The 63,863-nt window shown below is 31.8% G+C and overlaps 1 protein-coding gene across 1 annotated transcript; it reads left to right on the top strand.

Annotated features, from left to right (window-relative positions):
- The first annotated feature begins 31,212 nt into the window (after positions 1 to 31,212).
- On the top strand, positions 31,213 to 51,593 carry LOC118200334 (uncharacterized). The gene is made up of 3 exons (XM_035372288.2): positions 31,213 to 31,358; positions 45,534 to 46,091; positions 48,894 to 51,593. Exons 2-3 carry the CDS (start codon positions 45,547 to 45,549, stop codon positions 50,677 to 50,679), a joined length of 2,331 nt encoding a protein of 776 aa, XP_035228179.1. The 5' UTR covers positions 31,213 to 31,358; positions 45,534 to 45,546; the 3' UTR covers positions 50,680 to 51,593.
- Positions 51,594 to 63,863: the final 12,270 nt, after the last annotated feature.

Here is a 63,863-nt window from a genome sequence, read left to right as displayed (position 1 = left end):
AGCAGCCCAGACGGGAAAGTGATTGGTGACTCAGACTGCGATACCGAAGTGTCCGGGTTCGTAAATTTTCTGTCCTTTCATGGGAAACAACGGTAGCTCACATCTAAGGCGCCTCCATAATAAAGTGACCACACCTTCCGGCCTTAAGTAGTGGCCAACGTTTATAATGGCTAGTTCTCGCCATTACGGGGGAGGGAGGACTGTTATTGTAAATGGCCGGCGGAAAATTATTTCAAATATTTTCCTCAGAAACCTGTTCGAAATTTAACACTGGAAAATAAAAATCTAAATATTTCACTTCTAATTTTGAAGTTGAGAAATTATGGTTTCTTAATTTTTTTTTAATAAATAGTGTTTCTGGATTTATTTGATACTAGCAGGCAAACCCGACAGATGATTGATACTAGCAGATTATTTGCTAATAATATTTTAAGATGTTGCAAAAGATTATTTCGTCATTTGCCTAGATGGCTTGCCCGCCAGACGAGCGAGCTGTGGCCAAAGCAAAATTTATAAGTTTTATGTGCACTTGAAAAGAAAATGTAATGATGTAAAATTATACCATAACAACCGAAATTTTTAAGTTACGATTGTGTGTATTTATTTTCACATTTCTACTATCTGAAAGTGTTTTGGGTAAGGCTTTAAAACGAAATCTGTGAAGTTTGTTGAGCTATTTCATATTTTAACAAAAAACTGAACATTTTAAAAATCCACTATTTTTATGGAAACTTTATAAAAACTTTATTGTCAAAAAACACAAAAAAATGTGACGGAGGAATAAACGGGCCGCATAATTCTTCAAAACATTTTACTCTACCTCTGTTTAGAGAAGGCGGATGGCAATTTAAATTTCCATCTGGTAAGCGCTTCGACGCAGCAAACCAAACAGCAATGAAGTTCAGCAAAAGACCTACGGGGTGCGAAAACCAGTGTTTTCAGAGTTTTTAATTAATATCTCAGCTGACTAAAGTCGTACAAAGATGAGAATGGTCGAAATAGCTTCCTACGAATTTTTGGAAATTGGAGGTACATCTCTCGAAACTCAACTCCCCGCCGTTCCGTAGGAGATGATAGAACAAACAGACAGACGAGCAGAGGTTTTTAATAGTATATAATAGATAAACTTTTGATTTCTTCATCTAACTGAAACTTGTACATTTAGGTCCAAACACCAAAAACAAAATAAATACACACAATCGTAACTTAAAAATTTCGGTTGTTATGGTGTAATTTTACAACATTACATTTTCTTTTTAAGTGCACATAAAACTTATAAATTTTGCTTTGGCCACAGCTCGCTCGTCTGGCGGGCAAGCCATCTAGGCAAATGACGAAATAATCTTTTGCAACATCTTAAAATATTATTAGCAAATAATCTGCTGGTATCAATCATCTGTCGGGTTTGCCTGCTAGTATCAAATAAATCCAGAAACACTATTTATTAAAAAAATTAAGAAACAATAATTTCTCAACTTCAAAATTAGAAGTGAAATATTTAGATTTTTATTTTCCAGTGTTAAATTTCGAACAGGTTTCTGAGGAAAATATTTGAAATAATTTTCTGCTGGCCATTTATAATAACAGTTCTCTCCCCCCCCCCCGTAATGGCGAGAACTAGCCATTATAAACGTTGGCCACTACTTAAGGCCGGAAGGTGTGGTCACTTTATTATGGAGGCGCCTTAGATGTGAGCTACCGTTGTTTCCCATGAAAGGACAGAAAATTTACGAACCCGGACACTTCGGTATCGCAGTCAGAGTCACCAATCACTTTCCCGTCTGGGCTGCTTTACATTAAAAGTTATATTTTCTACATTTTTTGACTTGTCATTAAGTCTCTCAATACGAAATAATTATACAATGAGAATTAAAGTAAGAGTAATGATGTAGCATTCGATCTATGGCTTTTAATTACTAGATAGTTATTTTTTAGTTGGTGGACAAAACCAGTTATTATTTTATGCCTTTGTTCCTCTCCATTTTATTGCTCGTTCGAATTTATAAATAGCATTTTAAGTCTTGACGCATCATGAAAACCAAATGAAAGACGGTGGTTTTTGGAGAATTATACCTCCATATATCTCAAACATAAATAAATACATCTCTGTTTTATGTTATCTTAAAAAAGGAAGTTAAATTATCGCTATGATGCACTCAGTGCCTTTTGCATTGTGACAATTTCTAAATTCCAACGGTTCATGGATTGTTAATTAATTGGTAACAGAGAAACGCATGAGGGTTATCTTCCTCAGAAGGTACACCTTTATGAAGGGTTATCCAACGTAAGCTGGCTCGTATTCATTTTACATATGGAGCAAGAGCGCGATTTAATAAACTAGATGAACACTGCCAGTTTTTACCTGGGTTAAAATTCCAGTTAAAGGACTGGCTAAATGAACGTTACTCATATGTAACTTGAATACGAGCTACTTACATATGTAACTAAATACGAACTACTAGGAAGACAACCGTAGTGTTCTTTGCTAAAATAATAAATCTAAATTCATGGAGAAAGCCACAAAAATTCTATGGAGGCTGTTCGTCTGGCAGACGAATCTTAAAATTTATTCAAATGTTATTTTAAATAAAAAATTCAAATAGTGAAAAATTATGTAAAATATTTTTTCGTTATCTAAAAGAAAAAGGGGATAACAAATATTTTAATTAAGCAGGTGTTACATAATTTCAGTGGAACATTTGAAATTATCTAAATTACTTCTATTATAAATTTTATTTAATTTATAATAGAAGAAAGTTAATAATTATTTTAATTATAATAATTATTAAATTAAAATAACTATTTTAATTTTAAAAAGGTTTTCCTGTAATTAAAAATTACTTAAACTAAATAAGTAATATGGAATTGTATTTGCTTTTTTATAAATAATAAAACAATTAAAAATTTATCCATCATTTAACAAGGAACTCAACTGTAGCCACTTTACTTCCTTATCGAATAGTTATTAAAATGAAGCATAAGCTCAAAGGACTGTCCGGATGCATGTCTAATAATTCCTCCATTGGACTAATGATATAATCAAGGGAGAAGTGAAACCCCCCAAATTAAAACATAAAATTAGACAAAGCGGTAACCTCGTGTTTGACTAAAATCTACGCTAAACACAACCATATTGTTTGCCTAATTTTACAAGGATATTGTTTGCCTAATTTTAGGTAATAGAATAATACCCCTGTTTATCGTATAATGTTTTCTTTCATTAAACGTATCACATCATGAAGGCTAAGAATTCAAATTCTCTCGAAAACATTGCTGAATATTTATTTTATTCGTGTTAATGCTTTCTGTCTATCCTTTTACGGAGCGTTTGCAAATTATAGATTCTCCCTTACCTCTTTTTCAATGTCAAAGCATACTTATCCCAGATTCTTCTCCAGGCGACAGGTAGCAACTATTTAGATACATGTGAGTAATATATAAAGAGACAGAGATAAAAGGTTTTGAAGTGGGTAATAACTAATAAATAGCAACTTTTCAATCTATTTCTCTGCTACTGCTTTTCATTATTCAAATACAGATTGACAGTTCAAATAAATCACTCAAAACCAGGAATCTGCCATTTTCTTCATCATTCAGATTGAGAAAATAGATTCACTCAAATAATTTTATTCTTTCATAAAGCATTTCTTTCTCGTAAGAACTAAGTTCTTACTTGTAATTACAGCCATTTCGTATAATTCTTAATGCTTGTAAGCAGGTTTTCAAATTTTTGGAGTATTTTTATCACTTTATTTAGCTGACAGTTTGGCAACGTCCTTTGTCTTTTAAGAAATCAATGACAAATGCTGTAGAAATTGTACAAGAAAACAAAATATTTAAGTAATTACATTAAAGAACAAAATTTACATACTTTTTAACCCACACTTCAAACATTGAACGTCATGATTTCCGTTGCATTACCTTGAAGACCAGTACTACTTTTCTAAAGCGGTACTATTTTACATTGTATTACTTTTCATTTAAAATTTGTTCAGTCGCATGACCTTTAATGATAAATTCCTTTGAATGTAATTCTATTTGATTTTTAATGTGTTGAAGATGATATGTCCCTTCACTAACTCCAGTAGCTAATACTTTAGCAATTCATTATACTTTCAAATGCATTTTCATTCCACATATATATCCTGATGGAAGCATTCTTTAAGTTAATAAATTACGATTCCTAAGTTCTTTGCAGGATGGGGAACAGAAAATTAATCTTGAGAGACCTGTATACCTTAACCATCGGTATTTTATTTCAGAAGATCACCAATTAGTTCTCATTAGTTTATTGTTTTTAGGTGTATAAAAAACTCGCTACCGTACTTTTAAAGGACTTATGGGTTAAGTCCTTTAAACATATGCTAATTCATTTATTGATTAACTGAGCTAAGATTCCAAAATTATCTAGGATCAAGGATATTATCTAGGCCCTAGAAAGGGTATCTAGGGTCCAAAATTATCTAGTGTCTTAGGAAGAGGCGCACTTACCTCTGATAAAGTAATTTTTTAAAACACATTTAAGTGATAATAAATTTAATCATCTTAAATTACTACATTTTATTCATTAATTTGGGTAAATTTTATTTCTGTCTTTTTCTGTCCGTTGCCTTCATATGTTTTTCATTAAGCTTAATTTCATATAAACAGGCGGAAATTACATTCTTTGTTAAATTATTCAAGTTTCACTAAATTACATCTTTAATTCTGTAATTAAGATTCCCTTTCAGCATTAAAACTTTTAATACATTACAATTAAAATGAATTTTAAGTTACTGTTATACGTCAGTGCTTTATTTCCAGAAGCTCCCCAATTCGTTCTTAGTTTATTGCTCGGATTACAGAAAAAGTTCGCCACCATACTTTTCAAAGACTTAATTAGAGGTTAAGTCCTTTAAATGTAGGTACCCAACAGCTGCCGAGTGGTAAAGACGATGAACATTGGTAGTTAGGTTCGAATCCCGCGAACGGACTGGCTGCATGGGCGTTTTCGTGGTTTTCCTCATGTGTAACGTGTATACGAGCCAGTTTCCCTTAGAAAGTTCTCCACGAAGGCATCCCTCCCTTTAGGCAGATAGCCCTCGTGTGCTTTGCCATAACTGAATAATCCAGTCCTTTAAATATATCCTTAAAATATAATATAATTCATATATCCATTAACTGAGCTAAGATTTCAAACATTATCTGGAATCAACGATGGTTTACTTGGGAAACAACTCTAAGGAAGTAATTTTTTGAAACACATTTAGGTAATAATCAATTTAATCATCTTAAATTACTGCATTTCATTCATCAATTTTGGTAAATTTTATTTCTGTCTTTTTCTATAAATTGTTATCACATATTTTTCATTAAGCCTAATTTGATGTAAATAGGTAGAAATTATCTTCTCTGTGAAATTATTGAAATTTCATAAAACTGCAATTTCAACTTTTGACGTTAATATTCTCTACCCACATTACAGTTTTTAATATGTTTGTTTTTATTTCTAGCATTTAGGTTTCCTAATCAGCAGTGCTCGTCCAGGGATTAGAGCTATTACTTTTGCATTCTCAGAGGTATGCTACTGAGTAAAATTAGAAGAAATAGTCTTATAATTACTGAGAAACTTACATGCTTTTATATTATATTTTCATATATGTAACATTAAGCAAATATAACAAACAGATATTTATTTCCGTTATGCAGTGAAACGTTTCCAAGCTAGTTTTCGAAAAGTAAATGACAGCAATCTTTTTTAGAGCTGCGTAGATGTACCAGAAATCAAGTAATGAGTCTTCATCATTGCTATGTACAAGCAAGGCTTCATTCTCTGTAAAATCAATTTTTAAAAGTTTTTGCTGCTTTTTGTGAATATAGTAGATGTCCTAATATCCTAATTTGTAATGAATTTCGTCCTCGTAAACTTGATGTCCTTACCCAAGCCTAACATTTCGATAAACTGAAGTCACGGATAAGAATACTTCTTTCTTGCTGACTTACAAAGTCCGATTTATAAAAGTCTTCTACAAATCTGATTTCAGACATTGAAAAGGACAGCCAAGAGTGACCTCTGACATCTAACATTAACATAGGAAGAAATTTCTGTAATAAATCTGTGGAGCATAGAAAATTTGATTTCATAATCGAAATGAGCAAGACAAATACTTTGTAATCAGTAATATTTCTTCTGTAAGACGTTATTGTTCATCAGTACTGTTTTATTAATGACTGAACAAAACAGTAAACCAATGAACAGTGCTTATTTCCCTTTTTTGTGTTTTCACCTGGCATATATGAAAGGGGCTTTGTTTTATTTTCATTGACAGTTAATATTTTAATAACACTTTCATATCAGGTTCCCAAAAAGCCCAAGCTACTTTTGAAAAAGAAATTACCACGGTGATAGAAACATTTTTTTTATTAATTACCCTAATACTTAAAATGCTCTTTAGTACCGATGTGCTCTCATTATAAGCTATTTCAATTAAAGTAATATTAAAAATAAGGCAATGATTAAATTAATAAAAATCATTTATTCTTTCGAAATCATTCATTTTTTAAGCAGTTATAATTGGAAAGATTAATTAAAGATCTTATGACATATCGAATAGCAAATATTTGTAAACCGAATATTGTTATTTGCTACGCCAGGCAGAAGATAATTAAAGATAATACGTTCCGTGCAAAGGTAGCGTAACGTAGCGTAACATAATGCTCCAACACTTTTGGGTACTCCACTAAAGTGTTTTCTAACATCAAACGCAGAGTACGGTTCTTTAATTGATAAATTGTCAGTATTTACAGCTTGATCGACTCTAATGAACCATTTTCAATTCAAAATATTCTCTTGAGAAATCACGCTTCATAATTTGTGATTTGTATTGGAAATAAGCTGAGTTATTGCAAATACAAATCATAAATTATATAGTTTTGCTTTTAATCGTCTGTAAGAATTTGCCTTTGTTAAACACTAAAACAGAATTTCCTTTAAGTGAAAAAAATACATGTTAAATACTTCTGATTGGCTCACCAACTGCCGAGCGGTAAAAGCCTCTGAACGGTGGTAGTTCGGTCCGGGTTCGAGTGCTGGAAAACGGGCTGGCTGCATGGGCGTTTTCGTGGTTTTCCTCATGTATAACGTGGATACGAGCCAGTTTCCATTAAAAAGACCTCCACGGGCATCCCTCCCTTTCCGTGCAGTGCCTAAGGGCGGAGCACGTAATAAGAAAAAAAAAATGCTTCTGATTTGACATAAAAAAGATGACTTAAGATTTATATGTATTCCACTTTTACTAGCTACTATTAAGCAGAAACTATTCAAGCAAGATATTCTGCTCAAACACCGACAGCTATGCACTCATTCACAAAGTCAAATAATTGAGTATTATTTAATATTTTAACAGTTCACTTTAATAACAAACGCAATTTATTAACAACAAAACCATACAGACGCAATCAATGACTGGAGTAAAAAGCATTAATCAAATTACATTCTTAATAATAAATTGGATTTATGAAATACATACTCGTAGAGATCGTTTGCGTGCTTTTGTTGAGGCAGAAGAATCTATTGCATTTTTCCAGTCCATTTTTATGCCTCTTCATCCTCGATGACAAGAAGCGAAAGATATTTTAATCGTGTTTGTCCAGTCGCATTTCATCTGTAATTTTTGATGAATGAACTCTGAAAACGATCTTTGTAATGTAACAACAGTTACAGGAATCGTTAAAAAAAAAGGAGAGCTATTCAAAGTTCATTATTAATCGCGGGTTAAAAAAAAACACTAAGTGAAAACAACAATGCGCTTCCCAGGCAGTATCATTCTCAAGGTCACTGAACGTCATATTTATAAAGTGACCATCTACTCAGGAAGACGAAAAATGCCTGGAATCGAGGATGACTATGTTGAGGAGGATAAACTTAAATCTAAGAAAATAATTTTTATGGAAGTATTTATGAGTATTTAAAGGATCCTGAAAATTTTAGCCACCAAGATATTGTGGCGATAAGAAATAGGGCGGCCCATTACGAACTAATAGATGGTCTATTATTCTATACAAAAACTACGAATTCCAACAACGAATTTCGACCTGTTATCCCAGCTAGTCTTAGATTAAATATCCTGCAGGAGCTCCATGACAGCCCTTTAGCTTCTCATGCTGGTATTCGAAAAACTATCCAACGCGTACGCGAGGCAGTCTACTTTCCTGAACTGCAAAAGTTAACAAGGGCGTATGTCCAGTCCTGCCCAACATGTCAAGCCGTTAATTATATTAATTTCCGCCCGGCCGGGTTTCTAAATAGTATTAAATCCGAATTTCCAAATGAAATAATTGGCATCGATTTATTGGGCCCTTTCCCAAAAAGTCAGTTAAATAAAAGTCGCTATCTCCTTGTTATGGTTGATCATTTTAGTAAATGGACCGAAATTGTTCCCTTAAAACGAGCCTCCGCGAAATTGGTTACCGATTCTATTTTAAATAAATATATTTTAAAATACGGGGCGCCCCTAAAAGTTATATCGGATAATGGTCCTCAATTTGTAAGTAATATATTTGAAGACATGTGCCAAAAACTGGGCATACGTCATTTAAAAATGGTCCCGTATCGGCCGCAATCAAATATAGCGGAACGGGTCAACAGAAATATAGTGAAAATTATCCGTAGTTATGTTAAAAATTTTCATAAAAGCTGGGATAACTATGTCAATGAATTTGCTTTCGCCCTTAGGACCGCAAGAGCCCACCAGCGGCCGAGCGGTAAAGAGGCTGAACACTGGTAGTTCGGTCTGAGGTTCGAATCCCGCGAACGGGCTGGCTGCATGGGCGTTTTCGTGGTTTTCCCCATGTGTAACGTGTATACGAGCCAGTTTCCCTTAGAAAGTCCTCCACGAAAGGCATCCCTCCCTTTAGGCAGATAGCCCTTGTGTGCTTTGCCATAATTAAATACACCACCACACCTTAGGACCGCAAAACATGATACAACGGGCAAAACTCCTGCTGAGTTATTTCTAGGCAGAAAGATTATAACACCGTTAGATAAACTATTTTATGTGCAACAAAGAGCCCCAGAATTTAAAATGGGTGATATAGAAAAACTAATAAAAGAAGCAAAAAAGAATACGGAAGTAGCACAAAGAAAACAGAAATTATATTATGATTTGAAACGACGGGGAGTAACTTATAAAGTAGGGGATGAAGTTTTAAAAATTAAGCATTCACTTTCTTCAGACCAGAAGATAAAACTGCCAAATTTTTTCCACGATTTGAAGGACCATATGTTATAGAAAAAATAACTCACGCTGTTGTAGTGTTAAAAGCCAGAAATGGTGAAACCTGTTCTGCAAACATTGATCAAATCAAGCCCTACTTCGATCGTAATAAAATGCAAATCTTTTCAGATCTTTTGCAGGATCCGGCACGGCAGACACCGCAGGTACAAGTTCCAGAGGTGAAAAAACGACAAGTACAAGGGCAAGCCAATGAGAGACAGAGGCAAGTGAAAAGAAAATTGCCCCGCGGAAAAATGGAAGGTAACAAGAAAAAGAAGCCGTTCCACCGTCCAGAAAACAGAGTTCACGAACACCCCCAGAATGAAGAAGGGAGAAGGACGACGTATGTGAAGAGGACCAGGAGAAATGACGGCAACTATAACCCGGCTTTAAAACGGAAGATCTACTCATCCGACAGAACTCTCCGCAGCAAAAGTCGCCGAACTGCGGAAGGGCCATCAGCGGCGGAGGAAAAAGTACAAGAAAAATTTGAACGGCCAACAACGAGGTCCAAGCAGGATCACGACAGAAGTTTCCCGGTTCCGCCAAGACCAGCTGCCATCAAACGGCAAAGACCACAAGCAGAGGAGAAAAGGAAAGTATTCAAGGGTGGCCGTACTGGTAAAAAAAGGAAGCTTCCAGAGGAAAGCACTGAAGGGCGAGCCCGTAGAAGAAGGAGGATAAACCAAGCTACTGTCTGCAGTACCTTTAAAGACTGGGCCCAGAAAAGGATGTCCGAATATTACAAAGATAAGTAAAATTTTATGTTACTTTACAAACTTAAGTTAATCTTTCATTCTTACTGCAAGTGGCAGATTTCAAGAAGTTTTACCTCATGCGAGGTCTACCTTTATCGCCAAAAGGGCAAGAAATGAGTTGTGACCGATTTTCGTATTATGTTTTTAAATTACTCGTGCGTAAAACTAAAGTTGATGTAGAATAGCGTTGTGTAAAGACTTAAATATTGTAAAAAGTTATTGTATAAATTTTATTTAAAACATTCTAGCAAGAAAGAAGTTTTAGTCTGAAAGACTTTTTGAAATGTAGTATTATTTCAATGTAGAAAGAATTGGCACTTGCTTTGAAAAGAATAGAAGTTAACAATGTACTACTAATGTATGTTTTCAAATGTGTAAAATTAACGGCATGTTGATATGTTCTTAGATACATGTGAACTGTTATTTTAAATGTTAAGAAATACCGTGATATGGTAAAAGTGAAAGTAATGTTAAAAATTTGTTATTCGTGTGACTGTAAAGATTAAATCATGGCGAATATGTGGTAAAGGTTGAATGATGTAGTTAGGTTCTCTGACGCTACACTTTAGAGTTAGCCACTTTTAGAATAGTACCTCAGGGTTTAGAGTTGAAAGTAGGGTGTGTTAAGAGGTCTCGTTATGTTGAATTTTAACACGTTAGTGTTTTGATTGTAGGAGGAAGTGTGGCACACGTAGACAGAAACACATTCGAGTTTGGTGTTTTTTTACAACACATGTCAGAGAGCACGGGGAGAGATAATTAAAATAGTCATGAATGAAATAAGAAAGTTAAGAGCAGTATAATTCTATATGTTACTTGCCATGTCATTGTGTAACATTTCATTAAACTAGTTTTCCTTCCAGAGGAACCAGAATTGAATAAAAGCTCCTGGTTAGATGCAGTACAGATGAAAAAAAGATTGTTGTATATCCTGGGAGCTGCTATTGTAACAAATTTCTTTCTTTTAAATTTTCTAGTTTCTAGAGAAGTTATGTTGTAAAAAATTGGCCTCGCGTTAGATTCTAGAGCTAAAAGTTTTCAACAAGGTCGTTTTAGACCTCAGTTTCAAACTAATTAACTCTGGCGGGAAGTATGTAAGGATCTTAAGTTTTACTAACGTTTATTTTATTTTAAATCTTTACTATCAATACTTATTTTCTACTTCCGGCCAGAATTATAAGCGTGAAGGATTTTATGCAAAGTTTGTCTGGCGAACGCCGAGTACTTAAGTTGTGGCTTTTTGCCAAGCGAAAGAGAGGAAGCAGTAAGTCAACGCAGGCCGCTTACCTTAGAAGTTACGCAGTTGCTGTTCGCCTTCCAGGCCAGAGGTTTTAATCCTCTTGATAAATTAAACGTATTGTAGTGTTCACAATCTCTGTGCTACATACGCTTCCTGTTATTATAAGGCCAATCTTCCACGTGTATTATTCTAAAGTTAAATTAGAATTTAGTTTTATTTTTATACTTTTTTACGTTAGTCCCCGAGTGGAGGGTCAGTGTATTCCGAAGTACGGAAGTTATTGTATATAGAGAAAAATAAAGGGTTTTGTATACCCTTCGTCTGTATCCTGTCTACTTACCACAATTAGTGAACATAGCTTTAGTAAGCTCTCTGTTCCGAGTCAGGTCCTTGTATGTTTCCGAAGAAGGTTAGAAGGAACATTGAACCTGATAATGTAACAACAGTTACAGGAATCGTTAAAAAAAAGGAGAGCTATTCAAAGTTCATTATTAATCGCGGGTTAAAAAAAACACTAAGTGAAAACAACAATGCGCTTCCCAGGCAGTATCATTCTCACTGAACGTCATATTTATAAAGTGACCATCTACTCAGGAAGACGAAAAATGTCTGGAATCGAGGATGACTATGTTGAGGAGGATAAACTTAAATCTAAGAAAATAATTTTTAAGAGACATTTATGATAATAAATTTATGAAATAAATGTACTCATCTTAAAATAGATTGATTTAACTGATTACGAAATCTGTGAACCAGCTTGTGATGTGTATACGTTGAAAGTGTTATTCTAGTTCCCAGCTAAACGATTTTTTAAGATAGCGGAGCTATAATTCTGGGTGGAAAGAAGTGTTTTATAAAAGTGCTTCTTCCATTCTTATTTAAAAAAAAAAAAAAAAAAAAAAAAAAAAGCTGTATTATCATTGAAATAATATTATTAACATTGAATAAGTGAATATAATAAATACTTTATAATCACGAATTCTGAAGCTGGGTATAATTTTTATTTCAAAAATTTTAGTAAAAAATTTCAAAAACCTTCTAATAGCATATTATGCTTTTAATTGAAAATCAGTGTATTTGAATGAATTAATCTCGAACTTATGTGTACTTTAATCATTTAATCAAGTGACTCTAATGCTAGAACGTTAATAAGCATAAGAAATTAGGTTAAAAGTTCTTCAGATGAAAAAAATTATGTTTACTTAATTCAATAAATTACTTAAAAACGATCAGAAGGAATCTCAACTCAATTCTAAGTTACCTTGAAAATTTTTGCATTGTTTTCCAGAATGATTTAGGCACTGAGGATTTTTTTAATGCATCTTCACTCTGGTTCGTTAGTTTTTAACCGAAACATGGGTTGAAAAATATATTTGAAATGTGACAAAGACCTCTGATTCACAGCTGACAAAATATATAAAGTATATTTCTTATGTAATAAAAGAAAGTGTGGGTAGTAAAGATATTGTAGCATGCAGTAGACCTTACTAAAATTGTCCGCGGTATACTTATTTTCAGAGTAAAAAAACATGGAACATTGTCTCGAAAATCACAAGAATAATGAACTCTATAAACTCTATTCAGATCAAGAAATTGTAAACAAAGTGATTTGGATACAGTAAACGATGATGAAGAAGAAAGTGAAGTTTAGAAAAAACGTGGGTGAGCAACAATAAAGCGTTGGCATGTGTAGAGAAAATGTAAGATAATGTAGGTCAGCAAACTGAATTTGAATTTAATAACATTATACCTTCACGTGCCATTCGCGTAATATGTCGTTGACTTTCAATAGAACTCAAAAATAAAAATATATATATATATAACACACTTTTTCTGAAAGGAAACCTGAAAAATTATATTCATGATTTTAATCTAATTCTTTAGCTTTTTTATATATGTTTTAATGAAATGATTTAAAACATTTGAATAGTTTTATAGTATTTATAGCTATTTTTAGTTATGTACTTTTCGCTATTTTCTAATTGGAAACTAAGTGCATAAGGATTTGGAATACGAGAAGTTATTCATTTATTTTCTTTTAATAAATATATTCGACGATGTTTATACATTTTGCTGTTATTGTAAATATATTGAAAAACATTTGAAGTTTGAAACTGTTAGCATACAAGTAGACAAAAAAAAAAAAAAAAAAAAAAAAAAAAAAACTTTCTTATCATGATTACAAAAAACTTTAAAATTTAGATATATCATCGCATGTATAAAGTATATGCAAATATGCATATTAATTATGTAATTATCTGTTTAATGCTTACTTTCATAAAATAAATTCAACTAGAGTGAAAAATTAGAATTTGCTACGATAATAACACGCAGACTTCGTTCTGGAGAAATGTAATAACATAAAGCTAAATCATTTTTCGAGCTAACACTACCATGTTTCAAGCGTTGAATCTGCTTAAAATGCCCTTGCAAATAAAGGCAAAATAAGTAATAATCTGAACAAATTAACTTTGGGATCTATGGTACTGTCATATTCTCTTGCAATATCGTCATTGTAGTAAATTTAGCACTGTAATTAACGCATATCTCTTTCAATTCTCAATTATTTTTCATTGTAGCTGCAAATCTCAAACTGCTCATACCTACAAATTTTAAGAGAAAATCTATGCTGAAACTATAGAAGCAAAAGCGACAGTTGTTTAATATTTACTGCTTTACGTTTTGTATAAAAACAATGTATCTATTTCTATGAATGTGAATATAATATTATATTTCATAAACATTTTATGATGATTTCTTCCTGTAAAGATTCCACTATCCTTAATTCATGATATATCTGTTTAAAAGCATTAAATATTTTTATAGAATTGGATTACATACTTTTTCGTTTTTAAACTACACAGAAGATATGTAACGTTCCTATGTTGATTTAAATTTATGTTCATCTAGTATCCTATGGAATGTTTCACTACTCCACTTGGGCCATATTTGTTGATAATCTTTATTGATAAACCATATTAAACTTGATGAAAAAGCTATTTTTAGGGACAATTAAAAGTTTGAACCCCTTTCAGAAATGTTCGTTTTTCCCTTTATTTATTTTTATTGTATTTTAAAATATAACAACTTGAACAGTACATACCAATCTACTATTCATGTTTTTGGTAATACGTCTAGTCAATAGTAAGCTACTATTAGTTAAGATTTGGAGCAGGTAAATTTTACGCAAACTTGAAACTAAGCGAAAAATGTTGGTATCATTAGCTCCTGTATAATTCCCAGGTCAATTGTACCCAGTTTTTTTTATTTTAAAAACGGTTCTGGTGCTTCTGGTGTCTTTTAGACGGCAATGACTTCTTTTTCATTTTTATTCCGCAATATTACCGTTAAATAAATTTTAGTGTTTTATTGTGAAAAATCCGAGTAATTTTTTTATTATTATTACAGCCCGCCTTAAGTTTGTTACATTAATTGCAATTAAAGTCGTATTGAATTAAAATTTTTGTAAGAATTTACAATTCCAGTAAAAGTTAGAATCAGGTTTATGATATGTCTTTGATAATGCTGAGAAAACTGAATTTTTTTTAATATGCTGATAAAATATTTTACAACGCATCGGAAAGGATATTTTAACTCATTTCGGACATCGAATAATTTCGGACAAAGACTAACATAGGAGATTTTGACTAATCGAAAAATATGGTAAGAACATTAATAGCAATGCTGAAATTTAATAACAAAAATAAAGCATTTACTAGTGCTGTGATTTTAAATAAAAAAAAATAAATAAAAAAATAAAAACTCGTCTATAGAAGAATCTGCATTAAATCATTTTAAGGATATTAAATAAAATGAATTGAATGCATCACTTGCAGATGAATGTGGATACAAGAACTGAACTTATGGAAAAACATGTAGAATTAATTTAAATTGATTGATAACTTTTAGAAAATATAACCCATACCTATTCATCGCGCACTAAGCTTGTTTTCATAAGAATACATATTTCATTATGTTTGATGAAACATATTTCATCAAACATAATGAAACATCATATAACACCATAAACACCATATAACATCATATATTATGATGAAACATATTTCAGTCAAACATATTTCATCATATATAACCATTGTTCTATTTAATATTTATGTGCATTCTGTGTTAAAGCTGCTGCCATGCGAAATTTTTCTTATGCATGACATTTAAAGAACTTTATCTTGTGTATGACTTTTAATGTTAAAATTGTTTTAGTCCAAAACTTTTCATTGTGTTAAAAACTCCATTGTTTCTAACGTTAAGACAAGTAAAATATGATATGGTCAAGAAAGCACAGCAAGACTTCGACATCAACTCGAAGTCATTCGTCTAATTAAGGAAAGTCATAAAGAACATTTTTAAGGTAGTGTTTCTTTCATTTATGTTCTACTTATCCCTTTCAAAAATGGTTTTAAACTATTTTCAAAGATTTCATATTTTCGTTCCATCGTGATCTCGTCTGAATTTGATTTGGACAGCTAGTTTTGCCTAAATAATATAGTTTCACCTACCCAAGCTGAAACCGATTCTCAATTGAAGTTATATTAGTACTCTGAGTGGAACGCCTTCCATAAGTGCTTTATAAGCAGCTAGTTACCAGTTCAAAGAATTTTTACAGGATATAAATAACCTGTGCAAGGCTTGAAAATAATTCTTAATTCCAACAAGACAAGCATGTTTTGTTAAAATTATGCGAGAAAACCCTGAGTCTTATTTTTTTGCTTTCCACGCACCCGTGAGCCCATAATTTTTTTGTCATAAACTATTGCTAACGTATCTCAAAAATGTATTCTTACTTTTAAAGTCTTCTGCGAAAGTACATCCACCTACTTTACCAAGCTAACTTGTCACTCAATTGCAACCAGTCGACCCCTCGAGAAAGCACTTCAGTGCAATTATTGGCCCTCGTAAGAGGGCCTCTCGCTGACATGCTCTACAGCTTCAGGCAATTGCTACTATCCTCATCCAATGGCGATGGCCTACATTTTACTGAATTTTCAAGCTAGCCGAGTACTTGAAATTAAGATGAAGAATTAATTACTGCTTCATTTTTTGAGTAAAAGTCGTTCACCTTATTAAACGAGTTAAAAATGTAACATCAAGCATTATATCTTTGAATTAGCTGCTCGGATCATAAGAAAACGAAAGCAGGATAATTAAGTTATTCATCTTTTCCGTTTTACTCAGATTCTTCATGGAATCAAATGTTAACAAATATGCATTATTATCAGAGATGGATTTATGGAACTATACATGTAACAATTACAAGGAACCCATATTCCAAGAGGCCCCTAAAGCACTTTTAAAGAAAATCAATGTAATCATAACCTGTGTAATGTATCTCCAAACGTTCAGCTGAGCTGGACTCCAAGTTTTCTAAATTAGCCAGCCATAGGCTACAGTGAAACAAATGCTTTGAAGCACCCAGAATGGTGCTGGAATTTTAAATACGCCTCAAAGTGTATAAAAATAAAATTTCCATATGTATACGCGATTATTAAATAATTACATCTTGCTAAAACGTTTCAACAACTCGTAGGGTCTTTTACATAACCTGTTTCTTCTAACATAAGGTGTAAAGTACTTCTGGGATTTAAAATTACCAAAATGCTTTTAATATCTTATAAAATGTTTCTCAAATTGATGTACCGGTTATTTTGCTTCGAATTGAAATTAACGTTTCAAATAGGTAAAATCGCTCAAACATGTGACCAAGCCTGATACGAGCTTTTGCTCTGATCTTACACTTAGATATCTTTCCCACTAACTAATGACATATCAGGTCTTCCAAATATGACTTTTCGTATTTTAATGTTTTATTTAGAACTTTGTTTAGCTAAGTACACGCGAATTAAATTTAGGTTTTATTTTCGTGAGCAGTTATTTGAAATGTAAAATTCTGTGGTTCAGTTTAATTGGCACTTAAAGCTGTCGTTTATTTGAGTGTTTCCTTTAATAACACGAATGAATAAAAATTTTAACTAAATGCATAAATCTAGTTGGTTTGCATGGCTGGCTGCTATCGCCAGCTCTTCAAATAATTTCTGAAAAACAGAATAATTAGCATGAATTTAATATCATATTAAATATCGTTATTATTCATATATCCTCTGACAGTTTGCTCTTGCTGAACTTTCAAAGGCTCTTGGTGAAAACCTCCTGCAATGGCATGCATTTAACGCATTTGAATCCATTTTAAGCATAGTTGAATTCCATTTTACGAATTGCATGAGACAGAATATAATATCCGCTAAACTGAATTTTTTCATTAGATCAGCACACAGGAAAATAAACTTTCAGCTGTACAATGAAATAAAAGTATTTATATTTACTTCAGTAGAAGATACCAACAAAGCGAATGAACTATAAATTTCCAAATTCGATGAATTAAAGTGAAAGTTTTAAAAATTTATTTTATGCAATAAAGTACTGTTTAGAAAAACAATTTAATATTAATGTCAGAGTCTGTTTGAAATATTTCATTTTACACCTTTCTTTGTTAATTTGTTTAAATTCATTAAAATACTAGTTGCATGCCAATGTTATTTTCTTCTCATTACCAGCATCCGCTCCTGTATTTGCCTCAGATCATCACTTGTTATTCCTTATATCGAAAAATCAACGTCGAGAAATATATGGAGAAAGCTGACGGGTCTATGAATGAATTTTCTTGATAAAATTATCTCATTCCGTTGTTCAGTAGTATTAATGATAACGGATACATCGCAGTCTTGAATGCAAATTTTAATAAATATGGCTCTTTAATGCAATTATTAATGGTGCTGCTTGATGCCTTTATGCCTTGAATAGCTTGCAAAAATAATTTTATCAAGAATAATGAATTTACACGCGGTAAGAAAGATTTCTTTTTTAGATCCCTATTAGCTTTCTGCACTTTTAATTGAGCACTGCTTGCTAAACTTAAAATGTGCTTTTAAATAACTATTATATTTTAAATGACCAAATTAATCCCATCAACCCCTGAATTATCCCTTTTGTAATTACACTGAGCTGAATTATCACTTTTGTAATTATCACTTTATCACTTTCATTCATAAAACTGAATTATCACTTTTGTAATCACAAGAGTGCAGTTCAGCTGCATACTTTGATGCGAAAAGAATTATTTTTCTGCACCAGTGTATGAACCAGTATAACAATGGATATAAACAATAAAAAGTGTAATTCTACATGTAAACAACGCACGACTTATATTTTCGCATATTAATAATTATCAGTGTACTACCTGCGTGTGAAAAGTTTATTTTTAAAAAAATTACTCTTAAAAAGCACTTAAAATATCGAGCACACTTACGCACCACAAAATACAAAAATGAAAATAAGAGAGAGAAAGATGGGCATATATAAATCCAGAGATTCTTTAAGTTACCGAAATTAAGTAATATATTCGTTGAACTGAATTCTGCTAAACTTTGTTTTTGGAAAATGAAAAGTTTATCAGATAAAAAAAATCTTAAAATATGAATTTGCTAAATTGTAGCAACACCAGTTTCAAGGATACTAAGTAATGCATAAATTTTAAGAAATTTTAAAAAGAATTGTTACATAATTTTAGTACCGTATTACTTTAAAACTATGATAAAGGATATTTGATACAACATTATTTTAAAACTTTTTATAATAATAATTTGATAAGATCTCTGGTTTTTCATTAAATCCAAATCTAACTGATCCTCAGGATTTTTGCATCAAGTTGCACATCTAGCGCAATTTTAGAAAAAGAATTACTATGTAATATTTTGAATCTCGTGAAAAACAAATGAAGCTCTTTACGAATGAATGTAAGAAAATAATGATATGAATTAACATAAAAAATAAATCTCTAGATCTGTTTTGAAAAAGATATGGTATATTTTATAAAATCATTATTAAAATAAATCAATATAAAGGGAAGAAAATATTATCTAAAACTGAATTATCACTTTGGTTAGCTTTGAAATAAACAAAATAGAATTAAATAGCAGCATTCAAATGAAAACCTTTTTTTTATTTCTTGAGGTTTACACTTCTTTTTCTTGCCCTACATCTCGTTCAAACAAAGCCTTCTTTCGCAGTTCACAAAATAGGAAGATACCGACAGACTGAACAGGACCCAAAAACCTGAACCATCATTTGTCTGAAAATTTTCTGTTGACATTCAACTGGGCAGCTATTCATTTGCTTTTATTTCTGCCTACCTTTTGTCTTGACTTTTATTTTTTCATTTTTAAGAAAACTTATTTTTTTCCTAATTTTCAAACTTTCCTGAATTACTGTTCTCCCTGAGCACAGAAGAATATTAGATTGAATTTTGATCTTTACTAAATTTATGAATAATATGGATTTTTTAAAATTTAATTTCTTTCTTTTGCTAACCAAACGTTTGGAATATAATAAAAAATCAGGTTATATTACTTGAATATCACGAAGCACACAAACCTGAAGCCTCTTAGGTAAAACTACCTGCCTGGAAGGAGGATGTATTTTTGGATTATTTTGTAGGTAAGAGTGGGTTCATATTTATGTTGCATGTGGGTAGGCTTACCAGAAGTCCCGCTTTGGCAGGAATAGTCCCGGGTTGATGATGTTGTCCCTGCATCATCCCAGCAAATCTGTCATTTTGTCTCAATTATTTGGTAACATTTTAAAAGTGCCGAATATACAAGAAGTAAAAATAATGCAGCCTCAGGTAGAAAGGCGGTTTGGAAATCACCTCTAATACATTTACTCTTGCCAATCTAAATACTTTTAATATTGTCTACATGTTTCCTCTCAAAATGATGACTGATGTCTTTCTTACACTGAACTATGGGAAAACAGTTTTAATGAATAGAATCTGTTACTTGGATAAACAGCAGTGATTTCACATGGTCTGAAATTGAAACTTAAGGCGGAAAAAATTAATGAAACTATCGCAAACAATACAATAAACATGAATCCAAGCTTTGATGTAGTAGTTTTCGCACAATTGTTTTTGGTCAACTAATTACGAAATTTCGAAAAAATAAAAGTTGGGGAAAAAAAGGAAAAGAAATTTTTAATCATTTAAAAAAAAAGTTCCGTTTTCCAATCTTGCTCAAATATTAGAAAACATTTCAGCATGCCAGGCACATCAACAGCAGCTGAAAGGGTATTCTCAACAATGAGTATCATATGGGCTGAAGAAAGAGGCAGAAGATCTGAATCAGTCGTAAAAGCTTTATAAAGATACAGAAGGTAACAGTGACCTAATCTGCAGAGAATGTTTCAAAACCATTAAAAATAACAAAGAAGTTTCAAAGAGAGTTCGTCCTAGTGATAATACTAATATTTCCTCAATAATAAGTTATATTCAGTTTGTAGAGTCACTAGGTATTTTTTGAAACCAGGAGAGATGAAAAATGAGCAACGCCTTCGCAGAGACTCGAACCACGGACCTCTCGAACGCGCCGAGCTTGCTGTCCACTACACTATGAAGGCATGCTAAGAAGGCGGGAGAAATACCTTATAAGTTGAGTTCCTAAAAATGTCTTTTAAATCACTGTTATTTATTGTCAACACTTTCTTTATTTGGATTTTTCAGTCTTAATAGGTTGTTTTCTTTGCTGTGAAAATTTTCTCAAAACTGTCCCGGTTTCAGCAAAACATATTATGGTAAACCTATACATGGGGAAAACTAGAAACCCAACCATGCAGCCTGCTCGTTTGCCTGCGCCCGAGCTCAGATCGAACTATTAATTTTAAATGGCCTTAACGCCTCGGTTGCTGGGCGGGCCCATAATTAAAGAATATAGTGAATTTAAATCATTAAGCAACACTAAATTAAATTAAATTTTTTAAATTTACTGGTTTAAGGAAAATTATGCGCAGAGATGTTTGTTATTCATTTACATAAACACAAGCATTTCGATTCGAAATTTTGCCTTTTGATGAGCAATGGATTAATTTAGTCCAACAGCCATTATATAATGAACTCTAGACAGTATTCTACAGTATAAGGTTGGCAACCAGACTCATTCAAGGTACAGCGGCTGCGTGAGCAGAACAGAAGAGTGTTCTACGTTGTGTTTCTAGAATATTTAGTAGCTCCACCGGCGAGCTGTAGTACGGAGATTTTGTGCCTGTCATGCCCCATTTTGTCCGTGCCTGAATGTATCACCAACGCACCAAATCGGAAATTTACTGATATATATCAATGTGTGCAAATTACAATTTATGCCTGTGTCTTCACTTTTGAGAAAGTGGAGAGAATAAAAGATTGATGTATCACTAATGCTATTTTCTTTGCTTCTAGGATATTCACGAAGTCACAGACTAAGAAAATTAATTTTAAGGGAGATTCTACCGAAATCGACGTGATAAAAGACATAACATATATGTTCTCTACAGTATTCATTTCCAGGCCAGAAAAATATAATTTAGCTACTCATTGCTTATGAATTCGGGAAATCAGTTCTCAAATTCAGATTCATTTATTAGCACATCAATTAATTTCTCTCGTATCCCTGTTACTTTTTGTGTGTATTATTTGCTAATAACTGTTTCTATTTATTGAGCTAATGTTTACTCAACTATTAATTTTGTGAAAATGGTGCATTGGGGGAAAGCTAAAGTAAGAATCTATTTCTCATCGCAACACAACCTGAGGCAACAGCTTCGGAAGATATGAAATTAATAGATTTAAAACAACTAATAATAAATAATAAAAATTATGAGAACGAATTCTTCAAAAATTTATTATATGGTATTATGAGTGATAAGATAAAAAAAGAAAACTTAGAGTATCACACAAAAGCGAAAGAATAACAGTTAGACCGGTAGACAGGGAGAAGAAATTTCAGAGATTGCAACGAAATAAACTCAATAGCAGCAGTTAGAACTAGAATGCTATAAAGCAAAATAGAACACTAAACCTGCTAAATCTGGAAGTAAAACGTATTTCATCAAAATTTTTCGACACTTATGCTAAAGTTTAAGTTAAAAACGGATGACAGTCTGTTTCTAGGACTTTTTGAAAGGCACAAATTCGCGCTTTAGTTATAAGCCACTATGAGTTAACAAATAAAGTTTTTGTTGAATATCAAATCTATGCATGTGTAATTTGACTGTAATTTGACTGTAGTCTCTACGCGTCATTTTAGATAGCAGCGCAGCAAAATACCAATAGGTGAACATACTTTTAACAATAGTTTTAATAGGAGTGTTACAAAGTATCCAGCAAAATTGGAGCAATTTGAAACATTTCGGTTTATATAATATGTATTCAAAAGAATATCTATCCAATTTCAGTGTGGAATTTTTCGTGTTCATTTTCTGCTGCAGTTAGTTTGCTTTTTAATGATAGCTGATTCAGGATCTCGTAACAAAACATAATTAATTTAGGAAGCATTCTCATTAATATGACAGAAGCAAGGACATTTTTTTCAAAAACATGTTTTTATGTATGCTTTCCAAAGGCATAATCACTTAACATGCGTTTAAGATGAGCAGAAATACTGGTTTTCATCGCTCTACTGACATTGTTTCTCAAATGAAAATGACATTCCGCATTTACTGAATCAGATCTGAACTCTTTTTCAGAATGTTATAATTAGGAATAATGCATTGACATTTATCTAGAATAAGATATAAGCAAATAATCTTATTGCACTTCATGCACAAATAAAATGTTTGCACCATGCTCCAAGTAAATGTAATGTAATGTAACATGACGATAATTAGATAAACTGAGCTGAGTAGCATCATGCAAATGAAATATTTCATGCTTACACTGAAACTCATTTACGTCTTCTCGGTTAATGATGATTGGATATAATGGATGATTGGATATATGAATGAGATCTTTTTTATGGTTATTTTAAGAATAATGAATAAAATTATTTCCTGATGAAGCACAATACTAAATTTAGTTGATTGGAGCTACTAGGAATATTAATTATAACTGATAATGGATTTTAATATATTTTTAGCTCTATAAGCGAAACCCTGCATATTTTATATCTCCGGAAACAACTTTGACAACGAAAACTTGTCTTTTAAAGTGCAAAGAAAAGAGCATTGAATCACTCCCATTATTCTTCGAGATATCTAAGGTAAACTATATTGATTTAATAATGAAAGTGCAGTTTTACATAATAAAAATAATTTGAGAAAAAACGGCTTTTGACGTCAAGGTTTGATAATATTATGAAGTACAACATAGGCTTTCAAATCATTCAGTTCGATCAAAAAATAAATATTGTTGTAGTATAAAAACTAAATAAGTTAATTAATATTAAATAGCAACAGCTGTCACACTTTGCACATGCTCAGACGATCCGAAAACTCTGACCTGAAGAAATTTACATTAAAAGACCTACTTCGTAAATGTTGCTAAAGTTCGCAATCAAAATGCTTTAAGTTCATTGAAGCTTTTTCTGACAATACTTTTATTTAAAAGTTAAGAAAATTGATTATTATACTACAAAATACTTTTACATTTAAAACATTGATTTAAAAAAAGTGAAAGTGTATAAAGGAACAGGAAAGAAGTCTCTTTCAAATAAGAGTTAGTAAGTTAATAACATTAGTAATTTCAAATAATAATTGTAAATAATTCTCTCTCTCTCTCTTTTTTTCCTTCAAATAGTAACTTGTAAGCTAATAACATTGCGCAAAAATATAGCAGTAAAAAACCTTACATTATTGATCAATAATAAATAATGTGCATAATTAAAAATTATAAGAACTATATTAAAATGTTCAAAGCATTAATAATAAACTCGTGCCCATCCTTGACTTGAAAAAATTACATTAATACTGGAAAACAATTGAATAGTATCTGCAGAATGCTGAGAAAGAATTTAATTATATTTGTGTCTAATTTTCACAAACAAATTATGCCCTAATTTACATAATGCCATAATAAGCAAAGTCCCATAATTTTCTTACAATGCAAGATCGTTCTTCAAAACCAGTTTAATATTTTCATAAATTAACCACACAATTTCAAATACAAATTATTTTTTGCGATTTCTACTTTATGGCATTTAATGTGTAATTATAACAATTTATTTACTGTTGTAACATTAAATTGCACTGTGCTGTTATATCAGTAAGTTAAGAAATTCTGCATTGTTAAATCAGTAAAGTAACAAAACTTGTACTTCTCATGTTTCATTGAAACTTTGAAATACATAATCTGTAAAGTTGTTTATCCAGATGGTACTAGACTTGCAAGATATATCACTTTACAGGCGTTTTTCAAAATTTATGTCGAGCAAAGTTCTTAACAAGTGAAATGAATGCAAAAATAAAGTACAATAAATTTGTTTCATTTTCATTTACATAACAATATTTTAATCATACGATGGTACATTGTATTCAATATTAAAATGTTCAGGTTCTAGGCCTCTTAATTTTCCGCCACATTCTGTATGCATAGTGAGAGAAGCTAACATAACTAACAATGCTTTTTAGAGTAACATTCCTAACCTAAATTATAAAATGTAAACTATTACACGTTCATTTATTACCTTTACATTATTGAAACTAAATATGACACAAAAACACAAAAGCAGTGAAATACCATCAAAAAACAGCATGTATTATGCTAGTAAATTAATCATAATGCATTCTATTATATATTCATTCTATTCAGATTTCCTGAAGTTATTTTGTGCAAATGTTTTCCATACGCAAGAAACAGCAATCTAAACATTTTCAGATCTTTTGCAGTATTTACACTTATTTTGAAGCTACAGGAAGAATTTCTGAACTTATCTTGCAATTCTATAAAAAAAAACTCTATACCATATTGAATATACGTAATTTTAATATTTCTCTTATACATATGAATAGATATAGATATACAGTGGCTCACAAAAATGTTTGTACACTTGTAAAGACATTAGGTACTTTGGAAGCAGGAAAGATGAAAACTATGCAACCGACTTCGCCGGAAATCGAACCACGGGCCTCTGGAATACTCCCCTTGCTAGACCACCACACCATGAAGGCATGCCAAGAAAGCTGGAGAAATACCTTATATACTTCCACTTTTTAAGGGCTACTGGGGTTTTTAGGGGAACCAATAGCCAAATCCTGGGTGAGGAAAATTATCATCCAACATCCTTTATAGTTCGGGCGCCACTGTAGAGACAATAGATTAATTTGGAAGCAGGAAAGATGAAGAATGAGCAACTGTCTTCTCCTGGAATCGAACCACGGACCTTTGGAATACGCGCTCAGCATGCAGACCACCACACCACGAAAACATGCCAAGAAGGTGGAAAAAATACCTTATACACTTACGAGTTTCAGTGAAATATTGCTTCATTCATTAATAAAAATTAACATTTTAGAATGAAATTCTTTTAATAATATATATAAGTTTCTCATAGCAAAACTACATTAATTTATTTTATGAACATATTAAAACCTGTTTTTGAAAATCATTAGTAAAACGTTAACAAGAAAAATACCTCAAAAAAGCCTTCGTACGCTGTACAGAAATCTGCATATATTAGTAAATATTGTGATTTTTCTGTCGGTAAATATTTTGTGGTATATCCTACAGAATTTAAGACAGCTTTCAAACACCTGGGCACAGAGCATAGAGTCAGACGTCTGGGCATAGAGGTTACCGGTTTTTTTGTAATATCTGCATCAATGCTCCTCCATTCTTCCGTCATTACTGTTTTTAGTCCTGTTTTTGTTTTTATGTTGGGTCTTCGTGCTCTAACCTGTAATTCTCTCCAAATGTGTTCTGTTGAATTTAAATCTGGTTACTGAATGTTTTCGGAAGTTCTGTTGAATTTAAATCTGGTTACTGAATGTTTTCTGGTTACTGAATGTTTTCGGAATCTGGTGATGTTTTCGGAGCATGTGAACAATTATAGGCACCCAAAAGGCACACGCTGTGCACGTGTGCTTAGGATCGTCACCCTGATAAAAAATAGTTTTCAGTATCCAATTTTTAGGCGGATAATTTTTAATTATCTTTCAAAATATTTAAATAAAGAGCATGGTTCATTGTGCCATCAAAGAATACTACATTATTTAATCCTGATGTTTCTTCCTGATTAAAAAATACCAAATTATTTAATCCTGATGACACAAGAACACCTTCACCGCCAGGCTTTACTGTTCCAACCAATGTCTTGGGATTAAGCTCCTCGTTTTTTCCCCTCACAATTATACTTCCATATGAGCCCAAAGTCTTAAATTTGCTTTCATCTGCAAATAAGACATGACTCCAATACGCTTATTTACCATTTATTTCAAGAAAAGATCCTAAGCTTTCTAATTTTTTTTTTTTTTTTCATTTCCAAATATTTTTCTTCGAGCAAAGAGCGCATGTAATCCAGCTGATCTGATTACTTGTCGAACAGTTTTAAGTGAAACTGAACTGGGAAATTTTCAGTAAATTCTTAGAAATCTTTACAACACTCAAACACGGATGTTTTACATATGTTGGTAACTATAAATCTCTGATCACGATGAGTTAGGTCGAATCCTCTTTGCGGAAAAACCTTTTCTTATTTTATTTTGGATCCTGTTTTCTTTTTTAGAGCATTTTATCACATACTGAACTGTAGAATGGGATAAGTTTACTAATTTAGCGACATCCCGAATCTAATTTTAATTTTCCTTATTATTAAGAATTATCAATTTCCAAATTCTGCTCGTTTTCCTACGATTACGAGACGTTTTTAAACATTAAATAAAATATAACGTAGTAAGCAAGCAAAAAATAAAGCCAAACAATTTTATAAACTTCACAAAAATATAAATAAGTGGCAGACGATAATTTTATTTATCAAAATGTTTCAATGTATGATCACTTTTGTCGCGTGTTTTATCTATGCCTCCTTACATTTCAATTTTAGTATTAAAAATAAAATATTCATACTTATTTTAGTACACACTTATTTTAGTATTTCAGTTTTAATATTCAAAGTCAATTTTAAAAACATTAAAAATTTGGTTTTACTAAAAATCAGATGAAGATGATATGAGAAAATATTGGGCTTTATATTCGAATTCAATTTCGGGTTATACTTCTTTTTCTGCAAATCGCGAGTTCTAACACTTCTGGGAGACACTGTAGATATAGATAGGAGACAGATTTTAAGCAACTTAGGAAAGCATTTCTTTGATATGTAATAAAGATCGCTTTTCTTTTGATGTATGATAAACATATTTTTTGCACTGACTACAATCCAAATCAAATTTTAATTGTAAATGGTGTTACTATTCGCTATACTACAATTAACCTATTGACTGTAAGAGCACTATTAAATTAACTGTACCATTAAATAATTAATGACAGCAGGGAGAATTAAATTGACCATTTTAAATGAACCAAAACAGCGATATGATTTTGCATATTAAAAATTAAAATTAAAAAAAGCTGATGCTGATGACAAAAAGTAGAAATAAAGAAAGAAATTATTTTCTGAAAGCAGAAATTCGCTAAATTAATTTTCGCTTCTCTTCTAACAGACATTGCTTGGTCGTTCCTTTATTCTTTGGAATTTTCACTATGTGAATCATGAAAGATCTTCATAATGACACATACAATATTTTAGAGATTTTTCTACGAGTTTTCTGTGTGTTTGATTTCTTTGCGAGGTTTAGTTGTATAGTATAAATGTTGATTGCAAACGTAGATGCTTAAATATTCATTGATAAAAATAATCAGCATAAGCTGTCTAAAATCGAGAACTCTAAAAAGCAAACTTAGTAGATTTACAAGCAGATTCAAGACGCTATCTTGATCACTCCTGCTGCATACTGAAGTAAAGTGAATGTCTCGAGGAAATAGTTGATGTATGTTTTGAATCTGCTTGCACTGGTAGTACTATTTTTAATGAACCATATTAACTTTATATTGGCGAAAGTTTAAAAGGAAGAATACTAAGTATGTAAAATGACATACTGGTCGAAATTTGAATCAAAATGAATGAAATTAATGTATGTAGGGCAAATACCAGACCGTTTTTTTATGTAAACGCTAAGTATATTTTTAAGAGAAACTTACGTTCATGAGTTCTTGGAAAAGGAAGATAATGATTCTTACAATTACCCATTTGGAAGAAAATAACATCGAGATTTAGAAACAATACAGAAAATTATTCAGGAGCATCTCGAAACTTTGAAAGACTTGTTTGAATTTTATTTCCTGATGAATTGGAGTGGGTATTGAATGCATTCAGCATGAACAAAAACTATCCATCTTAAACTTAATTAAATACAATATGTCACAGATTTGTTATGTTACAGCAAATTAGAAATCATGTTCCAAATACAAAGTGCATTGGAGTCTGGGCTTCACACAAGATGAATTGAAAATTTTGCGTGAGAACGCAAAATTAATACAGGTGCCTTGTAAAGCAAGAATATAACTATACAGGCCAAACAAATATACAGGGAACCTGTATACAGGAAAACAAATATACAGGAATCGATGCAGAATTTAAGAAAACTGTTCATAAAAATGAAAACCACAGTTGTCTCATTAAACGTTTTTACGTTTTTTATATTATATCTTAATTTAAGCCTATATTCCATTATAGCTGCATAAAAGTAAATTTGTATATGTCTTCTATAATAAATATTAAAGTTTCAAATGAGGAGTAATGAACGAATGATTACTTTGCAGACACTGATTTTATTATAATAATCTCAATGATTAATTGAGATCAAATAATATCAAATAATAATTTAATCAAATATTTTACATTATTTCTTTTAGCAACAATGGGAAATATTTGCTGTATTAAAAATTAAGTTGATTTACTGAGCTTTGGAAAAACTTTATGTGGGGCTAACTTTGATTATCCTGTTCACAATAAATTGATATATTATGGTAAATTTTAAAATGTTAAATATAATTTTATTTCATGGACATTTCACATCTGTTTAGATATATCTTTATAAAGTTTATTATCCCTCCTTTCCGCGTGCCCTCGTGTTTTAACTGGAACAGGAAACGCGACGTGCAGGGTCAGACGCGGGTCGAGAGATTCAGGATTCGAATCCTGTCCGGAAGATTGCGAATTTCTTCAGTTTTCTGACATCTAAAAATACTAAGAGCCCAAACTAAAATGTCGTAGACGCTAATTCATTACCACCAGGATTTGGCGTTTGGGTGTTCTCATCCCATGTGTATTTCACATTTTTAACACCTTTTGCATTGGAAAACCTGTGGAGTCACTGGGATTTATAAAAAACGAAAAATGAACAATGTCCTGACCGGGCTTCGAACGTGGACCTCTCGAGCTACGCCCTGAGAGTGCTACCGTTACACCACGAAGGCATGCGGAAAGCAGAGAGAAAATACCTTATAAACCTAATGACTCTATATGATTAATTTACGTTCCCTTACTGTCTGTATCTTTGTACTAGCCCTGTAATGCTATTCTTAAACATCATTAACTTGTCAGACATAGGACACGCCTACAAAGCTTCGCTAGAAGGCATAATTCTAAAAAGGCCTGCAAATGTCAGGAAGTTTAGGTAGAGGATCTAAATAAGCCTTTTTGAATATACTTTTTAAATTAAGTTTCAATAAAAAATAATAATTAAAATTTCCAGTTTTTGTTTCAACAAGCATTTTTTAGACTTCTTTGCTTGAAGGCCGTACTGAACATCGTTTTGGAATATTTACGAATGCTAAGCAGAGCTGTGATACTGTTCAACTCGATCTAAGTTTGGTAATCCTCTTAGTCAAACAGACTTCTATTCCTGCTTAATGGAAGATGAAGACATATTGTTAAAAATGTGCATATTTGTGGCTCATTTGGTGAAATCTAGTGTGTTTTGCAAGCATGAAATGGAAACTAGATCTGCGTAGTTCGTATCTGGCTACTTCTTGCACAGGTGCGAAGATGAACACAACAGGGAAAGGGTGTAAAAGACCCTTTGTTTATCATAACTGTATAACAGAAGACACTCATTTACCTGATTACACCAAACACGACCACTTGCCGTAATAACTTAAACGATAACAATAAGGTAACGATATAGTGCTAGACTAGAGAAATCAATTATACCTACCAGGCTGACTCAGAAACCTGCACCCGTGATATACTTACTAAATGGCCAGAATGCGTAGACGCTACTAATATTAACAGCTGGGAGATAAAATAGTAAACGTGCTCTTCACTGGCGGGATCACGCTCTGCCTAACATTTTCATCTCAAAAGTTTAAATACTCTCGTTCGCCAACTTAATTTGCATACTGGCGAGGAAATGCGAGGGGAATAAGAGAATTCGGGTAAGGCTCAAAAATTAAAATAACTGTTAGCGGGGCACTACAATTTTGTTGTGAGGTACATTTATCTTCTGTTAAATTTTATTATAAGATGGACTTTCCAAATTTCTTCTTTGCATTGTTCGGGACTTATGCAGTTGATGCAATAACAAGAACTGGATTACACAATTTGCTTATATGTCGCAATAATTACTTTTAATTATAACTTATAAGCAGTCTAAGTTACTAGGCCATTTCCGAATAATTATTAACGAGCAATAACTACAATTTGTTACAACAAAAGTAATATCTCTCTTGAATTTGTCAATTGGGGAATGACAGAATTATGCATGAATGTTACTTATGATACATTAGAATTTCAATTCTATTTTTCTTGGTCAATTCACAGCTAGATGGGAGTTTTGTGTAAGTTGCTGGAACGTGAAAATGATATACAAGATAAATTTATTGTAAATGTATTATGGTATGCTTGATACATCGGACTAGTTCCCAAAGCCCTCTTAAGCCGTAAGCCGAACAGGAATCTGGCATTCACTTCACATAACTTTCTATCCACTGTTTTCCCCTTCTCAGGATCACAAATCATTGTCACAGTACCTACAGGGCAAAATTGGGGAGGGGGAGAGTTAGTAGCATCTTCTTTACGTCAGAGAGGGAGCGTCTGAGACTTCTCGTTCCGTTGACCTGAATACAACGAGGCCAAAACGGCGCGAACGGACCAACCAGTAACAGTTTTCATTCACCTCGTATTTAAGACATCTAGTAACACTCGACCTACAGCTTTAATTCTACATTCGACTTTCGAAGAGCAAGGTCACATTATTATCGCCTTGTAAAACCGAAGATCATCCACCCCGCAAAGAAAGGTAGGCCCGAATTTTACATTTGGATGGAAAATTACAATTTGTATTCATCTTCTTTAGAAAATTGATCGCTTTGTTGGCTGAAGAGATTTCCTACTTAACTCATTTTATAACTGAAAAATAAAAGGCAAAAATTTATATGAAAATAGTGAGATTATGTTAATATATATTAATTTATTAACTTATATTAATTAATTAACTTGGATTATCTATTAATTTATACGTTTTTATTTATCTGCAATAAAAATCTTTTTTAGAGATAAAATTTTAGCAATGTTTCAACTCTAATAAATTTTAAATTAGCCTATATCATTACTGATTTATGTGCTTTAAATTTATCTCATTATTGATATTGCTGTTATTAAATATAAACATGATTTTTTTATTCAATAGATTTGTTAATGATTGGTACGAAATGCTATAAAGATGCATGTGAATAATGTAAAAAAATCTTGTAGCTACTTAAAGCTAAAATTCTCTTAAATTAAGTCTAACTTTTGAATTTAGTAATCAATGGATGTTTTTTTTAATTTAAATACACGAAAATATTTCTGTAGAGTAAAAATGTCATATCATCAAGCCTTTCATTTAACATTCATCAAAATAATCAATTTTAATAAAAATCAACAACCTAAATTTTCTTTAAAATTTCTAAATCTGTACAAAATACTTACTACTTTAATTTAATTAAACGTAATTATATACGCTGTAAGAACGATAATGATACTTTTTTTGCGAAGAAAATATTTCGAAAACCATTGCGGAGTATTAAGTCCTTTGCTCTGTTTTCCTGCTTTAATTTTATTTCAGTGAAACACTTTCTTTTCGAAAAAACACAGCAGCGGAGAGAGTAGTAAAGTCCTTGAACGCTGGTATCGAATGGGCTAGCAGTATCGTCGTTTTCATGATTTTTCCATGTGTAACGTGTATGCCAGCCAGTTTCCCTTAGAAAGTCCTCCACGAAGGCAGGCAGAGCTCTTCAGTGTTTGCTACTATCAAATAAGCCAAACCAATCAATGAAAAACCTTACGCTCAGTTTGATATTAAATGAAAGGGAGAAAGAGAGAAGTCTTATCACATTGTGGAAAAAAAAAAAAAAACATTAATGATAACATATGCAATAAATTGCCACAATAAAGAATAAATTCCAATGTATAATAATGAATTTCAAGTTTAAAAGGCTATACTGACTTTAAAATAACAGGTCAAATTTTTTAACACAGGAATTTCTTGCTTCCGAAGAAGATAATTTCCTTGCGTCCAGAAGCTAGTCACTTTTGAGATGAAATTAAGACCACTTAAGATCATTTTTGAAAATGGAGATGCTTTATAAGATAATTTGTTCTAGGAAAGGATTCATCATTTTAATACTTCAATGTCTGTTGCATAGTTATTGTTTTAAGAAAAAATGCTTGTTTTTCTGTTCTTATATTCTGGAAAAAAATATTGGCAAGCTTCCTAGTTAACATTACTAGTTAATGAGAAAATAGTTAGTTTCATGAATATTATACAGGAAACTATACACCCTTGTTATATAATAAAGCATTTAGTAACACGTTATCAATTCTTAAATCCATATTATCTACCATAGCAACTAAGAGAAATCATTTTCAGCTGGATACTGAAGAAATTTTGCTTATTTAAATGATAACTAGTTCGCTGTTTTTTGTTATGTTTAAATGATAAATATTGATAAAGGTGTAAGAATTTTTTCTTCCGTTTTTCTTTCATGTTTTAATTACGCTACACTGTATGAGTACTGTATACTGCCTGTTACCCGGATGCGGATTATCCGCGGTACCCACGCACTCATTTTTACTGCTATTCTCGAGAATGTGCAAACTATAAACCCTCGCAGGAGAAAGGTACTTCCTGATACAGAAATCGGATAAGTCTAAGCAATAACTGAAACAATATACCAAAAAACCTGAAAATGTAAAATTCTTCGAAAATGCCGATCGTAAAAACGTCGAGAAGTGGTTCAATGCAGATTCGACTGAACCGGGCTTTCAAGGCTTGAGTGATGCGGATATCGTTTCAAATATTCCAGAAACAGAAGGAAGAGGGATGATTTTGAAAATAAAGCGAAACAGAATTAACAATGGTATTAATTTCGTGACACCAGTGACTTCTGTTGAAGCTCTATTGGACTTCTTCAAACAAAATAGCATTCGAAAATGGTAAATAACACTTATGCAATGTACCAAATATTTAAACGTTCTCAAAAAGAGGTAAAATTCCTGAATTTTTTAAGAATTGAACATATACAATATGCATCAAAATTGATAGCTAGAATTATCTCAGCTTTTCAATTATTCGCCACCTGCTTCCTCGGCATTAACCCCAATAATCGAGAGTACACTGTATATAAATGATAAAAAATTTCAAGGATAGTAACATAAATGTTGTGATAAATTTTAGAAATTTATCAAGCATTCATAATTATATTTATATAAGACTAAATATTATTTATACAAATAGATTAACATGCTTTATTTCATATTTTTACAATCTCGAACAATGGTGGAAGCTTTTAATATAATATATATTTGATCCACCCTGTGTATTATATGTATATATACACATACATTATATACAGAATATATAATGTTTAGCCTTATATATATTTCTTCTTTTACGTATTTATATATATATGCATATGTGTACATATACATAATATAAAATATTTAGCCTTATATACATGTATTTTTAATTTTACATGATATAAAATGTTTAACTATACATGTATATATTCTTATTATATTTCTTCGTTTATATATATATATATTATTTTTATATATATATATATGTGTGTGTGTGTGTATGTGTGTAAGATAAAAAGTGTCTTAAAAGTAGCGCCATAAGTCTAATTGCGTCATTGAAATTAATCATGCAATCTTATGTAACGCTTAATGCAGATACCTCTTGCCCATTCAAACTATTCTAACAATTATTTCGAAAATATCTTACAGCTCTGCTTCTTATAGTATTATAATAAGAATTCTATGTTGCCCAGATGATATGGTGGTTAGGGGAGCCCACTGAGATACCGAAGAGCCCGGGTTCGAATCCCGGAAAAGCCATGGATGCAAATTATCTGTTCCCTCATATGAGGTAAAGGTGACCGCCTGTTTAGATGCCTCCACAATAAAATGGCCATCCCTTTTGGCTTTAGCAGTGGCCAATGCTGGAAAAGGCAAGTGCAAACCATTCGATAAAAAAAAGAAAATATGGATTATATTTCTCTCAAAAATTATTTTTAGCTGAACATAGGATTATCCCAATCCTTTTCCATACTATGATATGATATCAGTGGTTATGTTACACTTTCAGATAACAAAAGGAATGCTGTTATTAAATACTAATTAAAATAAGCGAAAGTAACAAAAGATTTCACCTCTCTTACCAGTGCATCATGTAAAACAACCTCTGACCACAGATCTATAGTCATTCCATAACAAAAAGCTTATTTTTATAAATATAGATAATTATAAGAAAAATTCTTTCATACTTTAGAACTGTTTTCTTTATTCATAAATGAGACGATTCATGATTCGTTTAAAGGGCATGTTTCTGCCATGTTTTCTCAGCTCTGTTATGATTTTAATTTTTCGGTTTGCATTGTAGTTACCGTCATTTAAATCGTCACGCCAGTTGAGGTTCTGAGCAAGCTTGGCATTAGGATAATTTGTGTAGTCTTGACTACTAGCTTACATTATAAATTTTGAATTTGATCGTTACTTTAATTTTCATCGCTACAAAGGGTGGCTGAAATATATTATTAATGGTGATATTGTGAGCAATAGACTTGATTTTATGTTCAAGTTCTGTTTTAAATAAAAAGGCACTTTAACTTTTTCAAGGTTTGTAGCTCATTTCAGACACATAATTCGCTTAACATCTGTTAGGAGTTCGATGCTAATTTATGTTCCCGAAGAAAGTCAAACTCTGGGTAACTCTATAAAACGAAGAAAGTCAAAATCTATAGAGTTTGACTTTCTTCGTTTTATAGAGTGTGACTTTATATCAAATCAGAGTTTCAAACTCATACATTAAATAATGCTTTACTTCAGTCTCTTGCAAATAACCCATTGATTGTATGTAAAATACTGAGATGATAAACATATAGATAAGCGTACTGTTATCTTTCTAATGGCTCAAACATCCTGTCATCAAATGGTACAACAGTCATCTAAATGATTTCGGAGAGCGTGTTTAACTTCTTTATTATTCATTGTTTCATCTTTCAGAACTAATGGTGACAGAGATTATGTTCGTGATACGAATAAGGGCAATGCGTATAATAAAAAGGAAAATATCGTTATGCTTGTTTTTCAATCTACAAACAAAAATGAATTTGGTTTCTGGGTAATATTAAAAATGATTCATTCGCGAAATCCACAACTGCTAAGTGTTAATACAAACAATATGAATAAAGCTTTCTTTGTATTAAATATGCTGTCTGAAAAGCTAATGTATAACTTTAAAAATGTTTTGGTTCGAATAATTAACGACTTTTACTCTAAATCTCAAGAAGGCGCGAAAATAAAAAATTCTAACAATCCAAAAATATTTCGACAATATGGCCATATGTAAATGTAAGTCAAATTTACATATTTGCTTTAAAATATTTGAAAATAGTAAATTATATAAAATTCTGATAAGTTTTGATATGCGTAAGTGCTTTGAAACTGAATCTTACTTAACGTTATTAGTCCAAAGGGATTTGAATCCCGAAGGACTATTAGTTTCGTTTTGGCATTTTGCGTCGGACGGATAAATGTCGGTTCACTTTTCAAACTGTTGCCATAAAATGTTAGAGTCCTGCATTATATTTGAAGAAATTAAATAATGAAAATCTGCGTAAATGTATGTATATTTCTCACATTGTCATAAAATAACGGTACATAGAGTCATCGAATTTTGAATAACGTAATCCTCCAACGAATATGAGCATGTGGAAGACGAAATTTGAAATTTGAAATTTGTTTTATGATCGATTTCCTATTTTTTAAAACTTTGACGAATTTTTGATTAACAAACTCAAGGATTTCAAAGCGAGCAATGGCAACGTTGTGCAGAAAAAACATTTTTATCTCCAGCGCGTGAGTCTCTGTATCGGAAATTCTAAAGATACGCTCGTTTTAAAACTATTTTGCGATATTGCTGTTGCACTGGATTTTATGGTTTAAGTGCGAGGAACATGATATTTAATAAAGAAAGGTAACACACAAAATGTTAAAAAACGCCCCTTTGGACGTAATTTAAAATCTGAAACATTTCAGATTTTTGTTTTAGTTAAATTTAGAACTATTTGCCGTTATTTATATTTTCTTAAAAAATGGGAATTGCTTAATTAAAGCTGTTTGTGATATTAGGCAAGTTGTCGTTGTCGCAAAATTTCATTGCATATGTAACGAAGAATCACAGTGTAGGTTTCCTAATGTGACGTAATAGCTTATATAATTCAAGTCGATTTGAGTCATAAGAAAGATAAGAAATAATGCCATTCCTTGTGGCTATTAAAGCTCTGCAATTTAAAAAAGTTTCGCTTATTACGATTTAAATTTTAATTCGAAGCTGGAGCATATTTCGGCATTTTCTAAACTTTCAATCCATCGTACAATTCTGAAAATAATTTAATCCCTTTTTTTAGTGAAAACATTTATGCCAAATACCACATATCTTTTATATATAGTAAAACAGAAATTTAAAAATAAAATATTAAACTTTGAAAAAACAGGGTTTACGTACTTGCTTTAAGATACAAAAACATGCTTCCTGTTAAGTTTTGTATTATAATATTTTTTATTTTAAAGTTTGCATCCTTTTATTTACTTTTATTTTACTGAAACAACTGCCAGAATCTCTTGCAGTTTTAAAAGTAAACAATTAATTCATTTTCATTTTAAAATAAATAGAATTTTACCTTATTTTCCGAAAACAAAATTAAAGTGGGGATCAAATATATTTTAATTGTTTCAGTTAAATTAAAATTTTAAAAATCTACTTTACTAAAAAATTTTACTAAATTACTAAAAAATTTTTAGCGATTTTTTAAACTTCGTTTAAAAGCGCTAAAAATTATAAAATGCATTTAAATAATGCCTCAAAATAGGTAACATTTTATGGAGATTCATTCAATCATTCAGCTGAAAACCTGAATCAAAATCATAAACATTAATTGACGTAAATTTACGTTTAGTAGTTATGCTTTCAACGCTTCATTACGCTTTCTTTATTTCCAAATAATTGACATCTAGGTACTACAAACAGAAATGAAGAATTTTCTCTTAGTCGTTCAATTATCTTTTGCTTTAAGATTTTGCTCGATTATAGCTAGCTTTTACTCGAGGATTCATCGCATCCTATGGAAGAAAGCTAATTTAGCAACAAAGAAAAAATGTAATTTTTTGAGATCCAGGTTAACAACTGCTTGCGAATTTGATTTCTTTAATAGCATTGCAGCATATTTTAGGCTTCAAGAATGACACCTAATTTTGCAATAACGTTTTTGATACAGAAGATGTTGTAAAGGTAAAAATAACGCTCCAGCAAATTATAAAGCAATGGCTTTTACGATATTCATTAAGGGGACTCATACACCTTAAAACCCATAAGATCTTCGAATATGTGACTGTTGCAAGAATTGGGATAACTTATTTATTTTAAAAGCGATTACTTCCAACTTTTTACAGCTGACTACATAATATAGCTGAGTACTTTACTCTAAATCTCAAATATTTGTGATAATACAAACTTTCTGATTACTATTCTTTCTGAAATAGTAATCAGAAAGTTTGTGTTGTCACAAATATTTTTATAATATAATCCGTTTTGTGACAAAAGTTTTTGCCATGTTTCCACCTTGCGCGCACAGTTTAAAACATTCTGTTGCATAATTTGATTCCATATATAATATGTAGCTTTCATAACATTTGAAAATTTTGTGAACCAAAATTTTTAAGAATTCCATGTTAAATTTTTATTTTATTTGAAGTTGAGTTTATAAAATGTATTTTATTAAAAAAATCTGTAATGTTTTTGTACATAAAATTTTTTAATATTCAAATATTCATCAAATTTTTGGTTCAGGTAGAAGATAGTGCCCATATAAAAAATTCCATCAACTTTCAAGTATGTACCATTAGCCATTTTTAAAATATCATGCGCGCAAGGTGGAAATATGACGAAATATTTTGAAACAAAGTGGATTAAATTACAAAAATATTTGTGGCAACACAAACTTTATGGTTACTAGTTCCCAAAGCAGCTATATTATATAGTCAGCTGTAAAAAGTTGGAAGTAATTGCTTTTAAAATAAATAAAATATCCCAATTCTTGCAACAGTCCCATATTCGAAGATCATAAGGGGTTTAAGGTGTATGAGCCCCCTTAAATAATCCGAAGAAAGAGAGTTATCAAATTATCAGTTATAAAAACTTAAAAATAAAGTTATCGAGTTATGAAAAACACAAAAAGTACGATCATTCTTCATGTTCTTCTAAAAATTGTATTCCGAGACAGTTTGTTCTATTTGGCAATGTACATGAAACACGAAGATACTAAACAGTGATGTCAAATAAGAGAAGTTTCGGGGATGAAAGACAAAACTACATAGGAGGACAGGAAGACTATCTAAAGGAAATGAAGAAAATTTGTGCATACGAAATTATTTCCTGAAAACATTTTCTAACCCTTTAATTAATCTAGGCGAAAACTGAGTTTCGCTTCCCCGTCGCGCGCCATCTTTTCCGCCGATCTACTTACATAAAGCATGACCATCAACAAACCAATAAAAATCGGAGCAATGGGTCAGAAAATCCCTTCTGGCCTAAAGATGCCACTCAAAAACTAAGCTATCCTTTCGAAAATAACGAGGACAAGTATCGGGAAAATCAGTGGCCACCCGCTACAATTAATCCATTTGAAGGTCATGAACTTCAAAGGAAATCTTTACAGAATATCCATCGAATTAACAATAACAAAATTACCGTCGTGCGGTTAGTAACAGACATAAATGGATAATACCCAATTTTTATAAGAAAACTGTAACCTTTATCCTATAAATCGCATTTGCTGTAAAGCAGACTTGAAAAACCTGTCAGATGACTATGCAAAACCATTCTAACCAATTTCTTGAGGAGATTTGAGCTGTTTATTAGCTTAAAATGAAACTTGTTTCCGTTTATATTGCAGTCACCTTTTGATACCTGATTATATTTAATTTTTTATCAAAATAACTGTAGGGAATGCATTGTTGGTGATTGTTATCTTTGTATCTTAATATAAAGCAGGTGGATAGCATTCTGCAAATTCTAAATGTCAAAGGCTAAATGAAATCTGGTAATACTGCTTAAGCATGATTTTATGAAACCGTCCATTTGAGAAATTATTCTTAGATTATCAACGATTTTCTTTTGAAATTGCAATATAAATAAATTCACATTATTAACGCACATTAGTACATTACATGCCTTCCAATAATTTTTACTCATCTCAAATTCAAGAATTTATTTTTATTTTATATTTATTTTTTTATTTATTTTATATTTATTTTATTTTTATTTTATATTTATTTATATTTATTTAAGAATTTATTCAATTTTTTTTTCATAACGTTCTTTATTAGTAAAATGATAAGATGTAAAATAATCCAAATTGGGGTGTTTAACCAGCTTTCTATAACATGAATCTTAATGATTTTTTTAGAATCAAATTTTTATCAAAAGCATATATTCAGAACGATCCTCATTTTCTATTTATAGTTTATATATGTGGTATATGAGATACGCTCAAGTTACGCGGTATGCTAGGCTCACTTGACTCTGAAGACCCTTGATACATACATCTTGTAAACGAGCCATTTCTTTTGACCTAATCCAAATCTAAGCTTACCCATTTTAGCAACAGAAGTGCAGTATCAAGTCACTATATTGAAGACAATGAACAACCTGTTGGTTGAATAGCTTTAATTTTAATCTGTGTTATGAGTTTTATACTAGTAGTTCATTCATAAATGGGTTCGTGACAGCATTTAGAAAGTAACGCGAGGTCATAGATTATGCATTAATGGGGGTTATCATCTTCAATATCGCAAATACTTTTTTTTTTTTCAAATAGAATAAAGAAACATTTCTGGTGTAATTTCTCGAGGAAGAATGTCATATTTTTTGGTTGTAAAGAATGTAGGCATTTTCAATTTTTCTGATTCTAAGTTTACTTGCATTTTAGTTTTGTCTTGTCTGCGCGCTTGCAATCATCTATAATTCATTTATATATATAAACTAAAACTTCGTATAAAAATTTATATGTATATATATATATATATATACAAGCTAAAACTTCGTGATAAAAACGTATAATTCGGATTGAACTAAAATAAAGAAAATTATGCAAGTTTTCTGAAACTTCCAAATTTTAACATGAAAAAAATGAACCATATTATCATATTTTTACTAAATTCGTAATTTGAAACGATTGTGTTTTAGGTCGAAAATCCAGTCTATTCGTGAACTATTTTCAAATTACGATGATTACTGTTACTTTCTAGGGAACTGTGGAATAATTATAAGAAAAATTTTTTAAATGGCCAAAGGAAATGCATTGCTAGCATCTTTAAGTTTCTTATGTTTCTAGTATCTTAGTTAAAATAAGTCTGTAATTTAAGTAAGAGAAGAAATTCTTTCACGCTTTAAAAGTCAATTCTTGTTTCAAACACAGATAAAAATGATTGCCATAAAGAATGATATCTATGGTAAATGTTTAACATACAGGTCATTTATCTATGCCTTTCCATGCTGTGACGAAGCGTGGAAAACAATGACACCTTAAAATTTAGATTTGGAGTTACCTCCATGCTGCGAGATTGCTTCTGAATTGCAAAGAAAGACAGCCCTTCATTTAAAGATATTTCTGATTAAAATAAGGCTGCTAAGATTTGGCAATGAATTGTTTTTCAGCAGAATACATATTCTCTTATATTATATTATCTCTTAGAAGTGCTTTTGTAATATTTTCACTAATTCTTTCGATTTTCTTTTCAAATTTTGTGCGTTAAAGTAATGTTTGCAAAGTCTTTTAAGCCGTAGAGTATTTTATATTTGTACAAACGTTGGAAACAATATTTGCTAGGCGAATTTAGGGAATTAGGTGTGTGTGTGTGATTATGGCAAAGCCTCGAGGGCTATCTGCCTAAGGGGAGGGATGCCTTCGTGGAGGACTTTCTAAGGGAAACTGGCTCGTATACACGTTACACATGGGGAAAACCACGAAAACGCCCATGCAGCCAGCCCGTTCGCGGGATTCGAACCTCGGACCGAACTACCAGTGTTCAGCGACTTTACCGCTCGGCCGCTGGTGAGCCCTTTAGGAAATTAGGAAATTTATTGTTTAATAACTCCATTGAAGTTGTACTTCTTTAATTTGTAAATATATCATAGTGATGCAATTTAACATCGCTTAAGTGCTACATCAAAGATTATGGACCACCTTGCATAGAAAGCGAAAGATTTAAGAAGTTAAAAATCAGTTGTTAATATTTTACATGTAAGCTAAGTACATAACTGTCGTAATGTGTGTAAGTAATGTGTGCGTCGTACGATGAAGGAAATGGATTCACAATTATCCATTATTCACATCTAATGTGTAAAGGAGGCTGTCTCTTAAATTATTTTTAAATATATTGCGTATTAAATTAAAAACACTCAATTAGTTTAATATCCTCTACTTATATGATCTGTTTTTAAATTGCCCTTCTTTCGTTACCAGGTACACTTTTAATAACAAAACTGAAACAAATGCTGATAGTTCACACACTTTCTTGTCATTTACGAAAGTTTCACAAAGCAGATTAGAATTTTTAGTAAAATACGAAATACAACAGCTGCTTTCAGCTATAAGTATTTATTTTATTGTTTACTATATTGTTTACTTTCTGTTTAATACTGAGGGAAAAGGAATAGAACTCGTCTCATGAAACTGTATTTCAGCAACATTACTTGATATTTTAGAAAGCAATATGTCGGGAAACAAGATCGTGATTTAGCGGAAATGATTCAAATGAAATCAATCTTTTATGAAATAAAAAATTGCACAAAAACGTTATCTTTCTTTTGAAAATATCAATATAAATTATAGGCTAAAAAGCTTTGTCCTGTCTTTCACATTAGGTTAAACACGCTCAGCAATTAAGTCACTGTTTTTTGATGTTCATAATGTAGGGAGTTCAACTGAAAGGTGTAACCGAATCTTCAGGTATTTAAATAAGGAGGTAGGGAGGCTACAAGTAAATCTATTGTAAAGGGCGCAACGTTTTATGCATCACCGTACTACTAATGAGAAGGCCTTATTAGCGTAATGATGTTACAATAGCTGTTTTAGCACAGATACTCTACATCTAAATTACTCTGATATTATATTTACAACATTTCAGAAAAAGAAATAATTTTTAAACTTAGATCATTTACGGAGGGAGGTATAAATTAAGATATAGAAACATTTAGTATTATAAACGTATACATGAAATAGTAAGTAACGTATCAAATAAATTATTTAACTTCCTCATAGCATATCAATTAATTTTTGTACAAATAAACACTTTTGTATAAACACTGGGTTAAAGTTCAGCAGCTAACATGAATTAGTGAGTTAAGAATTTTTTTTTTCAATTATTCTGCCGAAATCAGATGTCTTCCACATACTTAAATCATATGCAATATCCTTGAAATATCCAGTTAGTTTGCATTTTCATATTCCAAAACAATATCTGATGCCCATTATTCAGCAAATACCTTATCACTGGACACATATGATGCAGCTTAATTCCTGTTGAAATTCAGGAAATTATTGCTTTTGAATTTTTCGAGGGATTTTATGTTAATTAACCATTTATTATGATTTAAATTTTTACTATAACTTCTTCTTTCTGTATTCCTCACCAGAACGCAGATTAGGTTTTGTGTACGTAAGCCGAGGGTTTGGATGTTTTAGCGTTAAAGCTTGTGGTAATCTTGATTTGTTGTTACTTCCTATCGCCAGCTCTGCCAAAGTTTTATTCTTGCTAATCGACATTTCAAATACTAACTATGTATTGCCGTTAACTATATTCAGCCAGCTTACGCAGCCTGTTGTGTGTGTGTAGTTTTAGACAAGGTTACCTACATTTTAATTTAACTTTATCTTATGTTAGTTTAAATAGCTGTAAGTAGCGGATATTTGTCTATTGCACAAGCAGTGCCTTCTGGTCATTAACGAGATGAATAAAATATTTATTTTAACCGTCTTAAGACGTAGTCATTTATTTCAGACTAAACTGATAATTAAATCGAAGCTCTGAAGGACATTGACACAAGCTTTTAGACATGTCATAATCCTAAAGCATTGATAAAAGATATTTTTAGGGAAAACTACTTTTCTAAAACATTTGAAGAAGGATTAGCAGAAAAAAATAAGCTTAGAATTTTGCACTTTGAAACAATCTTACTGCAAGAACTAAATTCGATAATCAAAGAAATTATTAGAAAGAAATACTTTTAGTTTAAAGAATAGTAACCTGTGATTAGACTTGCGAAGCATTTTCAGGATTATAATTAACTCTTGCTAATTTCTTATACCTTTACACAATAGCTATAATATCATTCACAAATATCAGTTTGTTGTCGAACTAACATTGTGTTAAAATCTGAAAATATTCTGCGTTTCAAGAAATGAAAAAATTTAAACAGTGGTCGGAGGATTAAATGGCACTTTTTAATTTTATTCAGAAGAAAAAGCGAATCACAAGCTATAATTTTCTATTCGACATTAAAAATTTGAATAAAAAGCATAACGCATTTTTAAAATTTCGACAATTTGTCAAACATCCCTTTCGAAGCTGCAGAGTAATTAATGTAAATGTTCGCGATGGTCTTTTTGTACCGTACTCAAAATTTCACTAATATCCCTTAATCAATTTAAATTTTAAGATAGTAATTATTACCTATTATATTATACTTTATTGGTATAAATAACGTCTGTTGCTATGTTCGCAGCTGAACAGACGTTTAATACAACATAATAAAGTTTTAATATACCGTATTTCCTCGCGTATTTTCCCCCCTAGCTTTTTAGCGCCAGTTTCTGAAAAATTTTAAAAATATTCCCTTAATGTTTCCCTTTCTCAATGCTTTCAGAGAAACAGCTTCCCTAAATTTTTAATTCGTTCATATCGGAATGGTTTTCTCTTACTAACAAAGGATAGATCCTCACAAACTACCTGCGTATGTCAGGCCGAACATGTTCCTTCTACAAGCTGTTGAACTTAATGCCAATATAACGACCCATCAACACACGAACTGGCATTTAGAACACGATTTCGATGAATCACTCGAAAAATTCGCCTTCTCTAATATTTTATGGATTATTTGAGTCCTAAAGAGTAGCACAGGCAAAAATAAGAACGGGCGATATTCAAGTTACAGCGAAATAGAAAAAAAACTATTCGATTGCTACATATAGTTATCCAAGACTACTTTTCATTTCTTATATTCTTACTGTAACCACGTTCTTTCAAAATTAAATTATTCACGTAATTTTCCCATCTTGATTTTCAGGTGATAAAATTAGTAGAGGGGGTGGAATACACGAGCATATACGAACACGAATATACTAGTACTATATATATTCATTAAAGACATTCGATATAAATAATGTCCTCCGGATAGAACGAACTTAATGAGTGCTATAAACAAGCTATCCATCTTCTGTAGAAGAGTATCAGTAATGATAGAAATGATGTTCAAATATGTTAATATCCAAGCTTTTAAACAATAGTTAACTTCGTACCTAAATTATTTACAATAAATTATACGGATTATTTCACATCCACGTACGTAATTAAATTTCGTCCATAAAGGTAAACGCATCGGATATGAATTTATTCTTTAAATGCGCTTATTGCCCGTTACTCTCCAGTAAAACATTTAATTTTTTATTTCTGTAACATAATACTTAGAAGTATCAAATCTAATTATTGAGTGTGGAAACAACATATATATATGAGTGACAGAAGTACCAGTTTTATAAATTCTTCTGCTGATAATGTTTATTTTAGCTAAATAATTAGTACAAAATTAAATTTAAACTGATATTTTTCAAGTATTATGTTTAACATATTAAAGCTTTTCTTCTTCTTTCAGGAAGTTTTGAAAAATGATACTGAAGTCCATACCAGCGTTTCTGATCTTATTCCATCTAGTTTCTGGTTGGAATTATGGAGGAGGAGGATGGCATGATAAAATACCAAGGAAAATAGTCGTGAAACATATTCCGAAGCATGTGCCTGTCTATAAACCAGTACCAATACCGAAACTAGTTCCTGTGCCAAGGCCTGTTGGTTTTCTTAAACCTTTAGCTATTGCCAAACCCTTCAGCGTGCCACATGTTGTCCCAGTCATCAAGCACTTTCAGAAACCTTTCCCAGTCTTGAAAGGTTTCCCTTTTCACATCCCTATCCATGTGCCAAAGTTTCATAAAGTACCCATCCCGATCAAGCTGCCAAAACCATATGTCGTCCGTGTGCCGAAACCATACGCAGTAGCGAAAAAATATCCAGTTGCTGTGCCTGTTCACATTCCAAAGCCTTATTTAGTTCCCGTTCTCAAACAAGTCCCTGTCGCTGTGCCCCACAAGGTTCCCAAAGTCATCAATGTCGTGAAAGAAGTACCTGAATACGTCAAGAAACCAGTGCCTGTCTAGTAAGTCCAACATAGCATTTACCTGCGCGCATTTTCTTAAAAAAATATTTAATTGGCTTGAACAGAAAAGTATTCAGAGGTTATTTAAATGAAAGAAAGTTTATGGACTAATTTTTTTAATAATTTCTATGGTTACATTCTTTACATAAAGTAACATTCTTCAGTCTGTTACCTTATACTGTAATTATCTGACAGCTACTATACAGGGTACTGCCAAATTCAACCGACAAATTCAGAGGGGGGTGTACTTCAATAGGATGAAATATTGTCATTCAGCATGAGTTCGCAAACCACGTTTAGTGAGAGAAAATCGCAGAAATAGTTAAGAAGTGTTTGCCTTTTAGTAGAATATAAAAGGCCAATAATGAGTAGAAAAATATGTATTTGACGGGAAGCAGAGTTGCAGTGAATCACAGTTCAAAATCAGAAAGGAGACGAAGAAACGTTTTTATAGGAATTGTTCGAAGCTGTGGCCGCGAAGGTCATTGTACAACCGACATCGAAGGACGAAGGATTACCAGAACCGTTTAAATGTACCCACCGTGTTGGCGATGTCTAGTGAAGCAATAACAATCCGTGCTGTCAATCCTACAGTGTATAAACAGGCGTCTGTAAGCAACCGATTTCAGGTGGCCTAGGAAACGAAATCCAAGAGATTGAGGTCTGGGAAGCGTGGATGCCAAGCAGCAAGTGCGCCTACCGAATCCAATCCACCTCCCGGGAAATGGGACTTACGCATCATATCGCAAAATGCTGGTATATTAGCATGTATGAACCTTATGTTCTATCGCAGAGTGGCCGGTATTCCCTGCTTGAAATCCGGAGGGCGTGCTGTAGGAAAACAAGGTAATTTGAGCTACCGAGATATTCGGGTAGAAAGTATGGTCTCAACATACGATTTCCAAGAATTCCTGCCCAGGTATTAATACCGAACTTGGGCTGCTTTTTCAATGAGACAGTGCTGTGGGGGATTTTAAGACGACCAAATATGCGCATTGTGCGTGTTGATCACTCATTTCGTTCGTAAAAGAATCTTCATCTGAGAATAAGACAGTAGCGGAAAAGTGTGAATCAGTCTGTGTGGCATCAAGCATGCAGTGTACGAACTCTCCCGAAGGGAGTAATTGGACCTTCTCCACATGGAAAGGCTACATGTTTTCCGTACTCAGAACCTTCCACACTATTTTGTTCCAAATAGCTGCAACCGATCGTGTGCTGGTCGACAGAGAAACGGCAAACCGTTGTTTGTGTTTCAGGTGTTCGCATGTTGTGATTTTGCCCTGCATTTCGCCTCGTTATTTGGAAGGATTCCGTCTCCCGCAGCCATCGATCAGTGTTGTTAAATGTGGTATGGTGTAGACAACGCTTCTCGGATACTGATCTTGGTACACCCTTTCCTAGACTTTCATTACTACTTGTTGGACGTAAATCTGATGCATATCTACATGTTCCTGGTCGTGTAATTTGACAAGTTCTTTTCCGTGAACTACGCCCATGAATTCTACAGTACTCAATAATGAATATTTGCTCGCTGTTTTTATTTCCCCATGTTATATGGAAAATTCGCATACGAGATGGTGTCTTCTCCTTGACCGCTGCTTTTGTTTTTCCCCTAAGTATTGGAAAATGCATACCAGAAGGTTTCTCTTCTTGACCGCTGTGCTCCAAATCCTCGCATTTGTTTGGCACTCTCTTCGTTAGGCTCACTGCCCTCTACATGCCCATTTTTGAGATTTTCGTCGTCTAAACTTGGTTTGCGACCCCATGTTCTACGGTAATTTTTTATCCTCTTGATTCTTACTATTACCTCTTTGTCGATCGAATTTGCAAGCACCCTGTATATCAGAAAAAGGAAAGGTTTCGCGTAAGGTTTGTTGTTACAGCTCATAAATAATAACATTTTAAAATTTCTAATTAGAATCATATTTCCTAAATTATAATTTTTATTGTATGAGAATCAGAATAAATGTTTATCAGGAATTTTATTAATATGAAGAATTTTAATCAGCTGCTTTAGATAACTTAGCAAAGTGTCAACGAAAGTTCGTCGGTTGTCTTGAAGATCCAAATATGTTTTACTATACTGACCCTAAACGTTTTAAGCATTAATGATAAGATATCGTAGTATTAGTAATAAAGGGATTTGAATTTAGAATTTGATATTTCTGAACGATGAAATGTAGAGATTTCATTTAAAATTTCAGGAATGATTTTAGTAATTTTCTTGCTGAAAACTTAGGTCAAAAATTTAAAATGGGCACCTGAATTTGTATTTTTAAACCTATATTTCTCATTGCTGCTTTGAATTACTCAAAGATTTTATTAAGCTGTGAATATCTCACTTACTCACTACCTTATCACATATCGTAATGTGATCATATTTTTTTCAATTATATGGTATACTACATTAGGTATAAACATTTAAAGAGAACTCAAATTAGCATAATATGTGAAGATACAGAACTACGTCCCGGTTCTTCGTATATCCCTAGTGGTGTAAGCAGTTCTTATATTTCTAATGGTAGAGGACTATGTTACGCGTTTCATTGCGCATGTTGCTCCTAAGTTTAAAGTTCGTGCTATTATTACCCCACAGTAGCAAATTTAAGTCTAATTAATTAATTTGATGTAGTTGAATTTTTAACATAAAGAAGTAGGTGTAGAATGTACTGTAAATTTTAAAATAACAATTTTCACAAATTTAAATTTCACAAAATGTACTGAGAATTACATATACATAATACAAAATCTGTTGCTTAATTTAAAATTATACATCTGTGTACTAAAGATTTTATTTTACAGTATTGAAGAAAAGCCATATCAGCATGATTATGGAAATTACAAAGGCACTCCTTACATCCCTAGTGGTGGAGACTATAAAGGCACACCTTATATCCCTAGCGGCGGAGATTACAAAGGTTCTCCTTTCCCATCAGGTATAAGCGAAGGACATAAGGGCTCGCCGTTTCCAGCTGATGTAAGTGGAGGAGGAAAAGGAACACCTTATAATCCGCCTGGAAAAGGAGGATCAGGTTATCATTCCAAGGGCACCAACGTACATGCTACAAGTGCTGCCAGCTTTTTGGCAGCGCATGCTGACAAACTGAAACAACAGAACTCAGGGCAGGGTGATTTTCTAGCCGCTTACAGTCAAAATCAAGCTTATTCAGGTCTGCAAGGGCTTGGAACTGGTATTCATGGAGGTTACCATGGATTGCAAAGTTTCGGCAATGGATATCAGAATTTCGGAGCAAATTTCCATAATATTCAAGGAAGCTATGGTGCTGAAGAACATGGAGGATATGATCTGCATAGCTTAGACAGTATTGGTGGATACGATAATTTTGGCGTATATGGAAGAGGAGCTGAAGCAGGGAAAATAAAAGAAGAAAGCTCAGATGCTGGTCAAGCGAATGCTGGAAGTCATGAAAACAGTGGCGAAGTCACATATGATGATAAAGGTGCCTCTGCGGACCAGATAGATCATGATGGGAAAGATACAACAGGAAATAATGCCGGTTATAGTTTATCATCTTATTCTCTTTCTAGTTATAACGATCAGTCTGGCAGAGGAGGTGGTTATCAGAATGAGCCAGCTGTTGGAGGTTATCATGGTCAGGGCCTTTCGGAAAATGAAGGTCAAGGAGCTTACCAAGGTTACGGTTCCAGTGGCGGCAATAGCAATCAAGATAGTAATGCAGCTTATGGCAACCAAGGAGGAAATGGATTTTCTCAAATACCTGGATTGGCCATCTATAAATTAGAAAACGGAGTTGCCACTCCATTAAGTTACTCTAGCCATGTAGTACAGAATTATAATTCTGGATATCAAGGACAAAACGCTTACGAAAATCAAGAAGCGGGTCAAGGTTACGTCAATAATCAAATAGGTAACGGAGGATACGGGTCACAAAATTACCAGCAGAATGAAGAATCTGATAGTAATCAGGCCCATTATCAGCAAAATTCCTATGGATATCAACCACAACAGTCCCAGTATCCATCTCAAAGTGGCCAAGCATATCATGCTCAGCAAGGAGCAGGAAACTATGATGTGTCTTCATACCAAAACCTGAATAATTATAATGATCAAAGCCAAAGTTCGTACAGCCATCAAGAAAATTCCGAGGCCTATCATAATCAAGCGTCTTATCAAATTAATCCCGACAAGCAAGCTCAATCTGGCTATGAAAATGAAAATGCATCACCTGCTCTTCAGGATTACGGACTGAGAGCAGCATACCCAATCCAGATTGATGTAGGTAATCAAAATCAGATCCAAGGCTCCACTGGAACAGTTTATGTAAGAGCTTATGGTCATCAGGGTGAAAGTGAAAATCAAGTCGCGTACAATGTACAGAACTCAGATAGCTATCAAACAGAAGACAGTCAACCGCAAACAAGCTATTCCGCTTATTCAACCCAAGTTAATGCAGCTGCACCAATTCAACCGAAAACTAACGATGAACCAAAGGCAGCATCAGGTCGGTCTTTAGAAAAGGTTTCCCAAATTGTTGGAAGTTCTGGAGGCTATAGTACGCCGGAAGGAGGAGACACTAAAGGAGGCTCTTGGCAAACAGTGCAATGAAATCATCAATCCATTACATTTGTATGTAAGGGTCCATGTGTACATAAATAATTTTAGTCCAGTATATATATTATGCTGACGTATTTATTTCAGCGAAGACTTCAAAGAATATCATCCCGAGTGAACAGACGCTTTGATGAAAGAGAAGCGTTTCATGTTTTAAGACCTCTCTGATTCTATTTGCGGGGCAAGAACTTTGAAGCCCAGAAGTCTTAAATGTAATTTAAATCGTGTTGAATCATGTGTTTTGTTTTTGCGAAAATTTGAAATTGGTACTGTTATATTTGCCTGATAATGGCTCCGGGAGCTATTGAGAGATGAATGTCTTAAAAATGTATTCTCAGTGACATATATAGATATCGACGGGAGAAAATATCTGGAGAGAAAGAACAAAGTAAATTTTGAAATTTTTAAACGTGTCATATATTTAAAACTACATATCCGATACAATTTTAAAAAATTCGAATAAATATTACAAATGCTTCATTCAGCCATACTAGCTCTTTATAAAGCTTCAATTTAATCATCATTAGCTGTTTTCAGATTTATGAACCCAAAAACTGAGAGCATATTTAAAACCTTAGTATATTATAAACATTATAAACCTTAGTATATTTAGCATATTTTAAACATAATAATATAATTATCATTTGAATCTAGTCTACCGTGTAGGTTTCTGTTCCGAAAAAAATTAATTAATCAGCAGTAACAGAAGATTTAAAAATAAGCATCCATTTAAAGTTTATTCATTGTAAAAATATGTGAATGTTCTCTCCCAGTCATATTTTCCTCAGTCAATTTTATACGAATTTACTGCTCATTTTTTATCTGTGTTTTACAACTTTATGATGTTGTATATGAGGTAAGGTCGTTGTACGACTATATTTGTAAATAAAATGTGTCGATTTGTTAAATGGAGTGATTTCTATGTTATTAAAATAATTACGTTTACATCCTACTTAATAACAAGTAATTTATAAGTATAACAAGTTAAATAAAAACAAGTAATATATAATTTAATAAATTTATTCTAGATTATGCATTAACAATTTTCGAAATGAAAACTCACATGAAATGTAATAACAATTTACTGAAACGATTCATATTCCAAATAAGAATTTTTTAATAAATTAGCAATTATCTTTTCTGAAAGTATATCACTATAAAAAGAAAACAGCAGGAAAATCATTTCTTGTTTTCGTGTTTTGGTCTACGAACTTTGTGAATTGGCAAATCAGCATAAGATCCTCAGTTTTTTTATTCGAATTCGTTTCTTTGCATGGTTAATAATAAATCTTTTCACTTCAGTTTATAAAGTATGAGACGCACGATATTAAAAATTAAACGTATGTGTTGAATAATGATTGTACTATTAATCATCTCTATATGAAAGAATAAAGTTAATAAAAGGCTTAACGATATTTGAATAAAACGTTTAGCGCATAATGATAAGCTGTATCCCAATCAAGCATTAAAAGCACAGTATTGAAATAAAGCTTGTAGAGACGTTAGGTTATTTGGAAGCAGAAGACATGAAAAATGTGCAAGGCCCTTGCCCGGGCTTGAACTTGGACTTCTCGAAATACACTCCGAGTGTGCTACCGTTACACCCCGAAAGTATGCTGAAAGGAGGGAGAAAATAACTTATGAGTTTAAAAACATAGTATTTTAGGCACTTAAAATTCACTGAGACATAGTCTTATATAAGCATAGTGACCGAACATGCACGAATACAATTAATTAAGAAATTTCGTATATTGTACGATGTATTACAATAATCATTGCATTGGGTAAAACGTATCATTACTAAATTAAGCAAAAGGTAAGGGGAAAAGTAAAACATTTTCAGAAAACGAATTATTTTCAGCAAAATGTTATCAAATAGCTGCTTATATCAGTGGCTTTAGAATATCTAGAAAAAATAGATAAATTTGAATTGGATTTTTATTTATATATAACTGAAGATCACGTGTTAGAAAGAAAGCAACTGCTTGGCTGTAAACAAAAACATTTCTGATTTTTGTTGGAAAAATTACAAACATGGTACGAGTCAATGAGTGCATATTTCGTAACTAATAATTTCGTTCCTTATTATATTTTATGTACATTTCTGAAATTTTTTCTTAATTTTCTCCTAATTGATAGGGGATTTGTTAATTTAATTACTGGAAACAAAAATTACCATTGTTTTTATTAAAGGCACTAATGATCATAAATCTATGTAAAATACATAATTTATTTTTAATGGCCGTTCTCAGAACGGCTTAGTATGCACATAAAATATTTTCATAAAAATTAGATCTACACTAAAAGGACTAGCTAATAAACTTTAAAAAAGCTTCTAAAATTCGCATGTTTTACATGTTAATAATGCAAAAGGAAAGAAAGAATATGTTTAAATTTACAAAACATTATTTACAAATTGTTTTAGGACTGTTTCAAAATGTAAAATATCAAAGTAACCGTGCCATTGTTTTAATGGTGTTTTTCTTCTAAATATTGTATAATGCGTGAATAGAACGACTGAGACGTGCAGCTTAACAATATAATTTCATAAACACTCGTAGCGTACCTCTCAGAACTTTGTAACCCAACTCCTCAATTCGTACACTGAAAACATTTCGATCACTAAAGAAACTATGATTTATATTTTATCAATACTGTTACTTTCAGTGGCATCATATGGAGTTCAAGAAAATGCAGTTTAATGGATTGTTTCTATGGTTTCTAAACCTTTTCTAGAGGATTTAGTTTCGAACTTCTAACTTCTAAATATTCCCAGAGATATGTTGCTTTTAAATTATTTATTGTGTATTTCAAATTTTGTAAACGTTTAACGAATTTTTGATTAACAGACTCAACGATTTCAAAGCGAGCAATGGCAACACTGTGCGGAAAAAAATTTTTATCTCCATTGCGCGAGACTATCGGAAATTCTAAAAATACTGTTTTTAAATATATTTTTAGCCCAAGGATTATTAGCCCAAACGATGTCTTAACGTGTATGCATATGTAAATGAAAACACGCCCCTTTGCAGGAAACATAAAATCTTAAAGCTTTCCTATTTTATTTTAAAGACTTTTTTTTTTTTCAAATCTTAGTTGACTGAATATTTTATAATGGTGATGACTTATAAACTGGCTGAATGAAGCTTGGATAGCTTAACAGGAAAGTCGTGTAAATTTTAAATGATTCTAATGCATCTTCCCTATTTAATATTAAATCTTAAATGTGTTCGGAAGATTTTCTTCAAGTTATATCTGTGTTTGCTATAAATGTACACTTCCGGAAAGCACAGTTGAAAAGCAATATTCCAATTAAATTTATTGCTCGGTGGCATGTGTTTAAAAACTCAGTGGTGATGAAATTAAAAATACTTAGTAGGAATTAATGAGGATCTGATAATGTTTTATGATTTAATAGGCATTCTTTTCCAGGAATATTTCAAGTTCTTGAATAGTTTATTTTACTTTCCATAATATATTTTTTCAAGAAACAATAAAACTCTGCACCTGGCTATACTTGTACTAGCATAATTAAGATACTAACTTACCCTTCACCACCTCATTGCTAGAGAAAGTAAAATAGCAGGCACATAACAACGTAGAGACTCTCAATGATAAGTTCCTCAGTTTGTAATGATATTTACCAGTTCGAAAATTTAAAGAACTTGAAAAAAAAAATTCTTCTACGCCCCCTTTCAACATACTACAGACTAATATACGCTCTACTAGTTTTAAACGGATATTATAAAGAAATAACTTTATTGGATGTCGTAATATTTATAATATAACTTCAGTAATAATGATAATAGTAATAATAATAATTAAAAATTTTAAAAATCTGAAAGCTTTCAGATTTTATATCACGCTCAAAGGGGCGTTTTTTTAACGTTTTGTGTATTTAAAATGTCATGCTCTTCGCACTTAAATCATAAAATTCGATTCAACAGCAATATCACAAAATAATTTAAAAAAGAGCATATCTTTAGAATTACCGATACACAATCCCGCGCGCAGGAGATAAAATTATCTTTTTTTCATACAGTGTTGCCATTGTTCGCTTTGAAATCATTGAGTTTGTTAATCAAAATTTCATTAATGTTTTACAGAAAATGAAATAGATAATAAAAAAATTCAAAATTTGGGCTTCCAGATGCTCATATTAGAGTGAAGGACTACATTATTCAAAATTTAAAGACTCAGGTACATTTCAACAGTGCGAGAAACATACTTGCATACATTCATGCATATTCTTCATTATTTTATTTCTTTCAATATAATATAGAACTCTAATATTTGGTGGCAGCTATTTGAAAAGTGAAACGCTCCTGAATACCACGCGCCTTTGTGGTGTAATTGGAAAGAACATTGTCGAAGCTAGATTCTTAGGGAGGGAGTTGCACATTTTTCATCTCTTCTCTTTCGACAAGAAAGCTAATGAGTCTACAACTTTTGAAGTTAGCGAAACAGCATCACAAAATATTCAAGTTATTGGATACGAAAGAACTACAAACATCAAACATCTTTCTACATCATCTAAATACACGTTAAATATCAAATGTATAACTTATTTTATTTAAGTGGTACACTAGATATTAAAAATGCAAAAACCTTTCATTATTTTTTCTGCTTATCTAAATGAGATGTCTGTGAATCTCTAAAACGCAACAGTATTCATATATACTCACTTTATTTATACAAAGAAATTTCTACATGATTTTGATTTTACATGGTTTGACAAGGAAATCATCCAATTCCCATTTTACTGTATTTTCATCGAACACGGTTCAAAAGATTTTTTTTAACTTCCATTTAAATTTAATTCTTTATAATACATTCCTTTCTCAAAACACAATTCTTCAAATTTATGTTTGAAACAACGATGGCATGAACAGTAAATGTTAATAGTCATTTAAGCAGTTTGATTTAAATAAAGTTCGTTTTCGAAATTTAGTATTCAATATATATATACTTTTTACAAACATTTGAGTGTTTAAACTACACATTTTGAACTCTAAACTTACTAAAAAATGAAAGTATATTACCATATATGCGCTACACAATTTTACTTGATGTTCTATAAATTCAACAAAAATTCCATCTTCCTTTTTTGGGGATGGAAAGTGTGCTTTTATTAAAATTATTATGGAAAGCTTAGCTGCATTTAGGAGTAAAAAATCATTTCATGATGAGTATTAAAATAATATTATAAAAGTAGTTTAGCTAACACTATAAAGTATTTAAGGAAACTTATGAAACTTATCTACAAACTTGAGTATAATATTTTCGGGTCAAATAAAGCACTTACTAAAAAAACATTCTAATAAGAATATGCTACAATTAAATTATTATGCTTATTAGCAAACTAATTACTTAATAAGACTGTATGATAACTGTCATAAAATTAATCAATAGAATTATATAAAATAATACAATATATAACAGTTAAGTTAACATGATAATATAACGTCATATTTTACAATATATAATAGCTTCAAAAATACGATTGTTATATAATAATTATAATCCAACTGATAAGAATAAAATATTATAAAAAAGTTCAAATTATTAAAAACGTCGTTTAAATTAAACAAAAATTTTGATATAATTGAATTTGGGGGGGAGGGTTACTGAATATTCATAACTGAAATATTTTTTTTCCCTTCTATTCTTTGACGTACCTTTTAAAATTTTACAGGTTATGCAAATAACCTTTAAAAAACTTATTTGCATAATATATACAAATATATTCAAATAAGCTTACACACATTTGATTTAATTACGGATACAAAGAGAAAATTTTCAAATGACTGAAAAGTCAAATTAGTTAGCGGAACTCCCTTCTCCAGAATGTTCGACCCAACGGGATTTTCACACTTGTAACGCAAATGTTTCCACCTCGTAAGAGAAATAAGACAAAAGTTAAACACAAAACCTCCGACAACTCTTTGAATGCTCTTTATTCTTAAATGAAAATGGGTCACGTCATAGAGAACGGCAAACAAAGTGCGGATGGTATTCTGTTAGCCTAGATTCAAACGGATGAGTCGAAGGAAGAATACTATGTTAAACAGAGTTAGAAACAAATTTAGACATAGAAAGAAGAATAATATGAATGTCATAATGTTGGAATGTTAACTTTGTACTTCCCGGAAGATTTATATATATATCCAGTTTTCTGACAACAAAGGAAAAAGCATTTTTCCCCTGAACCATTGTATTAATTTAACAAAATCAAAATAATCCAGTTTGCAATTCGGAATAGTTTGAATTGTAACTCAATTGTCTTTAGATTTGTCAATTATTCAAATTTCATGAAAATAATTTATTTTGCTTCCAGGAAAGGTCATTAAAACAAAATTAAGTACGTGATAAATAACAAATGATCTTTATGATTAAATTTTCTATGCTTTTGGGAATTCGTCGTAGCGTAAATTTGGTTCCTGATGCATTTTCCTTGCAATCCCAGCCTCTAATGTAAATTTTAAAATGTTTTCGTATCGATATAGTTTTTTAAATACCTACAAATGCACTTATTCATTTGTAAGTTTTCGTTCTTTCAAGGTAGTTAGGTTTACCAGAATTCAATAAATTTATAAATAAAAGAACACAGCTTTGAAAAAGGGAAAGTATTAGTGTATCTAATGTTAACAGTTTCCAATGAATTTGGGAAATGGTATTAAAATTTTATTGTTTCGAGTTCTTAATTTTTTTTAAAGCATCATACATTTTGAAGGAAACCTAACTTTGTACTTTACTTTTGTTGTTCTTCTTCTTTTTTAGTCCAAAGCGGCAATTTGCCCGGAAGGACTATTAAATTCGTTTTGGCATTTTCTGTTGGTTCACTATAAACGGCGATTCACTTTTCAAATTGTTGCCACCAAATATTACAGTTCTGCATTATATTTCAAGAAATTAAATAATGAAGAATCTGCATGAATATATGCATGTTTCTCGCATTGTAAAAAAAAAAGCAACAGTACCTAGAGATATCAAATTTTGAATAATGAAGTCCTCCACTGGAATATAGCCAATTGGAAGCCCAAATTTGGAATTTAAAATTTGTTTTATTATCTATTTCACATTTTGTAAATTTTAACAAATTTTTAATTAACAAACTCGATGATTCCAAAGCGAGCAACGGCAATACTGTACGGGAAAAAAAGAAACTTTTTTATCTCCAGCGCGCGAGACTGTGTATTGGAATATCTTTAAAGATATGTTCTTTTTAAATATTTTGTGATATTGCTGTTGAATGGAATTTTAAGGTTTAGCCCGAAAACTATGATGTTTCATAAAATAATAGTAGCACGTAAAACATTAAAAAATATAATGCCCTTTGGGCGTAATGTAAAATCTGAAAGCTTTTAGATTTTTTTTTTTTTTTTGGGCAAGTTCAAAACAGTAGCATAATAGTATTTAGGTTCATTCAAACTTATTTCTTTTACTCAGAACTGAATGTTTAGGTGATTTATTATTTTATTAATGCTATTAATATTTAAATAATGTTCTTATTTACATGGTTATCAAGTGTTATCGAAACAGTTATACGTATTCTTAAGAAATCCGAATTCTATAAATGTTATTCACGTTTAATCATTATTGATAGCTAACATTAAATGTCCATTAACATTCTTTTTGCATAAAAACGAATTTTGAGATAAATAAAAAAATAAATATTCCCTCGATGTTATAAATATAGAAAAAAGGTTTCCATTATTTAACTGATTATAGTGCATTGTTGTAAGTTATTCATAGGACAAATTTAATTCCTTTGGATCTTTTTGTTTTCGAATATCAGTTTCTCGTTTTTAAAGAAAACTTGGCCTTATGGGGAAAAGCAGGCATTACAGACCTTTATTAGTGATCTTGAATAGTTCTCAGTTTTGCCAATGAAATTCGCGTTAATTTCGAATGCTCTCGGTACCGCTTATTTCTCCCTGAAAATGGCAATATCTTCATCAAATAAAACGTACGTTATTGAAATACAGGCAAAGAAAGAAAATTCAGAGTTCGTACGGCACAGTTTCAATTCTTTTTTATATTTGTGTTTTTACTCTGTGATTCTGAGTTACAAGCTGCATCGAGTAGCATTTTTCTTTTGGTTTTCCATTCGTCATGCAATGCATCGTCATCATTATTCAAATTTCATTCTTTCGTCACGTTCCGTAAGACAGATTGCTAGATGATAGGAAAGAAAAGAGCTGCTAAAATATTAGAATTCGTAGCACTATTAAAATAGTTCTTTTCCTCTGGAAAATCCACTAAAACTAGGACATGTTTCGTTTCCTGTTTTGGAGGAATATTTACATCTGGACGCGAATATCTCTTTTACAAAATTAGAATTACGTTCTATAATAACCTTTTGATAGCTTTATGAATATTCTATACGGTAATTAACTCTCTATTAATCTTTCTGTTGTTTTAAATCTTCATATTCTGTACTTTCAGAAATTCTGGAGTTTCACTCCTTCTGTTTTTCCTATAAATGTGGCTTTGGATAAAGTAGTGGAATTATATAAATCATTTCTGGACGAGTGCATATACTAATCCGTATGCCTCTCATATTTTATTTTATGATAGTGTATTTTACTTGGAAACAAATTATAATGCCAAATTTAAGAAAAACAGAAATTCTAGAATATAGATTGGAAATCTATAAATTTTCTGAAATAAGGAAAATTTTAACTTTTAAAGAACACTACAACAAAAATAAGTCTATCATTTATATATGTCTAACATAGAAGACAATTAAAATACAGTAATTTAAAATCTTGCAAAATGTGATGTCGTGTGCGTTGAACGCACATAAAAGTTAGAGCGCTTAGAGCCTTTTGTAAACCTTCTATACAGTTATGTACTGATAACAACGTGTTTCAGGGCTGACCAGCGGCTGAGCGGTAAAGCCGCTGAGCACTGGAAGTTCGGTCTGAGGTTCGAATGCCGCGAAAAGGGCTGGCTGCCTGGGCGTTTTCATGTTTTCCTCCATGTGTAACATGTATACGAGCCAGTTTCCCTTAGAAAGTCTTCCCCGAAGACTATCTGCCTAAGGGGCCCGAGACTCAATCACATAATCGGGCCAAAGCATTTGTTTTCTTTTAAGCATCAAAACACACGTATTAAATACGTGTATTTTCCTACAAAATTTTAACAGTGTAAGTAACTACTTACTGACTGGAACTTTCTTCATTGAGACCTGTATAAAAATTAAATTTCATGTAGTGGCATCACGCTGCCATTTTCTTAAAGCCTGTCCTATTTTATTACTTTCGTAAATCAAAGCTATGAGTCAATCTACCATCCAAGAGATCTTAGCCGCGTAATATGTCTAATTGCCTCGTTTCAATATGACATCCAAACACGGGAAGGTTTAAGCGCTTTTAAAGTATGTTGTAACAATATAGAGTTCAAATTATCAAAACCTTTCGATTTCTCCTACATTCTATTAACCATATAGATTTAAAGATCAGCTATATGATGACATTTTGTCTTTCTTAATGAGTTCAATAAGAAATGGGTGATTTATGAGTTGCATTCGCTTTACGAAACAAGTCATGGGGGAATATGACTCTACAAGCTTTGAGAAGAGCTATCTCATGCCATCATCATTCATAAAGAAAGATGATAGATGACCTTTTCCCCCAAACCTATGCCCATATTTTAAAAATCATTTACATCCTAGTGAGAGACACACAGGAATGTAAGTAGACACACAGGAATGTAAGTAGACACTTCACAGGCCAGCATAGGAGGAAAAGGATCTGTTATTTAAAAAAAGCAGACGAAGCTTGACATAGTGAAACAAAAAAGAACTTCTCATGGAACATACAAACTTGAGGTTTATGTCGTTGCTTCTTGTTTGTACAAATTAGCGAACGCGATGAAGTCTTCTTTTTACTTTCCATTACATTATTTCAATATTTTTAATAAAAACGAATCAGTCTCAACTTTAGGTGGCTTACTAGTAGTCGAAATGCTACCCTTGGCTAAATACTGGCAGTTCGACCTAGATTCGACTTCAGGCTAAAGGGATTGCAATATTCAAAAAGCTAACCCTAACAATATATATTAGATTCAGGATTGAAAATCATCATAGAGACGCCATGATGATTGAGATACTTATCATAAAAATAAAATATTGTTTCAAGTAACAACATAACAACATGCTTTTTAATGAGAGTTTTCTATGAGTTGTGCAAAATCAAATTGAGAAGCTTACAAATCTTATCATTTTGTATCTAGTTTAAATATAAAATTAATTCTGTGTTTAAAACCTCTATTATTCAGCTTATATATCTTTATATCTTTGCCATTAAGCCTCTTTTTGATCACTTATAGCCACCTCCTTGAGAGTGCTAATTTATGATTTCGAGACGAATAAACAGCTTGCTAATTTTAATTAGTTGTAACATACAGTTCTGATTTTTCCTCAAGCTAAGCTCACAGAAACTCAATAAATCAAGAAAACAATTCAATAAAATTCAAAATGTAAAATAATATGAAAATAAATTGATGTAATACAAATTTATTTCCCATTCACAATTTGCTTTAGGCAAAATATTTCACTTTTCATACCAACAAGACACAGCAGAGGACAGTATAGCCTCAAGGGACAGTTGATTCTTACAACGCATGGCTTCTCATGCGTACATAACGGTCCGTCACAATAAGTATTTAAGTGAAAACGAAAACAAAACACGCTACGTAAACTTATCGACAGTTGTGAAAGTAAGGCATCTTTCTGAATGAAATTCGAAAGCGACAAAAATTTTGTAGTATAAAAACAATGTACGCTTGGAAGTTATACCTAACCGTTAGTTAAGTTTACGCATATTTACGTCTTCAGGTATTATTCTAGATCTTTTTAAATATTTTTATCAAAATATTTAACAAATATATTAACTTTTCAGAGTACAACTAGTCATGCAAAAATGTTCGAGGGAAAAATACTCATTGCACTTAAAAAACTGTATTGTGTGCTCAAAAATGTTTCTGATGCAGGCATGCATAAAATAAGATGGCAAAACGCGACATTTTTAAGCGCTAATTTTACATTCCTCAAAGAATTAATAAATATAGTAATATCTTGCAACATATCTTTAAAACAAAACTTTTTAAATTATTGAAAATCATGAAGTATAGTTTTGTATTTATAAGCTAGCTATTTTAAATTAATTAATAAATGAAAAGTGTGTTAAATCAATTATCCTATTTAGGTAAGTATATTTTAATTTCCAACATTTTGACGTCAAAGAATTTCTTAGGAATGGCTCTAATTCTAATCTAAGAACAAAGGAAATTCTGCTGAAATTGCAAAATCACATTCAGACAATTTTGATGACCATCAGAAATTATTCTCTCACCTGAATGCATGAACTGAAACTTGTCATAGAAACAAAGCTAACGAAACTAGAATCTACAGTTGTGGAGCAATAACTTTTCACCCTATACAGATTAATTGTCTGTCAACTTGTAATGTTTATGGCTGTATATATCATATAAATATGAGCAGGGTCAGAAAGTCCTATAAAAGGAAATCACCCCCTAACAAAAATAGCCCTCTTTCGAGGATTTTGCTGTGATTAATTTTTTCCCCTTTTCCAATGGATGTGATGATTAATGACTTGTGCCTGGATTGCAGAGCCCAAGTCATTTCATCAACTTCTTATAGGTAATGTTAGCTATGACGCACCACAGGAGACATACAATATCGTATCTGCGAAGAAGGCACAGATCTAAAAAATGCGCGTATCTTATTCTGCATTTGACCCTGTGGCATCCCAACAGTCTAATGGCCCATATAACTAAAAATATAAGCATGAAATGAAATAAACTCAAAGTTTAAATTAACAGTTTAACCCTCTTTTTCCAGAAGACAGTAATGACAGATATTTCGCAAATTATTTCATAAAATTCAGTTCCTTGATAAAAGTTTAAACAAATTGCAAAAACAATCTTACATAACATCGTTATTACCAAGTTCATATTACTATTTGATGTCCAAATATCAGCTTTTTTTCCTGGCTTTTTATAGGTTAAAAAAAAGGTTTAAATTTTGAAATCCGTAAGCAAAATGTTTTCGAATAAAGCTTTAAAAAATACTTCAGAGCACCTTTATTTCAAATAACGCGGGCTTAAACACGTACCGATGTTTAGACACTCTCAAAACTAGCTGTCGTTTAAACATACAATTAGTACCATTCTCCCGGTTTGCTGGTAGAATTCCAATGAGATGAAAGACATTTAAAGTGGGTTATCACTGACATCTGGCTCAAAATATGGGTCAGGTTCAGTTTCGCCTTCAACCTTAGGGAAAGAGTCAATATCCGGCTTTTCCCTCAGAAGTAGTTATTTTAACCTGTGATTATCTCTTACGAATAGCATTTTAATATCATCATTGACTCGCAATTATAGTTTTGGGACATACGCTTCCACTCCATTATCATTAAATAATGCTAAGACAGGGTTCATATTAAAACTGGGCCTTTTTTATGTAGAACTGGTAGGTAATTTTCAGTATGTACATTAGAGTTCTCTGGACTTTTGATACAGTGGTTAAATAATATCAGTTGCTTTTTAAAATAGTGCAGTTTTCCTTACACACGCACTTTATTTCAATACATATTTATGAAATATAGTTTTCATTTCATTCATTTTTTTCAAATATAATTCTGATAGCAGAACAGATTGGCATATACTGATTGATGTGCTTGGGTTTGATATTTAAAAAGCTATGTGTCTTCGGAATGTTAGGTTACATTATATTATTTATTTTCTATTCACATGGAATGGAAACTTAATTAATTAACTATTAAATGTTAGTTTAAAAATTGAAAACTCACAAAAGTCTGGAAATGTCCGAAAAAGATTCAGTAAGCCTATCTATTGCATATTTTACAGTTTTTTTATCCTTTTGTTTCTCACACTAATTCGAAATAATTCAACACAGATTGAGAGAAAAAACGTTGCCGATTTTCAAGTTAATGTAATTTGCTCTGTTAAGCTTACGTTAGTTATTTCTAACACAAATGTGTATGTATTGGACGACCTGTTTTTTACTTACTCTTTTTGCTTAGAATTTATTTTGCGTTACGTGAGATATAAGTGTATTGCTTTCTTGATCAGTAGTTCGCCGTGTTGGCTGCCGTATCGATAATCCTGAGTTCGAATTCCGGATAACG

This window comes from Stegodyphus dumicola, chromosome 4 (assembly GCF_044657685.1).
Source record: "Stegodyphus dumicola isolate Sdum_Otavi_A_Nest chromosome 4, ASM4465768v1".
Lineage (NCBI taxonomy): Eukaryota > Metazoa > Arthropoda > Arachnida > Araneae > Eresidae > Stegodyphus > Stegodyphus dumicola.
Note: the sequence above shows the minus strand (reverse complement) of the source record. Positions and strands in the feature narration are given on the sequence as shown.

Excerpts from the sequence above, each read along its gene's own strand:
- LOC118200334 (XM_035372288.2), top strand. The coding sequence starts at position 45,547 with ATGATACTGAAGTCCATACCAGCGTTTCTGATCTTATTCCATCTAGTT. Across the intron at positions 46,092-48,893 it reads AAGAAACCAGTGCCTGTCTA|TATTGAAGAAAAGCCATATC; the intron begins GTAAGTCCAACA and ends TTTATTTTACAG.